Source organism: Suncus etruscus, chromosome 8 (assembly GCF_024139225.1).
Source record: "Suncus etruscus isolate mSunEtr1 chromosome 8, mSunEtr1.pri.cur, whole genome shotgun sequence".
Lineage (NCBI taxonomy): Eukaryota > Metazoa > Chordata > Mammalia > Eulipotyphla > Soricidae > Suncus > Suncus etruscus.
In genome coordinates this window covers 21,355,655-21,427,743 of record NC_064855.1, presented here as the reverse complement: position 1 = coordinate 21,427,743, position 72,089 = coordinate 21,355,655, and the positions used below count along the sequence as shown (strand labels likewise).

The window sequence follows — 72,089 nt, the reverse complement described above, 5'->3', positions numbered from 1 at the left end:
CAGTGTGACTGGGGGAGGTGGGTAATATAGCAGGTAGGACATTTGGCTTTGCTTTGCATGCAGTAGACATGGGTTCAACCCCCATATGATTCCCTGAGCACTGCTAGGAGTAGTTCCTGAGCACAGAACCAGGAGTAACCCTTGAGTATCTTCAGGTGTAGCCCTCCCAAAAAGTTTGGTTATTTTAAGAGTAAAAAAATGTAAGAGCATTTATTTTGACTGCATTCTTATCAAAGGGTGATGAAGGCTGGTGCCCTGGACTCTTCTACTGCTCATAAGCCAGTTTATCAACACAGGGCCATGGTATGGTGGAGATAACTCTCTCTAAAACTGGCTGGACATTAATGCCCTATCATTCAGCCTTCTGCCTGCAGGGGAGGTGGGCTTACTGCCCCTGTAGACTAACCAGAAAGGATAGTGCTGAGCATCCATGTCCTCTCTGCCTTCCCTTGGAGGAAACACTAACTGCCCATGAACATGTCCTCTCCACATAGCCATATGCTGCAGACATCTCACGGACACCTTCCCAGTGCTCTGAGCCAATGAAGAATATTATCTCCTCAGGTGGGCACTGAGGTCCAGTGAGGAAGACCCAGCTCACCTCAGCCTGTGTGTCTCCTCATACTGTGTTCCATTTTCCCTTGGGCTGTACCCCTAAGCCAGTGTTTTTCAACCTTTTTGTGCAAAGTCACACTTTTTTCATGAAAAAATCATGAAGCACACCGCCATTAAAAAATGTTAAAAAAAATTAATTCTGTGACTATATTGACTATACATAAAGTAATTCTCTTGAATAGGAATCAAATAAACACAAATAAATTATTTTATAATTATTTTATTATGAAATATTTTATAATTCTTGATCTATTTGTGAGCTGAAGCCGCATGTTACAGGATGAAATTGGAATTTTTCCCACAGCACACCAGACAATATCTCACGGCACAATAGTGTGCCACAGCACAGTGGTTGAAAAATGCTGCCCTGGGTATGGAGAGATAGCATGGAGGTAGAGTATTTGCCTTACATGCAGAATGACAATGGTTCAAATACCAGCATCCCATATGGTCCCCTGAGCCTGCCAGGAGCGATTTCTGAGTGTAGAGCCAGGAGTAACCACTGAGCCCTGCCAGATGTGACCCAAAAAACAAACAAAAAAAACAACAAAAAAACAACAGCAACAACAAAATAAAAAAACACTGCCCTAGACAACCTCTCTGGTCTCTAACCTTATCTATAAAGTAAAGTTAATAGCAACACTTAGTTCAGATAGTATAATGAGGAATTAGATGAAATATGAACTAAATGCTAATACTGTGCCTACAGCATAGAAAATGATCAAAAATTATTACTTTTGGGGCCAGAGCGATAACACAGCTGTAGGGTATTTGTCATGCATACAGCTGACCTGAGACCAACCTGGGTCTGGTCCCCAGCATCCCATATGGTCCCTGAGCCATCCAGGAGCTATTTCTGAGCACAAAATTAGGAGTAACCCCCAAACACTGTTGTGTGTGGCCCAACCCTTCTCCCCCCACCCAATAAAAAATATTAGTACTTTGGGGCCAGGAATACAGGAGTACAGGGATTAGAATACAGGGCATATGCTTGACTCCAGTTTGCCATACACCTGAGTATGGCTCCTGAGTATTTCTGGGGGTACCTCTAAAAGCCCTGACCAACACCAGGTATAGCCCTGGAACCACAGAAACAAGTAGCAAGAATCCACCTCATGTCCACTCAATGAACCACCAGTGTGGTTGGCTCAGTATCGCCAGATATGTCTTCCAATCCCCCTGAACACTGCTAGGGAATCACCCTAAAAAACAAAACATACCAAATTAAAAATGCCTATTCCATACAAACTGAAGAGTTGGTGATTTCTGCCATGGGACTGTCAGGTAGCTGTAGGGTAATAACAATCATTCCATCCAAATCTAAGATGTCTGTCAAGAAGATACTAAGAGCTTTGCCTACATTCTCCACCACACAAAGTCAAATCCACCATGGGAGAAGAGCAAGGAAATCTGGGTATAATGGGAAAGTGTTATTCTCTGTATTGAAAACAGAGGATGTCTAGGAAGCAGGGTTTAGGCCTCAGCCTCAGAGCTTCTGTCCCTTACATGACAGTCTCCTTGTCTCTGAGACAGGAGTTTTCCCCCAAGACAGACCAAATCCCTGCAAAGAGTTTGTTGGATTAGAAAGAGGTCATTGTAAGAATTTGAAGAGAGTTTCTTCCTTCAGCAAGCACTAGGTTGACTGACCCTAGAGTAGAGTTAGACCAAGGAAGGTAGGCAGAGGGGTGGGGAAGCTTAGGGGGCCTGGACAGGTCTAGTCAAGAGGAATCTAGGCCTTTTCCCAGAGAATTGCCACAGCACAGACACAAGAGCCTAGCACAATTCTGAGAGAGGCAAGGTGTGATGTGTAAGGAGCTGCACCACAGCCTCTGACTGACTTGGGGAAACACTCCTTCTCTGAAAGCATGAGGAAAGGACTAATACTTCCCTTGGCTTTGGGCCAGTCAGCAAACATAGGCCCCGAGTGTCACCTTTGCCAAGCTGAATCCTGTATGTCCCGATTAAATATTGACAAGAACTCTGCTCTACCTGCCTTATCTCTATTCCATGGAAATCTGTACCCTGAGAAGCTGTGCTGCCTCCCAGCCTGCATGCCCTGGGTTCTCTCAGTAGCCATCTACAAAGAAACTCCTCTAAGAGACAGAGAAAATCCAAACCCACTCTCTCTGACTTATTTCACTCAGCATAATAGATTCCATGAGACAGAGAAAAAGAGAGAGAGAGGGAGAGAGAGAGAGAGAGAGAGAGAGAGAGAGAGAGAGAGAGAGAGAGAGAATGGTCTCACTCATCTATGGGTTTTAGGAAAAATGAAAGACATTCTTGCAATAAGTTTCAGAGACAAACGAGAGTAGGGCTGGAATTTCCAACTCACCTCATGAAGCTCACCACAAAGAGTGATGAATATAGTTAGAGAAATAACTACATTGAGAACTATCCTAACAATGAGAATGTATGAGAGAAATAGAAAACCTATCTAGAATACAGGCAGGGGTGGGGTGGGGAGGAGGGAGATTTGGGACACTGGTGATGGGAATGTTGCAGTGGTGATGGGGGGGGGTGTTCTTTAAATGACAGAAACCCAACCACAATCATGTTTGTAATCAAGGTGTTTAAATAAAATATTATTTAAAAAATAAAGAAGAAAAAGAGATAATAAAAATAAAAAAGAAAGAAAATTCAAACCCAGACTCCTCAGCAAAACTCCTTTGTGAGTTGTTAAACCCTAAAACAAAGGCCTCCTTGGCCTTCTGGGTTTGAGAGTCAATAGCCAGAATGTTACTTGTGAGATTTAATCAATCACTCATTAACTTCCTGCCAGCAGATTATTTTGCAGGTGTGAGGCAGGGGTGGGAGGTAGAGGGCAGGAGTTGCTCCCCACTGTTGTGTCTGAGGGTACTGACTAAATCAAAAAAAGATTCTTTCCAGGCAGGGGCCAGTGGGCCTGCTTGGCCTTCATGAGTCTCCTAAGAAAGAGATCAATCTGAGGCCACATTTCCAAGGGCAAAGCTTATCTTTGTCTGGCCAGCCCCTTTCCTTTCATTTCAGGGGCCCTTCAAACCATTTGTGCCACCCAAGGAGATCTCTTCACTGGATCTGCCTGGGACTATCCCAGTCCTCCCCAGTCATCCCACTCTGCAGTAGGGGCCTGCTGGCTCAGAATCTCCAGGATGAAGTGTGTGACCTCACACCAAAGTCTCATTGACAAAGACCTGAAGGGGCTTCCTCACCATGAACAACTGCTGATGTCAGGGATCTCTAAAAGAAAGACAAAGGGACCTCTACTCTTTCAGTCTCTGCGGTATGGGGGGCTGCTGGTGAGACAGATTTCTATCCCTTTCCAGTGCAAACGTGAATCTCTTAGAGTGCAATTGCACACAAGACTGGCTGATTTTGCTGTTTTCTACTGATGAGGCTCTGGATTTCTGATTCAGGGTGAGCTCTCTACCTTTCCACCCTCACCATGCAGAGATTTTCCTCATGTCTGAGAGAATGGGAATGCCCTTATAGTGTTCCTTTGCTCAATGAGGGGTCCATGTCTTCAGTACAGTCAGCGCCCCTCTAAAGGAATGACATGAAGCTGGTGGAGTAAATGTTCTCATAGTCCTCACAGCTGCCTGTCAACCAAGCACATGCTAAGAGTTTTGCATATGCTGCTTTATCTCATCTACTCTTCTACTCTGACATAAGTATTCTTCTCTACTCATCTACTTCTACTTGATAGTCATTGGATCCCCTTTGTAAGTAAAAAACCAAGTTAAGACCACAGAACACTCTGCCTCAATCATGAAGGAAGCAGCCCAGTTTGCCTCACTGACCCTGCTGCAGACCTCACTGCCCAGTGGAATAAAGATTTCCCACTGGAGAAGTACATAAAGCTTTAGCACATAGTAGGCACCTTAGTGAAGGCCTGGAAGGGGAAGAAGCTGAAACACTCAGGCTTTCCATCCTTTACAAACTCTTACCTAAAGCTGAGCCTCTCCTGCTGCAGACTCCTCACAGACACCACACCCCATCACATCCCTCTCCCTCCACAAAGGCTGCTCTGTCAGTACCATTATCTCTGGAATCCCAGAGGGTCAAGCTAATCTGCAAGGACTCCTAATCTGCTCCCTCAGCCTGGAGGTTATTACAGCTGGAGTTCATTTGCATTGGGAATTCGGGACTCTGCATTGTCCAGGAGGTAAGTCTGCAATATGCAAATTACTTGTGCCAGGATTCTCCAGAAATTACGAAACCATGGAAACTGCCTCACTGTTTAACCCTTTCTATCCAGAGCTCCAGCCACATAAACACTATTGAGCATATGACAACTGGATGGGCAGAGGGTGACAGTTCAGGGCACACAACTCATCCAGTGTGTTCACCCTTACAGCAAGTATGGAGCCGTCCCAGACCTCCTTGTGCCTCTTGAAGACGGATGTATTTTCTTCCAGGGTGCCCCGGGGTTCACAGGAAAATGAGGATTTTGTCTGGCCTTGAGAGCCTGAAGCCATTTACTCCTACAATCTAGATGGCAGGGGGTTCTCAGAGAGGGTAGAATTTCAACTGGACACTAGAGGTCAGCCAACAAAAATAAAAAGGTCATTCGGGGACACCAAGGTAGGAAGATCTGCACATTTTAGGAATCGCAAGGGATTGAAGTGAAGTAGACTGAGTGGCATATAAAGACAAAGTACATCTTCTGTTAGAAAAATCACTAAAAAAACTAGAAATATTTAATAAAAAGCATACAACTATCAAGAATAAAATTCATCACCTGAACAAAAACAAAAGCTATTGCTCATTTTCCCTAGACAGATTCCCTTCTGGTGGCCATTGTAGGTTTAAAAGGAAAAGGGGGCTTTGACACAAATATAAACTCATAATTGATATTTGCATAGCTGAGCCCCTGGGTCCAGCTGGAACAGCCAAACCTGGGAGGACAACAGCTTGACCACCTGCGGCTTAGATAGCCAGGTGAGAAGCAAGGAAGGGCTTTCAAAGCAAGTCAGTTGCCCTACATTAGCTTCTTTTGTGGCTTCCACAAAGTCATGGACAGTTAGTGCTGGCAGCCAGAGATCATCTCACCTTCCACTCTATTCCAAGATAAGCTAGACTACATAGAATGCAACAAAGACAAACATCCAGTGCTCATCAAGTCAGTGCTGTACAATATGTTGCCAGTCTAGCCCTTCCTCTGATCCTCAGATTTCAAAGATTCCATTCACTGTAGGATGATATTGTGTCACCTTCAAAATCCAAGTCTTCTTTTAGGGACAACATGAGTTTTGGAGTGGAACAATAGCATCCATGCCTTTAGGTGAAAGAACAAAGAACTAAGCCTCTGTCTGTATGCAATCTTCTTTCTTTTTCCCTCAAATTGCACTTATTTCTTGATAGACCATACTGGACATTTCCACAAAGAAAACTCAAGGCCCAAGTAATTTTACTGGTCAACGATAGCAAACATTTCAGGGGAAATTAGCAATTTTACATAAACTCCCATTTCAATTAGTTGAATGAACACTATATGATACCAAATCTTAATAAAGATATTATATGAGAAGAAAATCATGATCCTTATGAACATAGGTTTAAAAATTATTACATTAAGGCCAAGTGAATTCTTTTTGTGTGGTTTTTGGGTCACACCCAGCAGTGCTCAGGGGTTATTCCTGGCTTCAGGCTCAGAAATTGCTCCTGGCAGGCACGGGGGACCATATGGGGCACCAGGATTCAAACCGATAACCTTCTGCATGAAAGGCAAATGCCTTACCTCCATGCTATCTCTCCGGCCCCAAGGCCAAGTAAAATTTTATCTCAGAAATATAAGGTTACTTTAATCTTAAAAACCCATCAATAGAATTCATATTAATAGAATTCATCATATGAAAAAAATAAAGGGTAATAACTTAATAGGGCTAGGGAGATAGCTCAAAGTGTGGTCCTAGGGTTTCCTGAGCTTTCACCAGAGTGGTCCAAGCAGAACCATATCATCAGCCTAAGCACTAAACTTTCAGATCCATATGACCTATAAAATTAAATTTTAAACAATTATTTTACAATTACATTAAAAACATAAAATAATCATAACTTTTAAAACCTCGTAGGATGACTTGTATCATGAAAACTTTGAACAAAAAAATTTTAACAAGTAAAACAACTTAAAATATAAATATATGAAAGGATATAGCATGTTATGGATTGAAAGACGTAATGCCTTAAAACGACAATTATCATAAATTAATCCACAAATATCATATAATACCAATAAAATCTTTACATTGATTTTTATAGGGATTAAAGAATTGATTCTAAGATTTATATGAAAATGAAGAAGACCTAAAGTATTCAAAGAAATATTGAAAGGGGCAGAACAAAGTTGGAAGATTTATGTATTCAGTTTCTCGATTTAATATAATGCTATGACAATAATTGATGTAGTAGCTTTGCAACTGTAAAATGACTAATAGTATTGTAAACTATTATCTTAATAAAATATAATTAATACAAATAAAGTTATGGAAATTCAGGCAATATGATATTTACATAAAAACAAATAAATTGATAGATCAGAAAAAATGTCCAAAATAGAATAATGGTTACATTTTATTAAAACAAAAATTTAAAATATCAGAGAACTTAATTATGTAAAGGAATGTTGTTTAAAAGCTATCTGTCCTTGTGGGAGAAAAAAAGAAATCTTGATGCCTATACCATACCACATCAAAAATAAATCATAGATTTTAATATAAAAATATCAAGCATTTTACAAGATATGGTATCTTTACAATTCAAGATTAGATAAAGAGTTCTTAACTAGAGCATAGATATAAAGACTCATGAAAATAATGATAAATTATACTCTTTAAAATTAAAAATAAATAGGCATGCTGAAACTTGAGGGAAAATACTCACGAAACATCTGACAAGGAAATTGTAATGAAAAAAGTATAAAGAACTCCTGTAACTCAGTAAAAAAAAGAAAAGAAATATTACCCTATTAAAACTGTACAAAAGTTTTGAACATTTCATAAACATAAAGGAATAATATAGAACAAAGTGTTCAACATTATTAGTCATCAAAGAAATGCAAATTAAAACCAAAGAAAGATAAACCAAATGTTGGCAAGGCTATGGAATAACAGAAATTCTCATACTTTGTTGGTGGGAGTATAAAATGACTCAAGAACTTTCTGGGGGTGGGGCTAAATCTGGCAGTTTTCTTATAAAACTAAGCATACCTCTCCTGTATGGTCCAATAATTTTATTTTAGGTATTTACTTACCCAAGAGAACAAAAAGGATATATGAGAGAGACAGAAAGAAAAAAGAGAGAGCTTATATAAGAATGTTTTTTTATCAACAATATCTAGATTATCCAAAACTGGAGCCAGCTCATGTGTCAATCAATAGAATAACTGTTGTAGATTCATGCACTGGACTACTACTAAGTGATAAATAATAACAAACTACCTATATATACAATATGGATAAACATTTTAAGTGAAAGTTACAACAGTGTGTAGACTATATGATTCCTTCCATTCATTCTAATTCTAACATAGTCAACACTATAATGAAAAATATTATTGGTTGCTTCGGGAGGTGAAAGTAGGGATTGACTGAAAAGAAATAAGATGGAATTTGGGGGCTGATAGTAATGTTCCATGTCTTGATTGATAGATATTGAGTGACACAGATAGATGTCTTTACAGAATGGTGGTTGTTTCATTGTATATAAATTTGGCTTTACAAAAAAAAAAAACCCTATGTAATCTCAATTTAATAGATGCATCTTAAAGTATTTAGAGGTAAAGCTACTGATTACTGTAACTCACTTAGAAATGCATCTAAATGTAAGACTGGTCACAGTCGAATCTGAGGTGAGGGAAGGCAGATGAATGAGATTTGTGACACATTAAAGATAAATGTTGATTGTGGAATTGAGGTGGTGATATAGTGGTTCACTATAGAATATTTCAAAAATGTTATAACAAAACAATGAAAGGGTGGAAATGCAAAACTGAAGTGAAATATCAAAATTCTCCTTGGTAAGGTCTGGTCATAACACTGAGTTCAGCACCTGGTAGTTTGTGTCTGTTTAGCTAAATACCAGCACACCAGTTTGCCTAGATCAGATTTCAGAAATTTCCTAAAATTTCAGGTAATTTCAGAATCTAGTTTCACACCAAACACAGGTGAAAAATCACTGCTCTAGACAGGAGGGTAAGTGATTTTGCAGTCAGAAGATAACTATCTTATTAAACGGAAGAAAATAGAATCATCTTTAAATTTTGTTTGTAAAGTGAGTCTATCAAACTTGTAAGTCATTTCTAGATTGTAAGTTTGAGATACAAAAATACCTTCTAACCTTGTCTTTGAGAAATTCTAACATACATAAGTTTTGTGACAAGACACTATAATAATGTGATATCAATTTGCTATCCCATTCAAATCCATCTTTGCTCCAAACTGTTCTTTCCAGTGAGTTCCACTGCCTCAGAAGGCTATTACTAAGGGGAAAAGTCTATTCATTTCAAGAGTGGATCTCATCAAACATTGGACACGAACCCTGGCAACAAATGCACATTAGTTGAGAATGCTGACTCACTGTGGCTGTCTTCTGGCAGTCTCACAAACCCTGTAAGCGTCCAAGTGTATCTGCCTGCTTCAATTCTGCAAGTAAGTTCTTTAGACATTCTATTTTGTGTAAGCTTCTGGAAACAAAGAAGATAATGAATGCTTGTATATAAAGCATTTTAAAGTATCTCAGCACCAGATACATAAATTTCTCTGTCCTAGACAGTTCATAGCAGTAGGTCACCCTTGATACTCTGTTTCATAAATCTATTTTGGGTTTAGTCTCTTCTTCCCCAAATCCTTGACATTTCTATCAGAATGATAAAGATGTCTTTTTAGGTTAATGAAGTGACTAAGAAAGTGACTAGCTAGCTGCCTAGGGAACCAATACTGATTAAAAGTTTGTTGAGGCTAGGTTGAATCCCCAATCTCCAGCTTCCCAAACAGTCCGAGTCCGTGGAGCTTGCCAGGTGTGATTCCTGAGTGCAGAGGCAGGAATTAGCCCCTGAATACAACCAGGTGTGTCCCCACCCCACCCCACCCCCCCAAAAAAACCCTAAAAACAAAGTTAGGACTTTCAGTCCCTCCCCTAACTCAAGAGAGTCAAGGGTTTACTCACAGGTAGAAAGGACACTGATAAGCAATGACTCAATCAGTCATGCTCTACTGGTTCTCAAAAAAGCATCAACAAGAAAAACTAAATTTTTAAACAGGACAAATAACACTCCCTTTGACTGATAGAGAGGGAGAAAATGACCCACAGCAATCCTCAGGATCTTAATGGAACTTTCAGGATCCAAACATCTAAAAAATAACCTCTGCACTTAACCATGCTTTACTTTGTAAGAATTTTGCCCTTAGGGGCAAGCCCAAGTTTCATAGACATTCCAATAGGTAAGAATTTTGTCTGCTGTCTATGTAATATATTATTTATATTTTAAATTATGCATATCTACATTCATCATCTATTATACTGTGTGTCTACTCAGGATCTGGATTTATTTTGCCTCATTTAGTTGTAAAAACTACTGGGGTTGGCAATTAGTATGAAAACTATCTACCCCATTATAGGAAGGAAGTTTAAGATACTACAAGGCTATACTAGAAAGCATACATGATTTTGGGGGGAAGCTCTGCTGACCATTCTATACTCTGGATGTTAAGGCCATGGAGTGATCAGCCTAAAATGCCACTATTATCCCTTCAGGACCACTCCAGATCCAATGCTAGCCAGGTATCTTGGAGCACATGCTTAAAATTTGCACTGCCACCTCTCTTCTGCTCCGTTTGGAATAGATTGTCCCAATGTGTAGACTAGGGGTCTCAAACTCAATTTACCTGGAGGCCACAGGAGGCAAAGTCGGGGTGAGGCAGGGCCGCATAAGGGATTTCACTTACCGAATATTCGCAATAAAAAATCGCATTTGTAGGGAAAAAATCGCATTAAACATTTGCATACCCCGAACTGCTCGGGGTATGCGGATGTTTAATGCGATTTTTTCTTACTAATGCGATTTTTATTGTGATTATTAGGTAAGCGAATAATCGCAAATACTGCTATATTTGAAGGCCGGCCACGGGCCACAAAATGTTGTACGGAGGGTAGCAAACGGCTCGAGGGCCGCGAGTTTGAGACCCCTGGTGTAGACAAAACATGTCCTACAATGAGGGTCTTCAGCTGGAGATATTCTACTATCTTGCGGCTATCATCTACTTTTGGTAACACGGTAGACAGTAAAAATGTATTCGAATAATGTGAACTAGAGTTAAGCATCTGAAAAACAGGGGCCAAAGAGATACTGCATTTATCTGGAACCACAAGTCCCCTTGAGCACCACCAGTCAGGGGTCTCAAACTCGCGGCCCTCGGACCGCAAACGGCCCTCCATACAACATTTTGTGGCCCTGCCCTAGAGGAATCTTTTTTTGTTTTGTTTTAGTTGTTTGAGTCGCATCCCCCAATGTTCAAGGCTTACTACTGACTTTACACTCAAGGATCACCCTGACTTTGCCTCCTGCAGCCCGCAGGTAAATTGAGACCCCTGAAGGCGTAACAAAATGGAGCCAAAACAGCACCAAAATTCTGGGACCCTCACATTTAACAGCTGGTTGGACTGGTTGGCTAAGAATGACTAGAATGGCCCCCTGATCTTGAGAGCCCCACCCCAAAGAATAAAAGGGTTGAGGATATTAGTCAATGGCCTTACATGTGAATACCTGGGTTATGATAAATCAATAATAGAGAAGTCATCCAGATGTCATTAACACACTGTTAGTTGTAAAATGTTGAGATGTGAAATGGTGAAATGTTTGAAAATGAACACTGAGGTGCTGAATTAAAAACTGTTGTATATGAAAACATTTCCATAAGATTATTCTTATAGAATAATTATTATTATTCTTCGTTATTCTTATTATTCTTCGTCTGTTGTCCCACCTTGACCTTCCAGGTGGGGGCGCTGTTGAGAGCCGAATAAATAGTTCGGGAGCGAGGTGTTCAGGGTCTTTTGGGAGAGTTTGCTGGGTGGCTCCAGGTGTTTTTTGGAGCGGGTAGTAGGCTGGCAAAGGACTCTCTTCACCCAACCTTTTACCTCTTAACCCTCCTGTCTATGTGGATTATTTGCTGCAGATAATATTACCAAGATCTTCCCCACAAGGGAATAGGGAGATGGAAGTCAATTTCTCATTCTGGGAGCTCTTTGAGGATACACAAATAACTAATAAAGGAGTAAATTAGACTCAACAAAAACCAGCACAGCCACTTAAGGAGGTTAAGTTGCTCACCCAAGCTCATACTAAAATTTGTTCCTTCCCCCCAACAATGGAATTAAAACAGTACATTCCTTATTTGCTTTTTGTGAGAATTAAATGAGACTGTAGCAACTGTTCATCAATAAAGAAGAATATATGAAACATCTTTTATATCACTCCTCCAGATTCTACAACATTGAAACTGTCTGTTTATCCTACTATGAGCCTGACTTTTCTTGGGATTAGAGCAATCAGTATGTAAGTACTATGTATTGTACATGGTAAATGCAATGGACATCTCTAGCCTCACATACCAGAAAGGAAGGAGTGACAACATCCTGGGATCCTGGGCCCCGAGTCTTCCAGTTCTCTCAGGTCCTTATGAGTGATTACAGACACCAAAATCTTTCCTCCCTGACATAGGCAGAATTCTAAAACAACACGTACACCACCAGCCATGGCTTAGTTATACTCTATTATTATAGATATACTTATATTTATTATTATAGTTCAATTTTCAGCATCCCACATGGTCCTCCAGCCTGCCAGGGGTGATTTCTGAGTGCAGAGCCAGGAGTAACCTCTGAGTGCCACTAGGTGTGGCTCCAAAACCAATCATGCAATAAATAAATAAGTTTAAAATAAATAAAGTGAATACAATGTGAGAAAACGGGAGAAGGCACTACATTCCATTTCCTTTAGGTTTCATTCTTGTATCAGCTGTGGGATCTACACACAATCAAAGCAAGTCCTCTACTGCCAGATAAGTGCACTTCATATTCCTTGAGTTGTTACCTCTTAACTGAATCTATCTACTAGAGGTTCCTACAATGATTGCTAACACCAGGGGACTTTCTCTCTCTAATAAAGAGATTATGTAAGCCTACATAACCTGGCCCACTTAAGCAGGAAAACAAGAAAGAAAGAGAAAGGCATCAATTTTGTGTATCAGGAAAGAACTGCATCAAAAACTATTTCACCATTTATGAGTAAATTTCTGGGACTATATTGACAATTCTGAAACCATGGCGGGGAAGGGTAGATAAACAGTGGCTCCAAATATAGATAGCATCTGGGAATTAGCTGCAGAGCTTAAAAATCTGCTTTAATAGGCTTGTGACAGTTTTTCTGGGCCTTTTCCCTACATTTTGTTTTCTTGACCACTTCTCTGTTTTGATTCTTCGGTGACTTCCTAAGTCTTCTGCCATAGCTTCAGACCATCTTGGAAGCCCATAAGGAGTTATTTAACCCCTAATTGATAAATACTGGTCTCAGTCTTAGTCTGGACACAGAGATTTAAAATGTTCTCAGTGATTTTTAATGTGCAAGAAAGTCTGAGAAAGGCTATAGAATTTCCTACCAAATGATTTTAGTAAAAGCAGCCTTGACTTTACAAAACAAATATTGTTTCTTAAGGGTTTTTTTTCAGTCCCTATGTTAAATATAAATAGATTTTACTTTCTATTTTCTTATAAAACTAACTTTTTTTAAACTTTATTTTTTAAAAAATGCATCACATAGTTGACCATAACACATTTGTTTCCAGATAAGTGAGAGCAAACTTATTTTAAAACAAATAGAATAAAAAGAAAAAGGAAGAGAAGAAAGTTTACAAAAGTAATAAAAAAAAGAAAAGGAACAAGCACAATTGTGAAAATTATTGCAGCTTCCATTAAGTCATTAATACAATGGCAGAAGGTTTAGTAAACTCTTGTTAGCTGTCCACCCAGTTAAATCGGTGTGTTCCCATAGGAGTTGTAACTTCTTTCTGCACTCCAGAAAAGATTATCTGATGTATCCAGGATACAGGCATCCCATTTTAGAGCTTGGAACCTACTCTGACTTGCTGGAGTTTTCATTAAAAGCTCCTCTGAGTACCACATGAGGGAAGCAGACTATAAGTGAAGAAGCCTGTCATGATATTCTAAGTCATTTTTATCTAGGAACATCAGAGGTATTACCAGGAAGGATCCTGATCTTTCTCATTTGAGACATAATGGTAAGAATTACATGGTCATTCATTATATGCTCTTTTACATCTAAAATCAAGTTTTATAAGAGGCTTATACAACTTTGTCCTTTGTTTTTGGTTTTTGGGTCACATCCGGCTTTGCTCAGGGGTTACCCCTGACTCTGCAATCAGAAATCACCACTGGCAGGCTCAGAGGACCATATGGGATGCCGGGATTCGAAGCACGGTCTGTCTGCATGCAAGGCAAACGCCCTACTGCTGTGTTATCTCTCCAGCCACCCAACCTTGTTTTAAAGCAACACCTGTACTTATTTGATAAGGCCAACTTACCTGGATTATTAAACCCACATAGCCAGGCTAAAATCACTGCTGGGAGTGATTTCCAGGACCCCCGAGCACTACTTGGGAGGCCAACTCGAAAAATACAAAAATACAAACACAAATCTGATAATTCAGAAAATATCCCTAAAGCATGGTAGAGCACATGCTTAGTAGCATGTATGATACCCTAAGTTTGATACCTGTCACCACCTGGTCCCCTAGCACCACAAAATGTATCAAATGTACCAGTGCTTGCCTTCAAGTACCTTTCATTGCCTAAGCACCAAACTTGTCAGGCCTTCACTTCCAGACCAAGCAGTCACCAAGTCAAGCCAGATCATCAGGAGTGGCCCTCTTGGAATACTCAGTCTGACCCTTATAAAAATAAAACACACTAATGTGAGAACTACAAAAATCTCCAGTTACTATAGTATTATTTGCATAATCAAGAGCTTAAAAAAAACGTAAGTGTCTAACCTCAGATGACTGGATAAAAAAAAGATTATACATAATTACACACACACACACACACACACACACAGAAAGCTACTAAACTTGTGATACTCAGAGAAGCTCTTAATGAGAACTCCATAAAGTAAGAGTCTTAATCATAAGCTCTAATAAATAAATAAATACTACTTAACTATTTTAAAAAATAAAACAGTGAAATCCATGTCTAGACCTAAAGAGTATGATACTCTTTAAAATAAAACTCAGTGTTAAAGAAAAAAAGGACACAGTTAAATGACATAGAAATTCTTTCATATGTGGCATATAGAGAAAATAAATGGATGAACTAAAATAAACAAAAATTAATGCAATTAATTGTTACCAGAAGGGAGGTGGTAAGAATTACATGGTTATTCATTATATGCTCTTTTAAAACTAAAATCAAGTTTCATAAGAGGCTTATACAACTTTGTCCTTTGTTTTTGGTTTTTGGGTCACATCACAGAAGACTGGGTAAGTGGATTAAAGAGATAAATTTTAAGGTGAAGTATGGACTCGAACTTACTTGTGATGAACAATATAGTATCTGAACATGTTGGTTTTTATGAAGTGTACCTGAAATTTATAAGTTATGTTCGATCCTTTCCTTTAAGTAGGCACTTAAAAATATAAATATAGTCTAACTAAATTTTGCTGATCCTTTTGGTTGGTAAGTGTATCAAAAATGATACTTCAAAATAATGATAAAAATAGGGGCCGGGCGGTGGCGCTGGAGGTAAGGTGCCTGCCTTACCTGCGCTAGCCTAGGAGACGGACCGCGGTTCGATCCCCCGGCGTCCCATATGGTCCCCCAAGCCAGGAGCGACTTCTGAGCGCATAGCCAGGAGTAACCCCTGAGCGTTACCGGGTGTGGCCCAAAAACCAAAAAAAAAGAAAAAAAATGATAAAAATAGTTTGCATCTAATCTGACCTATAAAGATTGGCATAAGGCAGTATCTTTAAAAGTAATTACGAGGGGCCAGAGAGATAACATGGAGGTAAGGCATTTGCCTTGCATGCAGAAGGACAATGGTTTGAATCCTGGCATCCCATATGGTCCCCCGTGCCTGCCAGGGGCGATTTCTGAGTTTAGAGCCAGGAGTAACTCCTGAGCGCTGCCTGGTATGACCCCAAAAACAAACAAACAAACAAACAAAAAGTAATTAGGCATATTTAATAACATTTCTCCTTTTAAAGAGAAGTTATAGTTAGGTTTTTGTACCACTAGTAAATAATTAGCTAAAATTCATCTATATGAATTTTAAAATCTTTTTAAGATTCTGTCCTATTTTTTATGTAATTTCAAATTCAGGGTAAAAAGGTCAAGGATATAGCTAAATATAAACATTTAAATAAATGTTATTAAGTAAAAACTCACTGGGAGCCAGAGTGATAGCACAGCAGGTACCTTGCACGCGGCCAACCTGGGTTCAATCCCCAGCATCCCATATAGTTCCCAGAGTCTGTCAGGAGTGATTTCTGAGCACTGAGCTAGGAGTAACCCCTGGATGCTGCCAGGTATGGCAGAAAGAAAAGAAAAGAAAGAAAGAACGAAAGAAGGAAGGAAGGAAGAAAGGAAGGAAGGAAGGAAGGAAGGAAGGAAGGAAGGAAGGAAGGAAGGAAGGAAGGAAGGAAGGAAGGAAGGAAGGAAGGAAGGAAGGAAGGAAGGAAGGAAGGAGGGAGGGAGGGAGAAAGAAAGAGAGAGAGAAAGAAAGAAAGAAAGAAAGAAAGAAAGAAAGAAAGAAAGAAAGAAAGAAAGAAAGAAAGAAAGAAAGAAAGAAAGAAAGAAAGAAAGAAAGAAAGAAAGAAAGAAAGAAAGAAAGAAAGAAAGAAAGAAAGAAGGAAGGAAGGAAGGAAGGAAGGAAGGAAGGAAGGAAGGAAGGAAGGAAGAAGAAAGAAAGAAAGAAAGAAAGAAAGAAAGAAAGAAAGAAAGAAAGAAAGAAAGAAAGAAAGAAAGAAAGAAAGAAAGAAAGAAAGAAAGAAAGAAAGAAAGAAAGAAAGAAAGAAAGAAAGGAGGAAGGAAGGAAGGAAGAAAGAAAGAAAGAAAGAAAGAAAGAAAGAAAGAAAGAAAGAAAGGAAGGAAGGAAGGAAGGAAGGAAGGAAGGAAGGAAGGAAGGAAGGAAGGAAGGAAGGAAGGAAGGAAGGAAGGAAGGAAGGAAGGAAGGAAGGAAGGAAGGAAGGAAGGGAGAGAGGGAGAAAAGAAAGAAAGAGAAAAAAGCCATACTAAAAAGATATTGATGAGTTAAAAATAATTTTAAAGTCGAAAGAATTATTACTCAATGGTTTCTGTTTAGTGAGTGAATGAGCCCCTTTAAAAGCCATCAAAGTTGTTGATCATTACAGGATTTCCTTTTCTAAGTCTGAACAATATTTTACTATATGTGTAGACATTTTCCTTAGCTAATGCGGTTGTTGGGTGCTGAGGAGAGGGAGAATGGTGAAGTGAAAATCACAGGTTCAACATTTCACTTCCATAATGTGAATACATTTGAGAGATGTGATATACAACATTGTGCCTAGAGACTACAGCACTATATTTGAGGGAAAGACTAATGTTAAGGTTTCTATCAAAAATAAGATTAATTTTAAGATTGTAGCAGTCTCTATCCAAGAATTCAGTAAATATCATGAGAACTATCATTTGTCTAAGTCTACTAAAGCAGACGCCATGCTTATCAACTGCAATCACCCTTATCAGTATTTCCTAAATGGAATGTAACATAATTTCCTAAATAAATTCAGTTCAATGAGAAATTGTTATGTGCCTTATATTTGACCCATATAAGAAGTAGTTTTGTACAAAAGAATTATCTATGGTTTGTGATTTCAAGAAATTTGAGATAAACTTCTGCCAAGAGATGGGGACAGACTAATCTCTGGAGAATTCATGTTACTTGGTTGCTTTTTCATTATTGTGTTCATTTCCATCTTCTTACTCTTACTTCATACTCATCTTCTCCTTTCTCCATATTTCATTCTGAACATGGACACCATCATGGATCAGCACCTTGTACATATGAACCAATCTACACTGACCAGGTCAGCCTCTCCACCTTGTAGACCATGTTCAGATTTCAATAACAAAGGAGCATAGTTAACAAAAAATACAATTTAAAAATATCGTCCTCAACAGTTGATCTTCAGAAAAGTTTAAGGGGAAAATTTCTCATGTCTCTTTCTGGATCTATAAAAAGAAAAAATCAAAATAAATAAATGCATTAGAGGTGATAATTCAAACTAACCCCCAAGAACCTGGAAACCAGACATGTGGCAGAATAAGATAGACCATCAAAAATATTTTGATTCCTATAAAGATTAAAAAGTGGAGTTAACAGTGAGCTCAAGGGTCTTATTGACTCAGAAAATCACCAGAAAAAGGATGACCCCTCCAAAGATTTAGCCACTCCAAACACCAGGGTTAGCAGGGATGGGCTGACTTCCTAAATTGCCTAAATTTCCATTTCATTGTGATCTTTAACATGAGAAGATGGCTTCCACTGGGCAGAAGACTCCACATCTGGTCATAGGCCCCTGAGTTCTGTTTAGGGCCTTGAAGAGTTTGCGATGGACATGAGCCATGTTTTAACTCATCCCTGAACATGTACATAGTCATGAGAAGTTACTCATGGAACAAGAAAACAAGAAAAGTAACAATTTAAAAGATTTCCTCTCCCCCCCTTCCCAGCTATTTCCTGGTAATCAAAACTAGTAGCTTCACATATTCTGCTTGGGAAACCAGACTCCAAGCACAGTGGTGCTGCTTTGGACAGGTCCGGAAATCAACAAGACCTGTGTTGTTCCTGGCATAGGGTACCAGCAAAGAGGGATTAACTTGATAAGAAGTCAAAACACTTCTACACAGAAAAGTCTCAATACAACTTTATTGAAAACAAGAAAATAACAAAATAAGAAGAAACCAAATGGATTACTTTAATAAAGACATTGTATCTCAAGAAGAAACACACCCTTTAAATTTTAGCAAATACAAACAATATGTTAGTTCTTTGAAGGTTGCTAGTTCTTGTCAATCTTGTGGAAATTGTCTCTGTGTCCTTTCAAATACTCAAACAACATTGGGGAAGTCTTTCATAGTGTTTCTACAATAAGAAGCCAGGGGTTTTCATCGAATTGACCTGAGAACCCCAGTCCCTTGCCTTCTCACCATCACTAGCAACAAAGACAGAAGTATATTGGCAAAAATATTCTTTCTTAAAAGCTTTTAAGTCTAGAGCTTAAATCCAAACAAAAAGAATTCAATGTATTTATATTGAGATGTTAGGTAGACACTGAAAAATCTAAGTAAAAATAAATCCACAGCAGAAAAAAAAAAATAACCCCCAAAAGGCAACTTTCTTCAAAATTTTTGCTTAAAATGGAAAATAAGGGGGCTAGAGTGATAGCATAGCAGGTAAGGATTGTCTTGCATACAGACGACCCAGGTTTTATCCCCTGTATCGGTCTCTTGACCTGCCAAGGACCATATAGTCTACCCTGAGTTGCCAGAAATAATTTCTGAGCACAAAGCCAGGAGTAAGCGACGAGTGTCACTGAGTGTGGCCCAAAAACAAATAAACAAACAAACAAAATAGGCAAAGAAGATACTAAAGAATCATCATTTACAAGAACATTTTATGTATTGCTACATAAAGTTCATCACCTGCTAAGGAGTGACAGCAGTGTCATTAGCAGACAAGCATGACCACGCCCCAAACATGTAATCCCTGGGTGACAACTCTGCTCAAAGCTCTGGGATGCAAATGTTTCTTCAGCAAAAAAAGTAAAAATAAAAATGAAACCTTATGACCCTCATTCTGAGGTTAGGAGCAAAGAGCCCAGAGTAGAGAGGAGTCCTTTGTTGCCACAGCATAGTGATGTTTGGAGGCATGTGAGACTGTAAAGCAGACCCTAGGATGGCAGTAGAGAGCTAGTCTCTTGGGGTTTCTATGGGTTCCAGCTAATACCAGCAACCCTAAAGTGTGAGCAAGGAAGCAACCAGGCTCATGAATCAGACCTTCCCCAAGAATCAGTTGTCCTTAAAAAGTCATACAGGAGGGGGCCGGGAAGGTGGCGCTAGAGGTAAGGTGTCTGCCTTACAAGCGCTAGCCAAGGAACGGACCGTGGTTCGATCCCCCGGCGTCCCATATGGTCCCCCCAAGCCAGGGGCGATTTCTGAGCACATAGCCAGGAGTAACCCCTGAGCGTCAAACGGGTGTGGCCCAAAAACCAAAAAAAAAAAAAAAAAAAGTCATACAGGAGGGCATCAAAGCATCACTAAGGACATGTGGGCCCCTGGGGCCAGAACAACAGCACAACAGTAGGGAGTTTGCATTGCATGTGGCCAACCTAGGACAAACCTGAGTCCCCTCCCCAGAATCCCATATGGTTCCCCCAAGCCTGCCAGAAGCAATTCCTGAATGCAGAACCAGGAGTAACCCCTGAGAGCCACTGGGTGTGGTCCCAAAACAAATAAAACAGTACACGTGTACTCTCCAAAAAACAGTACATGTGTGGGCCCCCCAAAACAAACCAAAAAAGTACATGTGGGCCCCTCTGGTCCCTGACATTTCCACTCCCACCTCAGCACTCTTCCTCTTTCCCTCCCCACTTCACTGAGCTTCAGGTCTGGCCAAAGCTGGAAAGAGCAAACCAAAGAACAACTAACAGCTCAAGGACTCCACCACTGCTTGCTTCTAAGTCTGGCGAGGCCAGTGTTCCTGCAGAACAACCCAAACCTCTCAGAACTACGGAGGCAGAGCACTAGCCCCGTGACTCAGCTGAAAGACTACAAGAAAGAGAAGTTCTGATGTAAAGGAACTTTCTCCAGGGAAAAAAATGTGGCAAAAGTGAAAGCACCACCAAAGCCATATATTTGGCAACTATTGGCATTGAAACAATCTCTAAAATCCTTCTAGATCTTTCTCCAAAAGAAACAGGTAAAGCAATAATAAAGGGAGAAGAAAATAGTGGAGGAAAGGAAATAGTGGAAGGAAGGGAAAAGGAGAGGAAAGAGAAAGGGAGAGAGGAATAAAATAATAAAATAAAATAAAATAAAAGGAGGGGCCGGAGCCATGTAGGGTGTTTGCTTTGCATGCAGCTGACCTCAGTTTGGTCCCCAGCATCCCATATGGTCCCCCAAGCCAGGAGCAACTTCTGAGCACATAGCCAGGAGTAACCCTTGAATGTGGCCTCAAAACAAAACAAAATGAAAAAAGCAGGAAACAAACAAAAATTTTAAAAGTAGGAATAAAAGGGATAGAAGGAGGATGGAAGGGAGGGAGGGAGGGAGAGAGGGAAGGAGGGAGGGAGGGAGGGAAGGAGAAAAAAGGAAGGAAGGAAAATTAAAGGAGGGAGGGATGGAAGGAGAGGGAGGGAAGAGAGAGGGTAGAAGAGGGGGAAAAAGGAGGAAGGCAGGGGAAAAAGTGGGTGAGGGAGGGAAGGAAAGGAGGTGGGATGGAGGGAGGGAAGTAATAAGGAAGGTCAGATGGAGGAAATAAGTAAAGCCCACGGTTGTCTAGTCTTTTGTAGACTGTAGTCATGTGATGGCTACTCCAAACAGGTAGGTATCTGAAGCTCAATTTTAGGCTCATTTTAAAATCAGTGGTCAGGATTCTGAGATGGGCCCTGCCCTAAAAGCCTTCCACAGAGAGGGTATGGTTGATCGAGTAGGCATCACTATCTTCCTGGTCTAGAAGTAGCTTGTCGATGGTCAGGGAGTTCATGGCTCTCCGTGGATCTTCCATGTCCTGAAGGACTGGCTCAGAAATGGAGATGGGGAGCTGGACAAACTGGGGCCCTGGTAAGGTGGGAGCTGGAGGCTGGTACTGCAGGGTAGATGTGGGCAGTGTAGACAGGGGCTGAGGCCACGGAAAATAGGTGAGGGGCGCCTGGTGCTCTGGACTCTCCAGTGTGGGCCCCATGCTGGGTGTGCTTGTACTTCTAGCCTGTGAAGGTACACAAAGAACCAAGAGTTAGCAGCTTTGGGGATGGAGAAACACACCTTTGTTTTTAGGGGGCTTTATATTTATGTCCCCCTCCACTCAGCCCTGTACTATCTATCATCTTACCCCAGGGGCACTCTACTGCACCTGCTTAAATTGTCCTGACCCATAGGGAAATAAGACAATGTTCAACTGATTTGATCCCACCAGCCTTGTCCTTACTCAGGCTACTTCCCTAAACCTCTGTTTCTCCTCTCTCAAACGGCTACACATAGGACTTATGTCATAGAGCTCAGTGAACTCAAGATTTTCAGAGCTCATTGGCTATATGCTGCATCCTGATTTTAGACATTTAAAAGGTGTTTTGGGGGAATAAAATAAGGGAGTGGCTAACTATGACCTGCACAAGAATCATGATCCCCAGCCCCAAAGATCCGGCAGAGACAATTGTAACGGAATGGGGCTTTTGGGAGCACAAAGAAAGACGCTATCCTAGGTGCCACCCTAGGCTCAGTGCAAAGACCAAGATCATCAACCACAGAAGATGGGTTAAAATGACACTGAGGTAACAGAACCTCTAGAACCACAAAGACTGACTTCATCATAAGTCCCACCTCAGGATCTGTACAGATACTGAGACCTCTAAACACAGAGCAGAAGTCTTCCACACACCAAAGGAAAAAAAAAAGAAAGAAAAAAAAAAAAAAAAAACACCACCGGGAAAGTAAAGGATCCTGAGCAATGTCTAGAGTTGATCCCATGACAGTATGCTCCAAGGACGGAGAAATCCCATATCTCTTAGGCCAAGTGAATTCTTTTTCGAATGACCCCAATATTTACTGTGCCAGTGCAGGAGGGAAAAAAACAAAAATACAAAAAGCACAAAACCTTGGTTATTTTTTTGATATAAATATATATATTACCTTCATTTATTATTGTTATTATTATTTTTGATTTACCAATCTATTTTGGTCGATTTCTCTGTTTGGGTGTGATTATTGAAAGTGTAGTCCCCAATTATACTTATTTTTTTTATTTATTTATTTTTTTTTTCTCTTCCTTTCTTTTCTTTCGTTATGTGCTATGCCATGTTTCTTAATTCAAGACCATGGCGTGATTTTTGTTTGTCTGTTTTTGTTTTATTTTTTTTTCTACTTGTTTGTTTGTTTGTTTTGTCTGCTCTGTGTGGTGCTTATCGATATAGCTGGAGCCCTCACTGGATATTTGACACTTCTTTTGGTACTAGTGGAGTGTTTCACCTACTTTTTCTCCATCTCCCAGATTGATGATGAGAGCCTTTAGAAGGACTCCGCCCATTTTTGGGGTATTAGACTCTTACCCCAGTTTATTACTTTTCTCTTTTTCAAACAAAACCACGCAACTTGAACTAGCTAGTCCTGACTCCAGATAGAGGGGGAAATAAGGGAGGCATCAGGACCAAACAGGTGCAAGACTACTAAGTAGTGGGTTGGATACAGAGGGGACCACATATTCTAGCCGCCCTGGGGTGAGGGAAAAGGAAAAGGGAGGTAGGATAGAAACGGAGGCGTAGGGATGACAATTTGGCGATGGGAATCCCCCCTGATTTTATGTAAATATGTACCTAAAATATTATTGTCAACAATATGTAAGCCACTATGATCAAAATAAAAATTTATATTTTGACTGAAAAAAAAAATAAGGGAGTGGCTGTTAATGCATCTGAATACCAGTGACAATAGAGGAAATGAGACAACCAGCTGGACAGACACACAGGAGTGAGTTTTGCGAAGGAGGCTGCTCTTGTGCCCAGACACAAAGCCAGTCTAGGCTCAATTCAGGGCCCCCCTAAAGTTCCCTTGAACCAGAACAGCTCTACTGTTTCCCATTCCTCTGATGTTGACCAGCATAGAGGCTGAGTGAGACCCAGCTAGAGTCTTTGGAGTGCTCTCTGTCATATCCACAACCTTCATGGCTGCTACCTGGATCTATCCACATCCTAATTATTTCTGTCTCAAAGCTGCCCCTCACAACCATCCCATGGACTTCCATAGGCTAGCCCCACTCTCGCAGGTGTAAGAAGCCCACTCTTAAAAATGGTGCCTCTTACCTGGGTAGCAAATACCCCAAAAATCTAAGACTGAAAAAAGATCCAACTATTTCTATTTTCTGCAGCTGAGGATGAGTTGTGGGTGGAAGGTTGCAAGTGAGGCTCAGCCTCCTCTGCCCCCCACCTTCTTGTCATCTGTCTCTGTCTCTCTCTATCTCTCTGTCTCTGTCTCTCTCTGTCTCTCTGTCTCTCTGTCTCTCTGTCTCTCTGTCTCTCTCTCTCTCTCTCTCTCTCTCTCTCTCTCTCTCTCTCTCTCTCTCTCTCTCTCTCTCTCTCTCTCTCTCTGTCATTAGGCAGGCATAGTGTTACAGTGCAAATTCCAACAAGGAAAGCCTGGGTTCAGGTCAGATTCACTGGTGATGGATAATGTCAGTGTGGGGCTGGTTCTGGGATCATAGTTTGAGCAATAAGGCTTTAAATTATTTTTCTGTAGAACAGTAAATTTGAAAATGTTTCAAGAGGCCCTCTGATCTCTCTTATTCTTAATATTTTCTTGTATTTCAAAAATCCAAGTGGACTCTCTAAATTTTTGAGTCACAAATCAATGAGGTCAATTCCAGGGTTTTTTTTTTTTTTTTTTTTTTTGCTGTTGTGATTGTTGCTGGTTTTTGCTCCAGGTCAGATTCACGTCTACCTTGAGCCACAAAAGCCCTAACCTACTTAATCAGGAGTGCCAGTTGGTAGCACTAAGCAGCTTTGATGAGTTAACTTACAAAGTGGCAAAACAAATGAATCATGTCTTAATAAATACAGTTTGTTTGATACACAGAATCTTTCAAAGAAGGGGGTGGGGATACTGAAACAGTAAATAATACAAGGAATCCTTGGGAACCATTATGTACACCACCCTTACCTCACCCCAGGTCCCCTGATATGGAAATGAGTTGCATGGGAAAAGTGCTGAATTAACACTTTCCTGTCCATCTTCCTCCAGGTGCCACAGTAGGTGACCAGTGGGCACAAAGTGCTCAAAGCCTGGTGTACCACAGTGATACTGGATGCCAGAGAAAAATAGATGGGAGTGGAGCACCATAGCAAGTTCTGCCATCAAAGGCAGGCTTGATAATTCCTCCTGAGGCCCCAATCTACCTGCCAATTTCTCCTGATCTAAAGTTCCATGGGCATAGCCATAGGCATTTACTGCTCTGAGTGTTTGGAGATTGCCACATGCTTGATTAAAGAGGCACCATTCATATAACACTGTCTTTCTTGAAGCAGAGCATATGGCTCAGTGGTAGAGTGCTGCCTGGAAGGTGAAATGACCTCAATTCAATCTCTAACACCACAAATCAATAAGAAAAACAATTTCTCTGTTTCACAAGGGGATCAGGCATTTCTTTTCCATCTAGTAATTGAAAGAAACTCTTATTTGGTCTTATCCACTGACTAGAAAGAATCATGACAACTGGTATGAATTGTCATATACCTGTAAAATCACTTTTTACTTTCTCCTTTTCTGAATTAATTAGCACAAGTACCCTTATTACATCAACCCTGACCCTCAGGTGATTTATGTTAAACTCTGACTAATAAAAGTGGCAGGAAAAGCAGCAGAGAACTAGAAGCTTGACTGGCTCAGTAAGAAGCTGTTAAACAGCCCCTGGTCGAAATATATCTCCTGTGACTCCATCTTCTTTTTATCTTTTCTTTTCTTTTTTCTTTCCTTTCCTTTCCTTTTCTCTTGTTTTGCTTTTCCTTTACTTTCTTTTTCTTTTTGTTTTTCTTTGGTGGGGGGGAGCACACCTGATGATGCTCAGGGGCTGCTCCTAGTTCTACACTTAGAACTCACTCCTGGCAGGCTCAAGGGACCATATGGAATGCCAGGAATTGAGCAAGGGTCGGCTGCATGCAAGGCAAACATGCTATTCATTGTGCTATGGCCCCAGCCCCACTATCTGATTTCTTGTGTGCCACTCCTTGCTGCCAACCCATCCATTCCAGGGTCGGTACAAACACAAGCATGGCAAATACCATAAACTGCATGCCGGTGACTGAAAGCAAGCTGCAAGTAAACTCCCAAGAAATCAGTCAACCAGTGAGTCCCAGAATTACCCCCATAGGCATGTATTGAGTATGTATTTCATGTAAATAATTATGCTAAGTTCTCTACATGACCACCCATTTTTAATCATGCATTCACTTTCTCCAGAATATTTCAATTTTACAAAGGAAGTAATTGAAGCTCTGAAAAATTAAGTCACTAGTAATTCAAGGTCACATAGAGAATGGACAGGGCTTTGAATTCAAGCAATCAAATGCTAGAGGTAGAACCTCCCAAATTACCTTTGTGTCTTCATCAATAGTTTAGCTTTCTGGAAAATGGTTATCTGTTGCTCAGTCTAGAAATCTCAAGCAGTGGTGATCCTACTGTAAAATAAATAATCATGGGCCCGGAGAGATAGCACAGCAGCGTTTGCCTTGCAAGCAGCCGATCCAGGACCAAAGGTGATTGGTTCGAATCCCGGTGTCCCATATGGTTCCCCATGCCTGCCAGGAGCTATTTCTGAGCAGACAGCCAGGAGTAACCCCTGAGCAACGCCGGGTGTGGCCCAAACCCCCCCCAAAATAATAATAATCATTCCCCAGTCATCTGACTCTACACAGATCTCACCTAACAACCACCAACAATCTACACTAGTAACCAAGACTCATTGCTTTCAGACCATAGGAGAACATTAGCACAGAGATACAGGAGAATTTTTTAACATTGAGACATACAAGGCATGACAAGAAAGGTCATGGGGAAAAAGAATGAGTATATTCCTATTGGACTAAAGATTTTGGGATAAACATGAAATTCAATACCAGGTCAGGAAATCATCTCAGATTCTACGAGGCATGGTGGCCCCCCAGTGGATACAGCTCTGCCTTAGTGTGACATACCGTAACATTCGTGATGAGTGGCTGGGAGGCATAGGTCAGCACAGATGAGGGTCCCACCACTGTGTAGCTCGGACACATGGGCTGGACATACATGTCAGCTGAGTAGGGACAGCTGACTGTATCATGGGACACATACTCGGTGTAGGGTGTCCATGGAGCCAAGGGCTGGAGGGTGGCCGGTGCAGGCTGGGAGAGCCAGCCAGCACAGAGGGTTCCTTCCTCTGTCACAGTAGAAGCCGAAACCTCCATGTCAAGGCAGGAAGGACCTGTGGAGAGAAGAAAATGATAGAGCTGCAGAGATCATCAGATGAGGAACCTGGTGAAGGCTATGACATTGGGGATTTCTTACCCACTGTGGTGTAGGTTGCCAGAGGTTGATGGGGTAGCACTAGCTGGAGGAGAAGAGAAAGACCAGAATTAATATTCAACTAGCTGAAACCAGATCTCTCCAGGACCCTGCCCAAGCCAGAGTATTAGGAAGATGTGTCTCAGAACAAAACACCATCACTGCAAGCACTTTGGAGACACTTGTTTCCATTTACCTCAAAAATCTACGTACTTAGAATACTAGCCTCCTCTTCTTACCAGAGGAAAATCCCCAACACAGAATTGTTTGGTTACTAAACCCAGGTGATTTCTTTGTTCCATAGATCCAGACCTCAGAGTCCAGAGCCCACTTTTAGGAACCACTGATATCCCAACCCAGATCCTTTCTCTAACAACTCCTTCCAGGACAGCATAGCATCTCCATGCCCCCCAAGCATATTCCACAGAGCAAGGAAGGACACCAACTAATCCCTTTGGCCACAGCCCTGCCTATCATGAATCCCTTACCGCAGTAGGTGTGACTGGTGCCCCACTGTTGGCATGACCACGTTTCCTCCTCAGCAGTTCTTTCACTGGCTCCTTCACACGAACACCTTGGTATGGCCGGGCTGGAGCCGGAACCTGTTCTGAAGCGGAAGCTGTAAAAGGCAACAACTTTGAGCTCATCTAGCATCTCAAACAAGCCCCTCACCCAATGTGAAAGCTCTTCTCAAACATCTGCCTGTTCACCTGTCATACCTAAAAGCAGAGGGTCACATGAGATTTCTATAATAGTCTCCCAAAACTATCTCTCCTCCTGCCCTAGACCTTCTATGATTTCCTTTCATGACTTATCCTAGAAGAGTTAGCTACCCTTCTGGAGTCCAAGACTGAGCATCCTCCACAAGATTCCCTCAATCTTGTGGTGATCTTATGCTTTCAGTACTTCCAACCAACTTGCATGATCCTCTCTAAGAGGTCTAAGTAGACTTCTCCATCTTTTCTTCAGATGGCTCACTCTCTGCTCATCAGGGATTGCTCTGAAACCAAGAGCAAGCATGAGGTTTAGGCTAAGCACTGCTGTTCATAGAATCTGCTTTCTCCTACAACTTCTCAAATACCTTTGAATCTGGGGAGAATTCACTATAGGGAGCAGTGAGGATGGCAGGAGAGCATTGACTCAGAAATATCAGGCACAGACCTTCCACACAGGCCTCCCATCCTTGAGCCTCTCTGCTGGACAAGTCTCAGCCATGCAACCTGGATTTCTGACACAGGATAAGCTTAGTACAATTCAGATAGTCAGCACTAAAAGGCCTGCCATAGAACAACACACTAGCTTTCCTGGGGTAAATCTAAACCTTTAATCAGACTCTCATCTTCTCCAGATGAGGTCTTGCTCCTCATTTTCCACTTTGTTCCTTGGTATGCCAGTAGCTGAGGACTTAGTTGGATGCTTATCAAACATATGTTGTCTGTGGTCTTCCTGCAACCTCTTCTGACCTTTAGGACTGGGCAGAAGTGAGTGATTCTCTATGGCTCTCAGGTCACAGGACATGAGTGATTGTATACCATATGCCCTGGGTTAGGATTCCAGTCTAACTGCAGAGATAACTCTGCCCTTGTTATTCAGGTCAAAACACCAAAGGACCAAGCTGGAACTCAGAGTCTTCCTGGCTGAGAGGAAGTCAAGAGTAGTCCTGTTCAGTGAAGATAGCACAAGGCAGCTCATGGCTAGACCATGAAGCCCCAGGAAGCAACCTGCCTAGTTCAGCCAAGAGCAGTGAAGGCGCAGGCCTGTAGGACTCACAGGGCAAGTCCACTATCACTGTTGATAAAGCCTCTGGATGGGCACGGGATCAAAAGCCCGGAAGCCTAGATATCTGGTAAACCCGGATGCACAGTGTTTCTGCAGTTGGACTTTGTTCAGTATATACCTGGCTGATAAGGTTCCATGCCTGAGTCCAAACCAGACTCCCATCTAAGCTACAGGCACATACTCAGCCTGACTGCAAAACTCAACAGACAAAAATAGCCAAAGAGGGGAGCAGTGTTCATGGACCCTTCGAGCAACTATTGTGAAGCCAGTGACCCAGCACCACAGTCTACACTGCTTTGCAGGGGTGGAGTGATAGTATGACAGGTAGGGAGATTGCCCTATATGTGGCTGACCCAGGTTTGATTCCCTGAGCTCCACCAGGAATAAGCCCTGAGCAATGCCATGTGTGCTCTGCCTCCCCTATCCTCCTACCTCCCACAACCTACATACCCAGCAATCCCCCATTCAAATTCAAATTTGCATTTCTAACCAATCTGGATAGTAAAGACCATCAGAGAGGAATTCAGAGGACTCTCAGACCCTGCTTCCAGACATTTTAATTGTCCTGAGGTCTGGAGTAGGTCTGGTAATCTTTCTTTCTTTTTTATTTAATTAAATTCCAGCTAATCTGGGATTTAAGCCACTGCGAATTAATCTTAGTTCTAATACAATCATTTCCTTATTACAACCCAAAGTAAGGTGAATTTTCTTCTTTATATATTTTTCTCCAAAACAAGGTTCTCTAGTGCTGTTTTATTTATCCTCTCAAATATCTCTGGGTGGTAGGAATACAGGGTTGAATAAGATAACTATGGTTCCCGATATATGCCTCTTGCAATTTACTGAAGAGTCAAGAACAAAACAATTTAAATTGGTGAGATTCAGGCTGAAAGTGGTGTGTCTAGAAGAGAATGCCAGCGTGTACCCACATCTAGAGACCACCTATGTACTGTTACCTTCCTTCTAAGCATCACTGAGCAGCAGAACCACAAATACCTGGGCTGCTACTTACAACTTAGAAGACTTATTCAACAAGTGTGGGCCTCAATTTTCTCACAAATAAAAGGATGATGGTCATTCCAGTATCATACAACTATTAACTCATGGACTAAATAAATTAAGGTAAATAATTCATGGACATATCCCTAAGCCATTCCCACCACATCTGTCTTCCTTGCCCACTTCTCCCTTCCTCTAAACATCCAGAATGTCAGAAATCTCCTCTCCTACTCTCCTATTGGTACCCAGCACCTTTTTCTTTCACTGCCTCTTCAAAAACATATTCCGTAGCCCATTTACACTGATCTCATCAGCTAGAATCCTGATGGTTTGCACCTTTCAGAGTAACTTGATAGTAACTTGATAGTTACATGTTAATGCTTAGAACATAACTTGCACTGGGAAGGCTTGAATAAACGTGAACTCATACTATCATTGGAATAACAGTGGAATCCCTTGCCAGGTCCCTGTTAAAGTCTGAATCAACATTTATTCCTCTGATTGTTTATCAGAAGTATGTTTTCAATCCTTCTAGCCTTCCTCCAGAGTGGCTCTTTCCTACAAAGGCCCATTTGCCACTTCCCCTAATTATAGGTGACATTCCAGTGTGGAACACAAACTTTAGGTATACTTGACAGAGCATAGAACAGGGGCACCTCATTCTCAGACTCATCATAGCTATCTCACTTCCATTCATAGCTGCCCTCACTTAACATGCATGAGTCTCTAATTGGGTTTCCAGCCAGAAAGTACAGTCTGAGGTACTGTGCACACTGGGGAGACTCTGCTATCCCAATATTCAGGACAGTCTGAATACTGTGTTCACGTGTGAAATTCCGTTGGAGGGTGCAATAAAGCTCAATCCCATGTTCACATATCTCTGACCAGATCAAAGACAGGTCAATGACTGATATCCCTCTAATTTGCATGTACATTTCTGAGGAAAAACTAGAAGATTCACAATGTCAATTCCTCCCAGGAATCAGACAAACATCTGGTTACAGGGTTTCAGAGATCTCTATGATCTTGTCAAACAAGCACCTCCTGCCTTCTGTCATTTCTGAATCAATAAACAGAGCCTTGAGGGAGGTACCTGGGCAGGAGGTAGCTTCATCTGATGTCTGGACTTCCTTAAAGTCCAAAGTCAACAGGCGTGCTATAGCACCACGGCCATATAGCAAGCAGTTTCTAGGTCCCTCTTCCCACTTCAGCTGCCAGACTCTCACAGAGCCCTGGGATCTCCAGAATGCCCACTGGGCTGTCAAGATATCTATAATTGATCCTAGGAGAGTAAGCAGGCATGAGGGCACATGTACAAGTGTACAGCAGCACAACCTGATGCCACAGGGCAAATGCCAAAGAAGTTCAATGACAAAGAGAGTTTTCAAGATGTATGCTTATGTTGGTACCTGTCTCTATCCCAGTAAATGTTTCCATCTCCACAATAAAAACTGCTCCTTCCCACCACTCTCATGAGGCCCACAAAGACAAATTGGAAGAAGCAGAAGATGTTTGTCAAACAATCATTGCTCTGCAGTGGAACTTTGAGATCTCTGTATTGTTTTAAAACCACAAAATGCAAAAAAAGAAATTCAATTATTATAAATAATTTTAAATGATGATTATCATAAAACTAGCCCAAGAAAATAAAACAGGAGATTGAAATAATAATACACATAAAAAGGAAACCTGATTTCCCAAGTAGAATTGACCAGAGATTTTTTTTTAAGCTCTAATTAAATTGTGAGAAGCACATCCTTGAAGCCTAGAGGTTTTTCACCATTTTTCCTATGTTTTGAAGGCCCTGCAAAATCTCTTCTGTAGACATCCAAGCACCCATCACTGAGAACAATCTTCCCAGCTAAGCAGGAGCTTCTTGCCCTGGTTGGTAATTTCCTTTTCCAGGCTAAATATGGCAATATTGCCTTTTCATATCACTGGAAGTCAGTCACCAGTTGAGTTTCAGGGAAAAAAGTAAAATGTTATTTCGGGGGGGGGGGGGTTGTGACCCGTAAATTGGGCCATAAAGAGGGCTTCCCTCTGCAAAACTGGGCAACAAAAAATCTGCAAGTATAAAAAGTCAGCAGACGATATTTCAGTTCCCCCTGCTGCATGCTACAAAAATAAGGTCTGCAGCTGCTGTTCCAATAGAGAGAATGCACTGGGCTGCAGCAACCCATCCTCAAATAGCAAGTGCTCTGATGGCAGACCTGCATCACACTAACTCTTCGCCACACTTAGGGAACATATGGATTCTATTGATTTAAATAAAGACAGTTCTTCCAGTTACTTGATGAAGGTGTAATAAATTTTTCTGAGGAAATATGCAAAATAGGCAGCATGTATTTATTTAATGACTCCATGCAAACCACATTACAGTCATAAAGCTCCTTGGCTGAGGGGATAGGTGGTGGTTCCTAGTGGAGCCTTCTCTCAGATACCAGTTGCTGACCTTTCTCCTGCCAGTGGCTTTAAAAGAATGCTTGTCTTCAAACAGGCATTCACACCCCAGAGCAGGCTCCAAGACACACATGAAAGAAGACTTTTCTAGCTATTGCCCACTTATAAATTTCCTTGTGCCCCAGGATCAGGAGGTAAGCCAGACATCATGGTATAGATGGAGTCCAAGGTAAGCCCATTCTCCCATCACCAGGGAGCCAAGAAGATGAACTCATGCCATCTCTCTGGCCCAGCTGTCTCAATGTAAGTACTTTTCATTACAAAAGACTACATCAGGCCAGTTTGAGAGCCAGACCTATCATAACCCAGTAGGACATGTGATACACTATTGATCATCCAAGTAACAACAATAAATATTATTCTTTTTGTTGTTGAATGTTCAGTATTTTTAAGACCTACTAAGAAATCCAAATAATTCTCTCTTTACTTGTAACAAAAACAAACAATTGTAACAATAAGAATTGAAGCCTAGGGCTAGCTTCTAAAGGAAAACAAAGTCACAAAAGTTGCTGACACTTTTTACTTGAATGTAAAGAAACTTTTTTGTTCTTGGACTAAACTAGCTAAGAACTCCTGGGAAAATTTAGCTTGTCTGTTAAAGAATTGTTCACTTTCTTAATTAAGACACTATTCTACACACAGTGAAGGTCTGAGTCAAAGTTTTCAAATGTGTTCTTTCCATTCATGGACAATGGTTGATTTTTTTCCAAACAGGAAGAAAAAACTTGGGTTTGGGCCAAAGATTGAACTTGACACACTATAGAAAGTTTTTCCCGCCTCATTTACACAAGATTGTGTCGCTTACATTTTTTTTTCAAAAATGTAAGCCAACAAAGACATCCCTAGGCATGTAAATGTGGGTTTTCTATTCATTAACTTGAACTGAGAGGATTTAGCAGCCAGGAAATATCAATACATCCTCATATATATTAACAATTTGGATAAGGAAAAACAGGTGAACAAAAAGGTGTCATTAATGTTCTTCAGATTGGCTTGCTCTCTCAAATCTGTGTTCTCTCTTAAACATGGATCTTTCCTTGATGACTTTTTATCTACTCTGAAGAAACCTGTGTCTCTCTTGAACATGTATTTCTCTCTTTCTCTTCCTGCATGCCTTTCTAAGTTAATTTAATTCAATAAAAATGATCTTTCACTAAAAAATTAATTAAAAGGTTAAAGTACATCAGAAGATAAAATAAAAATGGAAATTGAAGTGCTAATTAATATTGCTTATAAGGTTGCTGGGAGGCCAAAAATAAGTAAGGAATGACATCTTAATGAGCACACTGATGGTTATGTCAAAAGATGGTAGTTGGGTCATATTATCTGGCCTGTTGATGAAACAAAGGCACAGTTCTTTAAGCATTTCCTTCAGAGTGTCTCCACTGAGGTCATCAAACATATGCAGGTCTACTAGGAGGGAGGGACTAAAGGAGAATTTGGTCACTAAGAATTTTCCTGCACATAAGCAGGCCATAAAGACTTGTAGGGATACACTCAGAAAAGAAAGAGCCAAATGAAGCTCTAACATATGTTTTAGGTGATTTCAGAGGGTTTGTCAGTCTTAGAACCACAGAGTTCCAGATCAAAGGGACATAATAGCTAAGCAAACCTTCCTTAAAGGAAGCCACAGCCAGCAGGGACATCAAGATGAAAAGGCCTCTTGATTTATGTAGGCCTAATGGTATAGAGCCCATTTGTCCATTGTCTACTCTCATGCGCCATATTCCTGCCAAAGTGTCCCAGATGCTGACCCTCAGGATTTCCAGAAGTAGCCTCAGTGTACTAGAGTTCCACCACACAGCCTTGAGTGAGGTTGGTCAAAAGGCTTCCAGTGGCAGAGCTTTCAGATTCTTGACAGGTATTGCTGACCCCTGATGTCAGAGTCCTTGGCCCCCATGTTTCTCAACATTCTACCTACCATGCATTTCTCCTCTTTCCAAATCCCTGCAAAACAAGCAGCAAATTGAAAGCTCCTCCCAAAGACAAGGGTCTATATCACAAATCTTGTAGGGACTCAGCTCTGGAAAACAAGGCTTGCCAAAGGTCCATCGACTTCTTGGATCACAGTGTAATTTCCAGAAACTTTAAAATAAAGATTCAACTCTACATATTCTAGGCCACACCAAGCCTTTGACACAACTGAGTTCAAGTGAGCTTCACCATAATTTGCACAGAGAAAGTAGCACTCAGATGTTCATTGACTTGCCATAGGAGTGCACTTGTCAGAGTAAAGACATCAATTAAACTCATTCATTTCTACCTCACTTCCTGATCCACATTCTCCAGGCAAATCCCAGTTATTCCCTGCACAGCAGAGGAGATCACTTCTTGAAGGATCCTGCATGGTTTTAATCCTTCTTCAAGCTCTCTGCTTGGATCCCTTGAATCTAGTCAGCCACTAGCGGTCAATTCCGAAAAGAAACATTTCCCAGACAAGAAGGGAGAGGGGAGTCTATGAGAAGCTTACCAGCATACTGCTCACATGATGAGTGATGAGAACTGAGAAGCCCACACAATTCCCCTCAAAGTTTTATTTTTGGTATTTTCTACTGAAATGACAGCGGACAGGTCCACCTGAGTAACCAGCTGCATCTGCCTTTTACAGAAACTGGGGTCACCAGAGCAGAAAGAGCTTGCCTCTCTAGCTCATAGTCAGGAATAAGAGAATTCACTGAACACTCACTTGCTAAGGAAAGTTAAACAAGTTCCTGCTATTGTGGAGTTTGCAGCTATCCTTGTAGGAGTGTGTAGACATTAATCTAATAATTATACAGTAAAAATGGACTTAAAAACTATGAAAGAGTTGAATATGATGCAGAGTGGAATGCTCTAGCTTGTTTGGCTGATTTTCATCTCTGCTTCAATCAACAGAGTGTCAGTGAGCAACAAACTGGGGCTATAGTCTATAGGAGATGGATAAAGAGGAGACTGGTGAAGGCAAGACTGACCTCTCCTTACAGTGAAGAGACCACGATGGCTGGGGTCAGCTTTGGCTTATACCATGAAGTTAAAGCCTTTTCCAAGGCATAGAAGTAGTTAAAATTTGCAAAATACCAATCCTGGACGATGTCCCATCAGCTAGCCCCATAATATCTTGTAGATTAAGCCCACTGGAGGCAGATGGACTAGTCATAGGAAGTCTAGTTCTAAAATACAAATCAGAGGCTTCAGAGGGTCTATATATAGCCTCCAATCAGACTTCCTAACATTAATATTTGTGAGGGATTTGAATTAAGCAATATTGAACCCTAGTTATATCTGAATTGATCCTTTGCTCAAGTGGGTATATTTCATGAAGGAGGGAAAAATCTAATTCCATCCTTAGTAAGGAATAATAACTTGAGACTAAAGAAGATCTATTTTGATATCCTACAACACAGCTCAATGATTTGAATTCTGTCAGCTTCCACTTTTTAAAAATTAGAATAATATCTATCTCATGGGAGTATTATGAAGACTGTATAGGAAGTTAATATAGTTAAACATTTAACACCTAATAGATTCTCAACAGATTGTTACTTTTTATTTAATCCTATTTCATCTGTGTTTCCTAAGTCGTCAGGGAAGAACCCTGCACAGTGGCCCCAACTTCTCTCATTCTGACATAGAATGTCTCAGTCCTCAGTACACCCTGAGCCTTCTGCTGCTTGAAAAACTTGTCTAAAACCTGCATTCATTTTGTTTCTTAGAAATCATCCTTCAGGGGCCGGGCGGTGGCGCTGGAGGTAAGGTGCCTGCCTTACCTGCGCTAGCCTAGGAGACGGACCGCGGTTCGATCCCCCGGCGTCCCATATGGTCCCCCAAGCCAGGAGCGACTTCTGAGCTCATAGCCAGGAGTAACCCCTGAGCGTTACCGGGTGTGGCCCAAAAACCAAAAAAAAAAAAAAAAAAAAGAAATCATCCTTCAGCTACTTGGGCCTGGGTTCTTCAAGTAGTAGAAAAGCCAATGATGCTACAATGATTCAAAGTTCTCCCTTACAAACAGAATATACCTATATATATATATATATATATATATATATATATATATATATATATATATATATATATATATATATATATAATATGGCAAAAACAAAAGGAAAGGAAGGAAGGAAGGGAGGAAGGAAGGAAGGAAGGAAGGAAGGAAGGAAGGAAGGAAGGAAGGAAGGAAGGAAGGAAGGAAGGAAGGAAGGAAGGAAGGAAGGAAGGAAGGAAGGAAGGAAGGAAGGAAGGAAGGAAGGAAGGAAGGAGTGAGGGAGGGAGGGAGGGAAGGAGAGAGGGAGCTAGGGAGGGATAAAGGGAAGGAGGAAGAGAAAGAAAGAAAGAAAGAAAGAAAGAAAGAAAGAAAGAAAGAAAGAAAGAAAGAAAGAAAGAAAGAAAGAAAGAAAGAAAGAAAGAAAGAAAGAAAGAAAGAAAGAAAGAAAGAAAGAAAGAAAGAAAGAAAGAAAGAAAGATAGATAGAAAGAAAGAAAGAAAGAAAGAAATAAAGAAAGATAGAAAGAAAGAAAGAAAGAAAGAAAGAAAGAAAGAAAGAAAGAAAGAAAGAAAGAAAGAAAGAAAGAAAGAAAGAAAAAGAAAGAAAAGAAGAGGAAGGAGGGAGGGAGAACAGGGAAGGAGAGAGAGGGGAAAGGAGGAAGGGAGAATGGGGGAAGGAGGGAGAGAGGGTGGGAGAGAGGGAGAGAAGAAAAGGGAGAGACCTGGGAGAGAGGGGGGAAGGGAAGGAGGATGAGTTGTTTTCTTCTGACTCCTGGAAACTTATAAGTAGGAGACAGAGAAAGATGGTCTGCCCTGTCCTAACCTCAGATATGGCCTATCAAGAAATATGTGTGTGTGTTTCTAAAATGATAGTGACCCAGTCATAGTGAGGTCATGGATACATTTTTGAAGGACTGGAAACTAGAAACACAAATTACATATGAGATGAAAATATGAGTGTATAAGGGAGAGTTCTAGAGTTCATCAGCAGAACATTTTGTTTCTTTTTGGAGGGGCACACCAATGATGCTCAGAGGTTACTCCTGGCTATGTGCTCAGAAATCACTCCTGGCTTGGGGGACCATATGGGATGCCGGGAGATCAAACCATGGTCCATGCTAGGCTAGCACTTGCAAGGCACACGCTTTACGTCTTGAGCCACTTCTCCTGTCCTCATTTTATTTCTTATTAAAGCAATGCAGAATTTCAACTGACATGCTGAACATTTTTGCAGTTTTATCCAGAGCTGTAAGGATTAAAGAATGGAGTAAAGGTTCATACTGATAGCACAAGACAAAATCAGGGATAAACCAATTAATTATACCTACTCAAATAATAGAGCAAAGCAGTACCTGAGGAGGTAAAATAGAATAAATAAAGACATCTTTCCCTACTGTATCAATACTTAATCTAAATCTAGAAACAGTCAGATCTAAAACAGGTAAAAACAAACAAACGAAATCTATGACTAGAAGTAAAAGAAATGGAAACCCAGTTGTCAGTTCTTTGATTTAAACAACTAAAAGATTTCAAAAACAAATTTTATTAAAGAAAGAAATTGTTCCCAATATATGGACAGTTCCTTGGAGAAAAAAAAACAACTCTTTAAACCCAACATTTGGATCAGCCTACCTGCCCAACATCCAACACTCAAGACTTGATCATTGTAAGTTTATATTAGTGAAATTAACTTTTTTGACTGACTCAGGATGAAAATTAAAACAGCCAATCAAGTTGCATTCTTGTGCTAAATTTTTGGCTTATTAATCAAATGGTCTGTGGGAGATATTCCCTTGTGAAAGATATTGAAGAAGTTTCCAGAATACAAAGCTCAGGAAAGAAGTTAATAGGTCAATCTTCACAATAGTCACAAGATACCCTCTGAAATCATGATATCAAGTCACAGATTTAAAGTTTCAGGAAACAATAGGCCTTGAAGACATTTATCTCTAGGAATGAGGTTCTATTCTGATAGTATTCAAATCAAGAACTTGTGGTGATACATCAAGAATCTTCCCAAAGAAGTGATGAATTGGTCCAGCTCAGATTGAAGTACATAAAGAAATAATGTAAGGAGCTAGACAATGACTAATAACAACAAACCCTAAGGTTCTGCCTACAGAACTAATTAATGGGGGGACAAAGGAGAAGGAGGGATCCAGAGAGACAGGAATATTGGAAGGAGGAATACTGCCACTCTGGCGTACATATGATGTAATAACAAGATGTGCCCAAAATGTTAATAGAAATGTTATCATGGTATCTCAATACATAATCATGATATCTCAATACATTAACTCAATGACATTGGTTCAATGACACCTTCTCTGACTTCGTCTTCCTTTTCCTCCTGCTGTGGAAAGTTAATATTATTGATTGATTTCCATAGTAGGAGTTAATTCTGTTAGATGGTGACAATCATACATGAATTAACAAATAAATGACTAGGTTTCCTGTCACACCTTTCTTTCCAAAACTGTTACTGTATTTATCCAGCTTTAAACTTACTCTTACTTCCAATATTCTTGTTTCTCCATATTTCTTTCTTTTTACTTGTCTGAAATTTCTCAGTCCTAAAAACTTATAACACTTTTTGTATCTTCCAATTGTTTTTTCTAGGATATTAAAATATAGTTTATCTTTTCATAAGTGTTACCAACTCCTCCCTAGTCCCAACACCTGGTCTAAGAATGACTCTAGTTTACAATTCTTTGACTACCTTCTCTTCCCAGAAAATAATGCTAATGAAACCAATACTAAGAAAAGGAGGTAGCACATAGCTGTTTCAATTTTCGGTATCATTTATGCTATTTATTTTTATTCATGTCATCGTCTTCACAGTAAGATTATAAACACTTCACTTCAATCCTGTGGGCAAAATCAAACACAAGTTGTCAGTCATATAAGCCTCTGTTATTCCATCCCAGAAGGTTGGTTGGAAATTGTGGCCCAAGTGCCACGTCTGGATACAGAATAGACAGTGTAACAACAATCAGCATTAGTCCTCGTCAGTAATATCACTAGTCCAGTCATGCACAAGACTGCAATATGTGTTCTGATGTTTCACAAGAAAAGTAGAGAACTCAGAGGCCACACAACTTGTAATTGAGAATCAGCTGCACAACCTTTGTCTGCTGAGGTAAGGTGAGAGCAAGCTGGAAAATAACAGTAATGGACTTTTTTTTTTACTTAATGTCATTGACCTAATGTCAAGAACAGTAGTAAACAGCTGCTATGATCTTGTAAAGCAAGAATAGTGTTCTATTTATACTTTCAAAAGAGAAAAAAAAGAGCTTGCCAGCATTATTCAACCCAGGAGACAAAATTTAGGATTCAAACTCAGACCTGCCTGCCCCAGAGGTAATGGCTTTAAAATCCAGCTTCTCAAACTGAGGGCCACCACCCCATAGAACTGCTTAACAATATGGGGGTGATGAAACTTTGACAACAGTGAGAGGTTTCTGCAACAATCAAACATTAATTATAAAGTATGTCACTAATATGTGACCCTTCTAACCATAATTATCATATTGCTTTCTTTTTTTTTCCAGGAGAAAAGAGGTTGCAAATGGAAAAGTTGTTAAAAGTCCTGTTTTAAAGGTAAAGAAAAAACAGATGTGTCACTATCTAATTGAAATCAAATCCATACTTTAAATACCTCTCATTCTCCCCACCCCACACTCAGAGACCTGTTTTCCCAAAAAATATAGTTCAGAAGAAAAAAGTGCAAAGCCATAGCACTTGGCATAAGCTGTCATACAGTGTTTTGTATTAATGCTGGCCAGAGAGCAGAAGAGTTGGGCTATTGGGGGAAGATGATGAGTTCCTTTTACTGCATTGAGTCCTATGTTTCAGCTATAATACCTGATAAGAGTTCAGTGAAGGATGTAGAACAGTGAAGAAAAGCCCAAGCAATTTTGATAAACAGAAACTTGCATCAAAAAGTAAGTTTTCAAATTAATATCAGCTGGAATGTGCCAGTTGGCACATTTTGTAAGGCCCTCTCTTACCGGGAAGGCCTGTGCTTTTCCAAGACCACCCTATATTTTTCTGAGAGATGGCAAGTTCATAGGATCACATAGAAATATACAATACAGCCTCTGGTTCAGATGCTGTGTGTTACTAACCTGTGTGACCTATATGGGTGAGTTAATACCTTTAAGCTTAAGTTTTTTCATCAATGAACTGGAACTTAAAACAATTGACCTTGTGGCCAGAGAGACGGGGGTAGGGCATGCTGCCTTGTACACATATGACCCAGATTCAATCCCTATGTGGCTCCCTGAGCTTGTCAGGAGTTATGTCTGAGTGCAGAGCCAGAAGTAAGCCTTAAATACGACTGGACATGTTCCACAAACAAAAACAAAAGCAAAAAAAAATAGACCTCACAATAGTTTTATGCGGATTGAATAAGATATTACAAATTGTGTCAAGGGTCAATGGTTGCCATATCTATCATTCCCTTTCTTCCTAACCCCACTAAACAATAATGCTATTCTCCTTTGCAAATATGATTGTCCATTAGATGTCAGCAGAACTGTGGGAGGAGGGAGAAATGATAAAGTGACATTGTCTTTTAATATTTCTCTTTTTTATTCATTTTTATGTCTAAATCACAGGTGTGATAGCTAAAATTACTGTGATAACTATGATGCAAATATAAGGACAATAGTCACATGCCAAGATAGCAGAGGAGAAAGGACTTGGAGATGTTATTAGCATTATTTAGCTTTTATGTTGTCCTGCATAGGCTGCTATATAGCCTTTACTTTGAAATAAAATGTGCACTTATTTAAATTAGTGTTGTTTTAAGTTTCTTAAGTACAGTAGTTTCTTAACACGTAATCCAAACTGACCAATAGAATATTTGATACACTATTCAAATATACATACTACCAAATAAGTACTCAGCACCCTTTAACTGGCATTGATCTCTATGAAAAGAATTAAATATATTCTGTTAGTGGTAGTATATCTAAAGGGATACTGGAAGCCATCCATTTCCACTTCAAGCTCAGTAATTCTCACTTTGACTGCATCAGAATTAGAACATTTGAAGATTCCAATGCTCAGCATAATTTAATCAATATTCGGGCCATAAAAAAAAGCATACATTTTCTTAAGTCTCCTAGAGCATTCCAATGTGCAGTCAGGACTGAATGCAATCCTTTAAGTATATTCAATAAGACTTCTATTAAATTAAGGACACACTTGAAAGCATGTAGCTTTAGCTAACGAGTTTCACTCCTATAATGCTTAAGGACCACACTTGAAACAGTATTCAACCTTCATTCAGTGGTATCTAGGGACCATGTCATGTCAGATATCAAGCTTAGGGCCTCACATCCTCTAGGCATAGGCTCTATCCCTAGATCAACATCCCTGATCAAAATGTATTTCTGGGGTCTGAGTGATAGCACAATGATTAGGGAGTTGGTTTTGCACACAGTTGGCCTGAGTTCAATCCCTGGCATTCCATATGCCAGGAGTGATTTCTGAGTGCAGAGCCAGGAGTTGCCCAAAACAAACAAACAAAAAATAATGTATTTCTTTTTTATGCGTGTTCATAAAATTCCTATATTTAGAGCTAGAAAACCCATCAAATTCCATTTACTTGCACTTAGTCAAGAAAAGACAAGTCCTATTTACACAGCATCAATTGAGACTCAGAATGGCAAAGCAGCTTGTCCCACACCAATTCATTTATTAATAGGAAAGGGAACCCAGATATCCTGCCTGCTGGAACAAAGTTTTTTTCATAGCATCACACAATAACTAGAGGGTTTCAGAAGAGATAATTCTTACCATCATGGGCAGGTCTATGCTTATGAAAGAATAGAATGTTTATATGCTTTTATAAAGATAAAAGTTATATTAATTATCCTATTGAGTCAACTTTGTTGACTCAAGATGAGAAATCATTGAATATGATTTAGTGGAAACATAAACATCCAGAGTTATAATAATAAATGTGAACAATTTATTTTTGTCTCTCACAAGAGAATCAATATTCAGATTTGACCTAAAGAAGAGCTCTCAAAATCTCTGATTTGGGAGTTTTGTGGCATATAGGATGAGAAAAATGATATTTTTCTTTAGTAAAGATGGAGAGATAAGAGTGTGCACTCTATAAATCATTTTCTCCTGTTAATCTGTATGTCTAAGCAGGATTACATTATTTATTATTTAAAATTTAGGATTTCATGCCTGTCTTTTGAGTTCTATTTGTCTTTAACTACAACCAATTGAAGAAAGATATTAATTTAAAAATGAAGAGTCTCATTAGTCTTAGTAAGCAAGGCTCTAACACAGAACTGAAATAAAAGCAGCAGTCCCAATACCAAAACTACTTCCTGTTATAAGTTTGTCTACATTTATAAAAGAGAGAAGCTTTTAGAAAAATATATGTTCAAGGTGTTTAAATAAAATATTATTTATACTGAAAATAGGCAGAGTCCTGTCTAGAGGCTTCCAACCTCAGTTTGAGAGAGGATGTGAAAAAAGTAATTAAAATACCACAACAATACACACACACACAAAAAAATATCGAATTAAATAACCAATAAGCACCACAACAATAAAGACAGGCACCACACAATAATCTCGGTTCTGAAATCAAATCATACTCAAGTGCAAAAAGAAAGAGAAAGACAAAACAAAATAAAATAAAATAATATTGGAGACATCAACCGTAATCTCCACACCAAAATAAAGACGTCAAAAAAAATAGATCATTTATTCTCCTCTTGCTGCTTTCGTGGTATGTGGAAGACTTCTACTTTATCTTGGATGGTAAAATCAGACCTGTTTCTAGAGGTCTTAGTGGCTGTGCAGATCAGGGAATGGAGTTTATGAAGTCTTTCTTTGTGGTTCTAGCAGTTATGCTTCTTCAATGTCCTTTTTTTGTTTTTTTATGTGTTCTAGGTGTTTCAGAATAGTGCTACCATTCTGTGTTTTTCTTTTGTCTTCTGACTTACTTCGTTTAACATAATATGATCTAGGTCCATCCACGTTGCTGCAAAGTCTGTGATTGTATCATTTCTAACTGCCATGTAATATTCCATTGTATATATGTACCACATCTTAATGATCCATTCATCTGTTGTTGGACATCGAGGTTGGTTCCAAGATTTTTGATTGAGAAGAGGACATATTAGGTGATGGGTATTCCCCTGATTCAATGTGAATATGTACCCAAAATACTACAGTGAAAGATATGTAAGCCATTATGGAAAAAAAATTGTGTTTTTAATCAGAAACTTTCTTTGACTTACATGTATTTTTTTTTTTTTTTTTGGTTTTTGGGCCACACCCTGTGACGCTCAGGGGTTACTCCTGGCTATGCGCTCAGAAGTTGCTCCTGGCTTCTTGGGGGACCATATGGGATGCCGGGGGATCGAACCGCGGTCCATCCTAGGCTAGCGCAGGCAAGGCAGGCACCTTACCTCCAGCGCCACTGCCCGGCCCCAACTTACATGTATTATTATTATATCAATTATATTATATGTTATGTTATGTCACTATATTATGTTATATTAGTTTACCTCATTATGTTAATCAATTTTGTCCTTTAAATGAATTCTTACTTAAAAAAAAACTACTTTAGTTTGCCCTGAAGAAAAAAAAAATAATAAAATAAATAAAAGATAAAATAAGGCCTCCCAATTCTTACCACAGGCTGTGTTCTTTACACTGGCTGTATAGAAAGAGGAGGTACAGTAAAGGCACCCCATATACACCTCAACACAGGACCCTTGCCGGGTATGTATTGTGAATTGGGGGACAAAAAAATAAATAAATAAATAAATAAATAAAATAAAATATTATTTAAAAAATAAAAAAGAAAATGCTAATATCAAATATAACAGTTATCACTATATTTTTTATTTCCCAAAGTAATTTTTGGCATTTATGATACATTTTGTTTAACTCTTGAAATTAAATAATTCACAAAATATATTATTTTTACATAAGAATCATTTACCAATTTCAAGTACAGATGGCCATGGACAGGGGATTATATAAAGCATGATGACTGAAAATGATAAACTACTAGATATTTACAGTGTAAAATAATAGCTGGGAAGAGTATTATTGTTGAAACTCCTTTTAAGGGATTTTTATGCTTGGCGAGTGTGAATGATAAAATTTTAGTTCATAATTTTCTTCATGAATAAAATAATGACTTCTTAAAAGAAAAGAAAAGAAAAATACATGTTCAGCCTCATAATTTGAGGGGGAAAAATGGATGGTACCAAGACCAGACAGTCATATGAACATTTAGTGGAAATAAAAAAAGATCAAATTTAAGGGGGCTGGAGCGGTGGCGCTAGAGTTAAGGCTTCTGCCTTGCAAGCACTAGCCTAGGATGGACCACTGTTCGATCCCTTGATGTCCCATATGGTCCCACCAAGCCAGGAACGATTTCTGAGAGCATAGCCAGGAGTAAGCCCTGAGAGTCAACGGGTGTGCCCCCACCCCCCCAAAAAAATGATCAGATTTGAACACCAAACCCAAAGTCAACAACAGAATCGATACCTAATCTACAACAAGCTGTACAAATGGGGAACAGTCACACTAGCATTGCTGGGGGTAAAGGAGGAGATATGGTATGCATGCTGGGAACAGGGGTGGAAGGAGACAATACTGGTGATGGAAATGCCCATCATTTATTGTCACTATGTGCCTTAACTATTACTGTGAAAGATTTGTAAATTCACTTTAATCACAATAAAAATTTAAATAAAATAACTGTGAAAGCACAGTACAAAACAGTTAAAAAAGAAAAGAAAAATACATGTTTAGTATGCGTTTTCCATATCTTTACCTATACATTTAATAGCACTAAATATGTTTTTAAATGACAACAGAGTTCTATGTTAATGGGAATTTTAAGACTCTAACTTATTTGTTCGATGAAACTGCTTTGCTGAAGTTGTTTTAAACGAAGTTATATGTACATCATAATAATTTAATCACAAACTTTCCTGTCCCTGAGGTTCTTCCTTATACAGTACTGTAAGTACAGGAGAAAGTCTGCAGGACCACCAATCTAAAAAAACCCAGTCAAGCCTGCCTTTCATAATCATGTACATCTTTCCCTAAAATATGTACTAACAAAATTCAGTTGTTGGGGCTGGAGTGATAGCACAGAGGTAGGGTGTTTATCTTGCCCCTTGCCGACCTGGGATGGACTTGGGTTCCATCTCCGGCATCTCATATGGTTTCCTGAGTCTGCCAGGAGCGAATTCTGAGCACAAAGACAGAAGTAACCCTGAACCCAAAACCCAAACCAAGACACACAAAAAAAAAGCCAGTTGTTTAGTTTAATCACTTTCTAACTAGAGGTGTTTGGATTGTTACACAGAATTCTATTTCTTTTAAGGATCTCAGCATTGTGTAAATCATCAAGCCAATTGATATAAGCTTTATCTCTGCTTAGTGTTGACACTACCATCCCAGGATTACTGACTAACTTAAGAATTGAATTGCCTCAAGTGTGATCCAAATTCTAAATTACTTTAGACCAAATTAGCAAATTTTTCCAGTAAAGGGCCAGAAAGCCAATATTTTATGGCCGGTAGGCCATATAATCTCTGTAGCACCTTCCCAACACTTCTCTTATATAAAATGCAGCCCAGATATTGCAAAACCATACTGATATGACTGGGCTTCAACCAAAATCTAACTACAAAAACAGTTGGCAGGACTAATTAACATTGGCACTAATGATCTGGTATACAAACCCTCTGATTTAAGTTGTTGAAGAATTATAAAAGCTTATCACTAATACTAATTGTGCAATCTTAATTATCAAAATCAAAGTCTGGGGAAAGCTATATAGAAAGGAATGTGAGGTAACTGATTAATTATCCCTGGAATTGTCACAAGAGACAAGGATCTCTCTTACTACTTCTATTTCCATTAACGATGGCATGTTACCTAAATTCTCCAAAGTTTTGATCAAAATGTTTGCAGGCATTTTCTACATATTTTATCACTCATCTATGGGTTTTAAGAAAAATAAAAGACATTTTTGCAATAATTCTCAGAGACAAAAGAGAGGAGGGCTAGAAGTCCAGCTCACGACATGAAGCTCACCACAGAGTGATGAGTGCAGTTAGAGAAATAACTACACTGACAACTATCATAATAATGTGAATGAATGAGGGCAGTAGAAAGCCTGTCTAGAGAACAGGCAGAGGTGGGTGGGGAGGAGGGAGATTTGGGACTCTGGTGATAGGAATGTTGCACTGGTGAAGCGGGGTGTTCTTTACATGACTGAAACCCAACTACAATCACATTTGTAATCAAGGTGTTTAAATAAAGATATTAATAAAAAAAAAGAAGAAGAAAAATTTAGGGACAGGAGCAATAGCACAGTGGTAGGGCATTTGCCTTGCATGTAGCTGACCCAGGACCAACCTGGGTTTGATCCCCAGCATTCCATATGGTCCCCCGAGCCAGGAGCAATTTCTGAGCACATAGCCAGAAGTAACCCCTGAGAGTCACCGAGTGTGCTCCCCCCACAAAAACAAATAAATAAGAAGAGAAGTTTAAGTAGTTATCCAATGGAGTCAATGGACTTCTGTATCAGGGCTGCTTCCACTGTACTGCTACTACTTGGTCTTAACAAGGCCTTCTTCTCTGGGGTGGCTGTTAGCCATATTCATATTCACATGCAGGACTATGTGAGGAACCAGTAGGAGAATACGCAGACATCAGAGGGGCTTCACCTAACCATTATCTCATGAAAACTGCAAATCCATGTTTGGAGCCTTGAAGAGTTCTTCTTCTGTGTGTCAGCAGATTTCAGGACAGTTTAGCCCAAACCTATGTTTATGCTTAGTCCAGAAGCAGGCATCAAGAGTCAGATAGGTAGGCGGGAGGCAACCTTTACGAAGTGGACTTTTTTTTTGTAACCCTTTCCAGAATCCTCTAACACAGTCATTTCACTTCATGCCTCCAGGGTGTTTTCTGAAAAAAGAAAGTGCCTTTTCAGCACTCTTAATGTCTGATTTCAACCCATCTTCTATGGAGTGGTTCCAAGTGGGCTGACGATGAAGCTACCCTGTTTTTGCAGGTTTCTCCACAGGGTTAGTGACCACAGGTGCCAGATACTGAGATTCACAGAAAGAGAGCCTGTACCTGGGGCCTTTCCTAACATCTCTTAAAATTAAAAACAAACAAAAAATCCCAGAATTTTGACTTGGGTGCATCTGACTATGTTGAATTGTTTGCTTGCCATTCCTCTGAGAAGCTCGCATGTGGTCTTCCTAAAGATAAAGTTTTGCTGTACCTAAGTGATCTCTATGGAAGGAACAGAGAACATTCAGTATTGCCTATCCAGCCCTTAAAATCACACCATAGTCTTGGCCCAGGGATATGACTCAAGTTGTGGAGCACGTAACTTTAGCAGATGTGATAAATGCCCTAAGATCAAGTCCTGGCATCCCAGGGACCTCCAAAATGCACAGTGTTTTCCTGGACCTCAAGCACTGTCTGGATGTGAACCTCATTAAAAAAAAATGCTAGTCTCTACATAGTTAAAGAAGTAAGAAAAAATACGATAAACTAAAGAGAAGATGCCTTCTTCTAAATACAGGGAAGAAATTGGTATTTCAGACATTGCAAAATCAGTGATGAACATTTTAGTGCTTACTAAGAATAACTGAAGAATTGGGTATTATTTTACCCCTATTACATATGGAAAACCAATAGACTTTTTTTTGGTGGGGTGGGGAGGTTTGGGCCACACCCTATGATGCTCAGGGGTTACTCCTGGCTATGTGCTCAGAAACCGTTCCTGGCTTCGAGGATCAAACCGCTGTCCATCTTGGGTCAGCCGAGTGCAAGGCAAATGCCCAACCACTGCGCCATTGCTCCAGCCCCCTAGTAGACTTTTTTTTTATAAAGAAAAATATTTGCTTGTTCTGAGTAGCAGACAGCAAAGAAGTCCCTCCAGGGCTCACAGAAGACCCACCAACTCATAACTCTTGGTGCATGCTGTGCAGAACCACCTCTCTGCCACATGGGCTTCAAGGGCTGGTGCCCCACATCCTGTAGGCTAGAGCCTTGCTTTCTCTTTCTGGTAGCTCACCAGTCACACTGGAATATTCCTTATCTTGGAAGGATCCCATAACTCTCAAGTTAGACCTCATTTCTTTTTACTAAAAAAAAAAAAAAACATGCTGGAGAGATAGCAATAGCATGGGTTTTACCTGACCCCAGTTTGATTCCCAGAACTGCATACTCCTACCTCAAGCATCATTACTATATCCCTGTAGGCTCTAGAAAACTTACTGCCATTAGTGATTCCCAGCACAACATGCTTGGTCTTTAACATTCTGCTGACTGATCTGTTGGCCAAGTATCACTGGGAAAGCTTTGTAGGTCCCCTGAGCACTGCTTGGGAGGACCCCAATTGCCCAATTACATCTTGCCAATATCAAACAATGATGAGAAAGCAGTCAGAAAATCTGAAGTAATTTCTCAGTATTATACAATTGAATACTATGCCAGTTGAATTCTAGACCCTTTAGAGAAATAGGAAAACAATGAACTAGTAATAAAGTTATGACAAGTAATTTTATTCAATGAAGGTATATTTTAAAACCTTAAGAGCTCCACTAAATAGCTTGATGTAAAAGAAATAAAGATTCCCTAATTTATCTTTTTCTCTAAAGTTTGTTTTTATATTAAATTTACTTGGGAATATATGGCTGAATTCTATTTTAATTCTTGCTGTTCATTTTGGGCCCATAACCAGTAGTGCTCAGAGATTGCTCCTAGCTCTTCATTGAGAAATTACATCTGGCAGAGCTAAGGGAATTATATAGGATGTTGGGGGGGATTGAACCTGGGTCACCTGAATGCAAGGCAAATGCCCAACTGACTGTACTATTTCTCTACATCCCCCACTTTTTTCTTTTTTTGCATGGCTAAAACTCTTTAAAAAGCATATCCAAGAATGAAGGGGACAGGCAGCCATTTTTCAGTAAGACTTTTTTTCTGAGTCCCAGTGAGGCTCATCCTCTCATGAAGTGGCCAAGTTGATATCTGCTATTCAAGAAAGAAATTTTGTAGATTCATCTTTACAAGATTTTATTTGTTAATAATACAAGTCTCTGTTCAGTGCAACATAATGTAAAGCAAAGTTCACGATTGCTCTATTCCACTCCAGGGATAAAAATTAAAATTTAAGGTACCCTGCTGCCTCACTTGCATTACAAACATTAGCACAGATTAAGAAGAATGACAGGAGATAAAACTATGAAGCCATCAAAGACAAGCTTGAAAAAGCCAAACTTCTGTATGTCCCAATGCATTCACAGCAACAGGTCACATTTCTGACAATAAGTTAGGCAACTCAGAGAAATGGACCTACAGGACTGGATCACAGTGGAAGCGGAGATTAGAAAACAAAGCTGCATATTTTATTTATTATAAGTCCTAGAACTTCACAGCTTTCCCCTTCCCAGCCCCAAACCAATATACCTTTGATTTGGTTTTGTGAATCATCACTAGGCTCAGTGATTCATTGCAGAGCAGAGCCACCATGAACATCATCACTAGGCTCAGTGATTCATGCAGAGCAGAGCCACCATGAACCATCACACCCTGGGACACCAATTTGTTCCCCTCCTGCCTGGAAAAAACGGCATCACCTCTGACAGGTATGTTTCTCCATCAGGCCCTCTCTCGCCCACACTAACCCCCACAACACCCTTTCAGAGAAGCCAGAGCTCTGTGAATCCCAATCACTACCACCATCCCAGCCCTTCTGGGCTCACCGGGGAGCCCTTAGTCCCTACTAGAGTATGTGATTCTGACAGCCACAACTCAGCCACTTCGTTTTTTGCCAGAGCATGGCCTGTGACAAGGATGTTGCCTTTTTTCTTTGAAGCAGACAGTTTGACTTTTTAATCTGGAGAACCTGGGTGTGCTTTCTTTCAGTGTAGCCGTCTGCTCCACATCCAGAAGGCAGTTTCCTCAGCTTTTTTAAAGGCCTCACGTTCCTGCTGCGCAGGCACAGCGTCATCAACATCCTCACCACCGTGGGGCACCCAAGCACTTTTTTTTTTCAGCAGACCTGCCTGTCACCCCAATGTGCGCTAACCCCACAGTTTACTGGCTGTAGACCTTTTCACAAACTCGGGATCAGTCATCTGCATCGGAACAACAAGCACAACACCTAAGGCTTGGCCATCTCAGATATGACCTTACAAGTGTAGTATGGAGGTGTGATGAGTGAGAATGAGTTTGAGATGTGCATAGGGAATGTATATCGAATCTTGGTACCTGTATACCGCCACCAAAAATTGGATCCTATAGACCCCTGACAATATTTGGTTTTTCTCTGGGGCCCACTCAGCTTCCTCCACACATCAGGCTGTCAGGCAGGTTTCAGTTCGCCAGGGCCCTGCTCAACGGAAAAACGCTATTCCCAGGGGTCACTGGTTCTCTACATCGGAGGAAACACCTGTAGTCTCTTCAAGCCTCACTAAACAACCTCCTCATTCTTTTAATACTGCTTTTCTGTTTATTCCATTTTGAAACACAATAGTCCCTACGTCTCACCCTTAGACCACCACCCCAATGGCATGGCTTGATCATTTTTAAATATGGGTACCCTTGGCCAGCTGGTCCTAGTGTCTGCAGTGAGAAACTCACACAAGGGAGAAATGACACCCTCAAAACTCATTAACTGGGGCTGGTTACTCAAAAGAGGTGCAGTGCAAACACAATATGGACAGTTTACTTGCTCATAGTGCTCACCAGCTGTTAACATGGAGTTCTGAAAGGGAAATTAATGGGGTTCACCACTTGTTGGTGTACAGGGAGCTGATGAGGTCATTGGGCTCCTTCCTGATGTCCTCTGTTACTGTGTAACTGAGTCCAAGTGCTCTCATCCCAGTTATCTTGACAATTTGGGATCAAGGTCAAGGTACCTCGTCAAAGGAAGGTCTGGAGCATTGGCGCTCTGTTCTCCAAACTGCCTCAGAGGCCATTTAACACACAAACCAGATCAAATCATTCCATTCTAGAGCTGGTGGGAAATTAAGATATTGGGCTTGTACATAACTCGATTCTATCTTTGGCATCATATATGGTTCCCCAAAGATCACCAGGTTTAACCCCTGAAGCACAGTGTCAAGATGTAAGCCTTGAGCATAACTGGGTATGGCTCCAAAACAAACAAAAATTCTTGACCTGCTCCTTTTGGCCACAAACCTGGAGATAAGAAATAGCCTCAATCTTTGGTGACTTGTGCATCCTTCATTGCCCACAAACAAGTCCCACACCACAGTTCCTAGCCTTTTAGCACAGTTCTGAGCACCCTGCCTTTGTCTTCCGTTGGGTTCCTCTTCCCCATTTCCTCACCTGAAAATCATGCCTTCATTTTTGTCAAGTTCTAGATTAAATACTATCTTTGCTTGATGAAAAGTATTCTAATCCTCAGACTTCCTAGAATAGAAAACCCAAATCCATTTATTCCAGTTTATGGTGTATTTAGGTCATTATTCAGTTGCATGACTGAGATTTTTCAAAAAAGTTTTTATATTTGTGTTCTAGTTTCCCGCGCAAAGCATCTCTCACACTGCTCTGTATCTTGGACATTTATGTTAGTCTCTTCAAGTTCATGTAATTAAGAACATTTCTTATTCAGATTTGTCTCTCTGTTCACAGATCTAGATAATGATTTTCAGGACTACTTGCTATATAACAGTTTTAGATGAAACCTTCATTGCATCTTTTAATCTAAGCACCAAGCTAACACTAAGTTCTGTAGCAAATAAATTTGTTTTTTAAATTTAAGTATATTTTTGTGCTTAAATTAAATGTATAGTGTACTTGAAGAATAGACAGATGACATTAAAAGATTACTTTGCCACAGCTTAAACATAGGATATAAAATAAATTCATACCATTAACAATTAGTTACTAAATATTCTTTCATGAATTCTAGTGTTTCCTTTGACAAGCTAATTCTTTTTCATTTTTTTTTTTTTTTGGTTTTTGGGCCACACCACCAGCGTTGCTCAGTGGTTACTCCTGGCTATCTGCTCAGAAATAGCTCCTGGCAGGCACGGGGGGACCATATGGGACACCAGGATTTGAACCAACCAACCTTTGGTCCTGGATCGGGCTGCTTGTAAGGCAAATGCCGCTTGTGCTATCTCTCCAGGCCCGACAAGCATAATTCTTATTTTTATAATTTCTATTGACATTATGAATGATATCTATTTTCTAGTGGTTACTGAAGTTATAGGGAAAAATTTGATATTTGAATTTATCTTCTAGGCAATCATTCTTAATGCTTTTATTAAAATATTTGATTATAAAGTTATCTCTAGCCAATTATTATTGTTTCTTAAAATACTATGAGATTTGTCTTTTTTCTTCCAATCCTTACATACCTTTCCTTTCCTTTCCTTTTTTTTTTTTTTTTTTTTTTTTTTGGTTTTGGGCAATACACAGTGAGGCTCAGAAGTTACTCCTGGCTCTGTGCTCAGAAATCCCTCCTGATAGGCTCAGGGGACCATATAGGATGCCACGGATCAAACCCAGGTTTGTCATGTGTTGGGCCGATGTGCAAGGCAAATTGCCCTACTACCCGTGCTATCACTCTGGCCCTGTCCCTTTCTTTCATTTTCTTTTATTTTTTCAATAATATTTTTTAAATAATTTTTACTGTGACCAAAGTGAATTATGAATCTTTCACAGTAATATTTAAGGTACATAGTGACAATGAATCAGGGCCATTCCCATCACCAGTGTTGTCCTCCCTCCATCCCTACATGCATCCCATATCTCCCTCATTTTCCCCAGACTGCTAATGTAACCTGGTCCCTTCTGTGTATAGCAAACTGCATGATCTTATTGCTATTGTGTTTTATTTTCTGTTTTATTTTTTAATGATTTTATATTGTATAAATCAAAATCAAGTACAACTTCTTGATGCATTCATCTGGATTTTGGACATTTGGGGTTGTTCTCAGATCCTGGCTATTGAACTAAGTGCTCGCTATGAACATGGGTGTGTATGGTATGGTCCTTTTGAATAATTTTGTGTTTTGAGGGGGGGTAGATGCTGAGAAGTGGTTCGCTGAGTCAGTTTGAAACTTTACTCTTACATTCTTGAGAAGTCTCCATACTATCTTCTGTAGAGGGTTGAACCAGACAGCATTTCTCCCTACAGTGAATAGGGTTTCTTTTTATATTTTTAAACTACAACCCCTGCCCTACCTCTGATTGTTTCTGTTTGATGTATGCCAAAGCTCACTGGTGTGAGATGGTATCTCATTGTTGTTTTGATTTGCATTTCTATAATTGCAAGTGATGATGAGCTCATATTAAAATTAGAGTTTCAGTGGTTCCAAATGACATTGTTGGGTCTGTGAGATGGTCCAGTGGGTAAGGCACTTTTCTTGCATGTGGCAGATCCAGGTTCTATCCACATTACAACATATGAGCATCTCTAGGAGTGAGCCCTGAGCATTAGAGCCAGGAGTAAGCTGAGCACGTCCATATATGTCTCCAAATAAAATCCCAACCACACTGTATTTTATTGTGTCCCTGGTGTTAGTTTTTCCTACACCTATTGTATGATTACCATGTAAATTAATTCAAAGCTGAAATCTTTATTTTTTTCCATTTGGGAATTTGTCTACTCACCTTTAAGACTAGAATGAGATTAAAAATAGCCACTAGGGGCCAGAGAGATAGCATGGAGGTAAGGCGTTTGCCTTTCATGCAGAAGGTCATTGGTTCGAATCCTGGCATCCCATATGGTCCCTCGTGCCTGTCAGGAGCAATTTCTGAGCATGGAGCCAGGAGTAACCCCTGAGCACTGCTGGGTGTGAACACAAAAAAAGCCACTAAAAGCATTCTCATTTGCCATATTGCAACCACATAACTTGAATCATCTTGTTCTGCCTCATAAATTAAGGGGGGGGAAAAAGAATGGTACCAGGACCAAACAGTCATGTGAACATTGAGTGGAAATTAAAAATGATCAGACTTAAACACCAAACCCAAAGCCAACACAACAGAATTGATGCCCAATCCACTGTGTGTGCACACAAAAAATAAAAATAAATTAAAAACTCATATTGAGGGCTGAAGCGATAGATAGCACAGCAGCAAGGTATTTGCCTTGCACATGACTGACCCAGGATGAACCTGGTTTTATCCCGGCATCCCATATGGTCCCCCAAGACTGCCAGAATGTGAAGTTGTCTGAGCACAGAGTCGGAGTCAGGAGTAACCTGACCCAGCCCTGCTGGGTGTGACTCAAAAATTTCCAAAAAAATAAAACTCATATTGAAGAGCAAGAGAGATGGCTCAAAAGAATAGACGCACATGCATGTAGGAAGAGAAAGAAAGAAAGAAAGAAAGAAAGAAAGAAAGAAAGAAAGAAAGAAAGAAAGAAAGAAAGAAAGAAAGAAAGAAAAGAAAGAAAGAAGAGAAAGAAGAGAGAAGAAAGAAAGAGAAAGAAAAGAAGAAAGAAAGAACAAGAAAGAAAGAAAGAAAGAAAGAAAGAAAAGAAAGAAGAGAAAGAAAGAAAGAAAGAAAGAAAGAAAGAAAGAAAGAAAGGAAAGAAGAAGGAAGAAGGAAAGAAGGAAAGAAGGAAAGAAGGAAGGGAAGGAAGGAAGGAAGGAAGGGAAGGAAGGAGAGGATGATGGAAGGAAGGAAGAGGAAGGGAAGGGAAGGAAGGAAGGAAGGAAGGAGAGGAAGGAGGAGAGGGAGAGGAGAGGAAAGGAAAAGAAAGAAAGAGAAGAGGGGATGAGAGGAGGAGGAAGGAAAGGAAGGAAGGAAGGAAGGAAGGAAGGAAGGAAGGAAGGAAGGAAGGAAGGAAGGAAGGAAGGAAGGAAGGAAAGGAAGGAAGGAAGGAAGGAAGGAAGGAAGGAAGGAAGGAAAGGAAAAAAAAGAAAGAGGGAGAAAAGGAGGAAGGAAGGGAAGAAGGAAGAGAGAAAGAAAGAGGGAGGGAGGGAAAGGAAGGAAGGAAGGAAGAGAGAAAGAAAGAAAGAAAGAGGGAGGGAGGGAGGGAGGAAAGGAAGAAAGGAAGAGAGAAAGAAAGAAAGGAAGGAAAGAAAGAACGAAAGGAAAGAAAGAAAGAAAGAAAGAGAGAGAGGAAAAGAAAGAACAAAAGAAAGAAAGAGAAAGAAAGAAAGAAAGAAAGAAAGAAAGAAAGAAAGAAAGAAAGAAAAAGAAAGAAAGAAAGAAAGAAAGAAAGAAAGAAAGAAAGAAAGAAAGAAAGAAAGAAAGAAAGAAAGAAAGAAAGAAAGAAAGAAAGAAAGAAAGAAAGAAAGAAAGAAAGAAAGAAAGAAAGAAAGAAAGAAAGAAAGAAAGAAGAAAAAACAAAAGGGTATGTCCTGAAACTGCTGAAGAACTGGTTGGATGGGGTCTCTAACTCAATTTACCTGGGGGCCACAGGAAGCAAAGTCGGGGTGATCCTTGAGTGCAAAGTCAGTATGAACATTGGGGGGTGTGACCCAAACAACTAAAACAAAACAAAACAAAAAACGATCCCTCTAGGGCAGGGCCAAAAAATGTTGTAAGGAGGGCCACAAACGGCCTGTGGGCCACGAATTTGAGACTCCTTTTAGATCAAATCTCACCGTTCCCAGTTCTGAGCCATCATATACAATGTGGCTGACAGCTGCATGGCAAGTTCTTATCCATGAATGATCTAATCTAATAGTTGAGATTTCAGCTTGTGTCTTAAATAATTAATTATACATTATTTTTAGGAACAATTAGAAATAAAATAACATTTATTCAAAAAAAAAGAGAGAGACACTGCACAGACTCAAGTCAGAACAGTCTGGATAGATGCCAATGTTCAAAAAGTAGGACTTTATTGTAGATAACAACCAGGTGTCCATGACAGGCTGGAAGATGCCCAAATTCTTTATGGCCTGAGTGCCTTCCATGCTAGACAGATGGCCGCCAGTTACACCAACAACCTCTTTTCAACACAAGCAGTTGGCAAATATCCATACACCTATTTTATAGATAAGAAAATCAATAATTATGTGGACACAAATTTTATATATGGTCCAAGTCAGTCATAAATAATTTTGGAAGACAGTCAAGTAAACCTAGTGGTTATTTATTTATTACCTTTGATACCCCTTTGACATTGGAGCTTTGGGATAGTAGGGGGAGGGGCTGCTTACCAGACTTGATACCACACACTGGATAAATAGTTTATTTTAATCACTTCACCTTCATGTAACAAATAGGACATTCCCTCAGTCTACCAAGTTGATGACCTTTTCCAGAAAATATTGTCCATAAAACTTATGCAAGATGTTGTTAAGCACTAACTTTCGTGTTGGAAATTATGCTAGTTAGTAGGGATACTGACATGAGGACATGTACTATTATAGTCAAGCATTTATCACTGACAAGAAAGAGAGGAATATTTTATATTGAGAAGGTCTTATTAAAATTCCAAGAGTAGTTTCTATTCAAGTTACATAGAATAATTGTTATAATGAGATACCTTTTGGCTCCACCCTTAAAAGCCCTATTAAGTAAACTAGAATGGTCCAAGATTTTATTGGAGTTGACCTATTTTGAGAAACACCAATACTTTAGGAAACATTTCTTTTGTATTTTATAAAGTATAAGCTAGACATTCAAAACCAATTTTTTGTCTCAAGATTCATTTTTTTCTATCTATCCTTCTTCAACTCTTATACATTGAAATGTACTTGTAAAGGCCTTGATTAAGAAGAAAAAACATCTCCACTTTAAGTGTGGGAGCAGAAGATCCTTAGTCTTGGAATTAACAGCCATTTTTCAGAAGATCCTTTGTCCAGCTAACAACTGAATTAACAGCCATTTTTCACACACAGAGAGAGAGCTTGAGGCTCCACAAATTCTTCCCCCAGAAACAATACTCTTTTAGGATTCCCCATCTACATACTCCCATCACCACCTGTGTAATCTAGCACCCTTTGCAGGTCCATCACTCAGACTTCTCAGCATTGCTACATCAAATTATCAAAGCTTCTCAAACAGCAGATACTAAAGATATAGTTATGTGGCCCCAGATCTCCTTAGGAAGATTAAAGGAGTAAAGTGAATAGAGTTTGTTTAATGGTTGAAGTGATACTTGTCAATTATCGTTCCTCCTCAAAATGCAGCAAAAAACCTCCTCCTCTTTCTCTCCTAAAACACTCAGTCCTTCAGTGACTCAGGATTTTCACTGGTGTAAGTTCATGATTTATGCTCAATTCACTATGAAAATAGAAATTACTGTAAAGTCAAAGTGTATTTCCTTGTGGAATCAGAGGCTGCTTTTAATACAAAAATGAAAAACTTCAGCATGTCAAGACAAATCTAGTTGCATACATACCCAGTTTCTTTCAGTTACTGGTGAGTTGGTGGGCAGCAATGGTGTGTTGCTGTTTTTGAACGAACAATTCTCTAACTGCAGAGAAAAGTGAATGAATTAATGAAAGACTAAAGATATGGAGATGAAAAGAGACTAAAGCAGAAATGTTAGTGAAGATAAAGAAAAGAATGAATAAAGGAAGAAAGAGAAATCAACATTTTAAACAGCTTTGGCATCAGAGTGGTAATATAGTGGGTAGGGCACTTGCCTTGCACAAACTGGCCCAGGTTCAATACCCAGAAATCCATATGCTCCCCTGTGCAGTGCCAGAATTACTTCCTGAATGCAGAGCTAAGAGTAATTCCTGAGCATCAGAGGGTATGACCCCAAAAGAAAAAAAATTAAATGACTTTAAGTGGTCAAAGAAAAAGAAATCACCCTAAAGGCAAAGGACTTAATTCCATCAGGCAATAAGAGTGGAGGTTTATGTGACTATAGCAAGTCCATGGAGAGAGTAGTAAATTCGCCCAATAAACCCAGAGAAAAAGTTAGGTCTGACAGGGTAATCAATACCTGAGAAGCCATAATTTCCTAGCACTGCATTTATCAGCATATAGGAATCTGTAACAAAGTCTTTTTCAATGTAATTAGTATTTTTATTTAATAGCTGCTATATATACCAGAGCAGTATTTTAAACAATAAGTAAGCTATATATTTTATTATTTTATATGAAGTATATTTTATGAAGTATAATATATAATAGGTGTAACTTAAATATAAAATGATGGCATGATGACTGTTATCCTAAAAATACAAATCTTCTTTAATGTGTCCCCAAATATCAGTGAAAAATTTGGAGGTGGAGGGACAGAAATCAAATTTCAAGAAGACTACTTGAACTTTCCAGTTCACAAAGTCAAAGATTTCTAAAAATTTCTGAACATTTACTTAAATGCCAGGAAAACTTCTAAATAATTTGCACTGAATTAGGTTATATAATCCTGCATAACAATTATTTAAAATAATAGGTTTCGATGTTAAAGATGCAAAAGCATAATAAAGAAACTTTGGTAAAAACATGCAGTTTATAAGAAAAATTAAGGATCCAATCTGGGGCAACCTGACTTTATAGCTCTTAGTTTACTATCCCACAATAAATTCCAATTTTTTTTAATATATCTTTATTTGGGGCCAGAGCAGTGGAGCAGCGGTAGGGGTTTGCCTTGCACCTGGCTGACCTAGGATAGACCATGGTTAAATCCTCGGTATCCCATATGGTCCCCCAAGTCAGGAGCTATTTCTGAGCGCATAGCCAGGAGTAACTCTGAGCATTACTGGCTGTGGCCCAAAAACCAAATACCAAATAATGATGATGATGATGATGATGATGATGATGATGATGATGATGATGATATATTTATTTAAGCACCATGATTACAAACATGATTGTAGTTGGGTTTCAGTCATAAAAAGAACACCCCCCTTCACCAGAGCAACATCCCACCACCAAAGTCCCCCATCTCCCTCTTCTCCCACCCCTTGTCTGTAGTTCAAGACAGGCATTCGTACTTCTCTCACTCATTAACATTGTCATCATGATAGTTGTCAGTGTATTATTCCTCTAACTGCACTCACCACAAATAGTCAATGTTATATTAGCACCAGCCACTGTTCTGCCTTCCAAATGTCAAAGGAAAAAATTGTCCTCGAGGCAGATTTTCCCAGGAGATGTGTAGCCTAGAATCTGAGGCTCTAAAATAGGGATCAGAATGCTCTTGCCTACCTTTTTCTGCAAAGGTTTTTAGTAAGGTACATGGTTTAGCCTAGGATCCAGCCAGAACCATTTGTTCTGGAAAGCAAGGTAACATTTTACAGTGAGACATACACAGATCCAGAGCAAAGTTCCACACAGATTGCTATACAATCCAGACTTACCTCTGCTTACATTTGTATTACATAAATGGATTATATAAATGACAACCAAGCTGATGAATGCAGAAACCTTGGAGACTCCATCTTATGCTACAGAAGAGTAAATTCCTTAGGGAAGCATCTCTGATTTCTCTCCTGTATCTAAAAATTTTGACGCAATGTAACTTTAGAGATGTGCTTAGTTACGGTTTCCTGAATCTATTGATCATTAACCCTTATTTCTTTTTCAGAAGGTGATACAATTGTGCAGACATTTGTAGGACTTGAATGGAGGAAGGAAATTTAAGCAGGTTCCTCTAAAGAAAAGTCATGTTTCATTCATGGTTGGAATGTCTATTGTATTAAAAATCTGAGAGCCAAGCAACCAGGATGAATCTTCCTAACATGAATTATAGTGAGAATTAACTAAGTGTGAACCTAGAAGGATGAGAGCATGTGATCCAAAACTATCTGGCTTTCACTGTGTTCAGCTTAGAAGCTCTGATGTCTTCATAATATCAGAATCTCTTATATGGCAAGCTCTAAAAAAGGAATTTTTTTGGATTAATAAAAACTATAGTGAATCCAGGCTGAGTGAAGAAACCAATATCAGAAAGATTAAATTATCTACTAATACTCTTCTAGCTAGGCCAGGACAGTGATGCGTCTAGAATCTATTCTAGATTAGAAGAGATTAGAATAGGCTCCCTATTCCTACAATTTGCAAACTTTATCACTTGTCAAAACCATCACTCACAGAGTTTTTAAATTCCCAGGGTTCAGAAAATTTTCATGTCTCTCAAGTTCCAAGGTAAATGCTAACAGTTCTGGTCCTGGGATCATATGTGAGAATGCTTGCCTTCTCCAGCTCTCCTTCTACATGTATTCATAAAGCAGGGTCTGGCTTGGCTCTTTCAACCCCCCAGTCCTCACTGCTCATTCCTGAGCTTTTAGGAATATAGGCATTCCAGTCTGTGCTGAGGTAGGACAGCTGGCTGAGACTGTAGTTCCAGAGTCTAGACTTGCAAGCCAAATGCTTGTGTTTGATCCTGTCTCCACCAACACTCCACCAATAAAATTCCTTTGGGTGACTATATTATAAACTTGTATAAGGATTAGGCTAATTAATGTATTCAAAACAATATAACTGTGGTAAAGAGCAATAATAGAGAAGGAAAAGCTATTATTATTACAATATTGAGGGTATCTTGAGAATAGGCCCCAGGGGAATTCTGTGGTGCTAATATCTGAAACAAAGAGATGTTAGAACATGTAACAGGACTGACATATTATATAATATAATCACCTAGATTCATGGGCATTCACAGTTACTAGAAGAACAAAGATCACTTTGGGCTGGTGCTACATCACCCCTAGGTTTCTCCCAAGCTCACTATTATCATGAAACTCTCCTGCTAGTTTCTCTGGGTTGAGGAATTAGGTTACAAAATAAGCTCTTCAAAAATGATAAGTCAAGTAATATAATCTAAGCAGCTATATGGTCCCATCTATCAGAGACCATGATGCCAGTTTGGACTTCCTAAGGCTATCAGAGCTAATGCCAGATATCAAGCACATGAACACTGGCTCTGTTGAGTCCTCCAAATACTGCTGAGGACCATCAGTAACTGACCATGAGTATTAATTCCATGGACACCCAAAAAGTACATGCTGAATGGGAGTTCCTGAGGTGCATATAAAGAGAGATCTTCTATATTATCCCTAAATTTTAGATGTACCATAATCCTGCTACGAGAATTTCTTCAGTAGTCACGCCTATCTTTAGGGGACAGAGAATACATAAAGAAGCCATGAGAAACTCCCAATTGCTAATTTATGACTGGCCAATTGGTAACCAATTCCATCTCTTTGACTCCAGATCATACTATAATTGTCCTCAAGAAGCTCATTTACCCCCTTTGAGAATCTTCCTCCATGACTAAATTTGAAGCACCCACCTCCAATAATTCAACAAAGACAGGCCCATACTTTTTTTCAAAGATTTCACAGTAAAAAGCAGTTAAGAATTTATCCTCTGAAGTGAGAAGTTAAAAATCCTTTTACTTCCAATTGAATTCCCTTGAACAGGTCAGTTAGTGCTGTGTCTCAATCTCCTAACCTGTCAGATCCAAGTACTAGTTTCTCACTAGACTTTTGTGAGAATTCAAATAAAATTATGTGTGGATAGGAGTGAGCACCCTTAGGTCAATAGCAAATATTGGTCATTATGCTCCTAAACAAGAGCACAGACAATATGGAAAGACAGAAGGAATCAAGTTAAGCTTCTGGAGCGAGCAGTGGCCACAGGTTCTGCTTTTTTCATGTACCATGTCTAGATGATGCCTCAAGTGCATCCACCTCCATGGTTTACTTGTTTCTGCTCCTGGTCATGGGAACCAGGATTACTTTCTCCTTAGGTACTGCATTCCAGGCCCATCAGAGGCAGGCCTTGCCTCCAGAGACAAACATGGGGATGCTGTCTTGATGGATACTTTCTCCAATGTACCAAAAGATATGGTTATAGCTTTGGGGCCAACAATCCTAACACAGTGGGTGAGTCCTACCCCACTCATGGAAACACTAGTTTCCACTCTGTTTGTTGATGAAGATTCTACAAAGTGTCCCATTTTCTTTAGAGGTCACTTCATTAAATATTACCTCTCAGACCCTGTTCAGGAAATGCCTCTCAGATTATGAGGCCATGAAGTGTCTAAAGGAGAAATGGAGAGCCTGTTGGAGGTGAGGAAAGGGTAGCCCTTAACACACCAGGAAATTGACTTGCCCAAGGGGCTGGATGTGCTTCCAGCAACTGCTCCTGCCATCCTCCAGGTGCCCAGAGGCTCTGCTGCAGGTGGTCAGGAGTTCTGCCAGGCAGGCTGGCTTGGGGTCCCCTTTGGCTTACTGCCTGGACAAATACGCCTCCACAGACCTGGTGGACTGTCACCTCCGCTGAGCCCCCTAGGCAACCCTCACAGTGGCTTATTGTTCTTCCTCCTCTGGCATCTCTCTGCCTCTTGCTCCCCGACCCTGCCCCTAGGACTTCTGCAGAACCTTGCCTTACATACTAAGAACATCCAAGATCTTGAAGCTGCCACCCAGGTAGGTGCCACAGTCAAGGTACCCAAGGAATATCTTCCCTCTCCAGACACATTCCTTCAAATCTGGTACCAGTGACCAGAAAAGAAGGCTGTACAATGACTATTCGACCAAGATTTTCAACTAATTTCTATTTGTATAATACCATTTTTCTTTCCAAATGAATTAGTAACAGTTGTTCAATATATAAAAACAAAGAGAGCCAACACTCATGGAAACCAGGAGTCCAGAGGCTGCCTTTGGTGTCTACCCCTTTTTTTTTTTTTATTTCCCTGGACCTCAGTCCTCGCTGGAGCACATACATGGTAGGAAATGTTCTGTTTTCTCACAGCCCCCTTGACCTTTCTTAACAAGCAAAAGCCTTCTGTCTTCTGGCTTTGCTCTGGCTTTGCTTGTCTTCTTTCAGGCTTGGTCCAGACATGACTTCAGTGATGGGGTTCTGCTTTAGTCCCCCTGCCCTTAAGCCTTCTCCCTACCACTTTCCCAGGACACCATCAAGTGATAACTTCTATTTATGACATGAGGTCAATTCAGAACCAAGCTATTCTTTCCAACTATTAATCATTAACCAGAGAATAGGTTGTTCCAGAGGTCTGGGGCAAATAACTATGGTTTCTGGAAAAGATTACTTTAGCAATGGCCCTTTCTATTATATGTAACTTTGAATCTGTTATGGTATCATCAAGGTTCTGAGAACCCAAGTACACTGCTTTCTGGGTGATCAGTCAGCTGTGAAAGAATTACTACTCCCCTAGCATTTGGAACTTCTTTGCCTTTCTCTGGGCTATTCCAAGTCAATCTCAGAAGCCTTTCCAAGGCGTAGGAAGAGCACACATATCAACAAAAAGATCCGGCCATGGGACTGTGGGAGCTATAATAGAGGTGGCATTGGCTACATCGCCAGTCTCAAAATAAAGAATAGGACTGAACTTTGCTGGATCTCAGATGCCAGAAGCCTTTCCAGCCAAGTCCATCCACATCCACTATTCTGCTGCAGCTTTATAAGATATGGCAGAAAAGATACCTCTAATCATAGGATTATGGTGGTTAATCTCTGGTGATGCTCAGGGATTACTACTAGCTCTGTGCTCAGAAAAATCTCCTGGTAGGGTTCAGGAGACCATATATATTGCTGAGAATCAAACTCAGGTTGGCTACATGCAAGGCAAGCACCCTACCTGATGTTTTATTTGCTTCAGCTCAGACCCTTAATTATGGTGGGTATATTCACTACCACCTTATTTCTTGACTGAGGTTCAGTAGACTCAAAATCAAGACAAGCTGAACCCACAAATCTGGATCTAACCACAAGCCTAATACTTGTACCACTCCCCATCTACCATTTACTAACCATATCTCTCTGCCTACATCCCATGATCCTTCCAAATTTTGTCCAAGACTTACATCTTCCATTAAACTACTTCTAATCCTCATTTTAGAATGTTCATGATTCTAGTCTTTTTGATCATTAATCACATACTGGTTGAATTTATAACATGCTTAAATGACTTTATTCCCCATCACACAATTGTTAGTTAGGACATTAGAATCCACTTTGGTGTCCAAAACTGTATTTTTTTAATTTACAAGTGACCTGTGTGCCATCAATGAATATTAGTTGACTGACTCCAGTCACTGGAGAGGCATTCCGTATGTCAAATACATTCACACTCATTGAAAATAGCTACCAAAGAGCTGGAAAAGAACATAAGTAAAAACACATATCTTAATCTCATAATGTATTAGTTCATTTCCCATTTTCCTAAGCAAACACTCTATTAGTCTCTATAACAGAAATTTCCTGTCTTCCAATGCCTACTCTTCTCTCACCCAATCAGCTTTTCATATTGCAGCCAAGAGATTTCATTTTCATGCAAATTTGTTACCTTCTTCCACTCTCTAAATCCTTCAGTGGTTTCCAATTGTCCTCAGGCTCTTGTCCAAATCTTTCATCTAATTTCTAAGGTCTTTAGGACTATAGACAGGCCTTTTTAACCTCATTTTCTTGCATGTTCTCTACACTCTCTAGGGTTTGCCATATTCAGCTTGTAGTTTTTGAAACAACCATACTAGGTTCTTTCTCAAGTCCTCATATAAGCTCTTCATCTATCTAGAAACCTCTTCTTCACTCTATTTTTATTTTTGGGCCACACCCAGTGGTGTCCAGAACTTATTCCTAGTTCTTCACTCAGGTATTTCACCTGGCAGGCTTGGAATGCCATATTGGTGCTGAAGATCAAACCCAGGTCAGAAGCCTGCAAGGCAAACACCCTATCTGCTGTTCTATATATAGTTCCAGTTCTTCTTCCCACTCTTTACTTCCTACCTCTGCATCCCTGGACCTGAGTAAACCTAACTTCATATCAATACCACTTGTACAGAGAGGTTATTCTTTTCTTCATTTTTGACAATAAAGTTTTTTTTTTATTTTTATTATTTTTGATAATAAAGCTTTATTAATGAAATATGAGAGAAGAGAGACCTCAGGACTGACAAGAATTTCTGACACAATAGAGCCTAAGCAGTATCACAACTCTGGGCTCTAGCATTGAACAGCTGGCACAATTGGCCAAAAATTAATTATGGGGATCCTGGGTCTGAGCACTGATTTGAGAGAACCCTCCCAAAGAAGAAAAAAGAGAGCACTAAAAATGAATAAATGTATATATACAGCATATGGATACAAGTGACTTAAGAATGGAGCTCTCTAGTCAGAAAAGCCTTTACATAAATCCAAACTAAGATCAGAAGTCTCCAAATGCTCACATAGCACTTTATTCTACCTCTCCCTAATGAACAATATCTTACCTGATTTTTTTCCTCTCTTTGGCCCTGTAGGCTTAAGAATGGTTTTCCTCTTATTCCTGATCTATCCTAGGTATTATGATAGACCTGACAGATAATAGAAATAGCTTCATATTTTGGGCCAAGTTAAATCTTCAGAACCATTTTTCTTATGTACAATGCATTAAGGTCATGAAGGCATTAGCCTTCAAGTGAATGCTTTTGAATCACTTATATTCTCCATTATAGGAGCCTCTCCCAAGGTTGCCCAGGCCCAGCATGCTTAGGGACAATAGAGTCACTTTTTAAAATAAAATGGACAATTAAGAAATATTGTATTGGAGCTGGAGTGACAATACAGTGTGGTAGAGACACCTCATGTGGCGAAAATCTAGGTTCAATCTCCAGCCTATCATATGGCCCCCCTGAGCACCTCTCAGGAGTGGAGTTCCTGAGAGCAGAGACTGGAAATCACCCTTGACCATAGCCTTGTGTGGCCACACAATAACAACAATTCACACACCGCACTGCTCGCACACACACACACACACACAAATGTCCCTTAATTCAGTCTGATTTGCTAATGAAATATTTACTTCCCCTTCCACAACCTCATTTGCTTCCTTGGCCCTGTCGTCCAGTAGTACTACTAGAGTTTTTGTGGTTATAGGGCATAAGAGGAAGAAAGAGAATGTAGTCATGACAACCTACTGTGTAGTTAAATTGCTATCTTAAGATAAGGGTCAATGTAATGCCATCCTACGAAGACATTTTTCAAATAATGCTGATTTTCAAATATTCAAATCAGTACAACTTTCAGTGGTGCAACAAGTAACCAAAGGGTAGTTTTAAGTTACAAAGACTGGCCAACTATTTGAAGTGTGGTTGTTAGAGCCTATGCCCTCCTTCATGACCCTCACTACTAAATTGTTCCATTTAGTCCTTGGTCTGTTACTTAAAGACGTGCAAACTTCAGCATGTATCACCTGAATGACTTAATAAAATATAGTTTTAACTGGGCCCTACCTCACCCCCTAGAGTTTCTGATTCAGGTTTGATTCGGCTCAAAAATTGGCATTCCTAAATTCCCAGGTGATGTTGATGCTCCAGGACTGAGGGACCACACACGGAGAACCTCTCTTTTAAACTAGGAATGACTTCCACCCTAGGTTGTACATGGGATAATCACCTCTGGAGTGGAATGTTTAGTTTTGTTTTAACTCTGCAGAGAGTTGAGTGGGGCCCTGGTTCCTTATTTATAAATGTTCCACAAGCGAATCTGAGTGTGTGCCAATGATGAAAAGCATGTTTAAGAAGCATGGTCCTTCTAAAGGGCTAACCCTTTGAATTGTAATCAAGAGATTTACATGAAAAGTCTAGCTGTGTTTAGCTTTTGTGATAGATTTTATATGGAGAAAAGATTAGTACTCAAAACCCTAGCTAGGCCAAGTAGGACATGGATTGAGGCATATCAAGGGGAGAAAAGCTGAAACAAAAATCTACTTTCCTTATTTGACTATGATAGTAGTACAATCTATGAAGTCCTTTGTAACCTGGAGGTTACAATTGCAACCACTTCTTTGGATATTCTTGCTCCCTTTTTAACTTGTTTCCCAGGCTAATTGACTATGGTCAAGACTGTCAGGATGGGCATGGTGCAACACATGGTTCTGACTGAACCACTGAGTAGAAGTCACTTGTTATCTGGCCAGGGGAAAATCCTGACCTGGACCTCTTCTACATTCATTATCCATAGGAAAAGGATTTCCCTATGGATTTGATCATTGGTTCTTCCCAATGCTCCAGGTTCAAGTAGGACTATTATAAGCTTCATTCCTTTCATCAGGAGAAATGACCATGTCTTTAACTGAGCATAGTCAGTGTTTAATTTATCTCACTGGTTAGGTTTTTGTTTGTTTTGTGGTGGTGGTGGTGGTGGAGGCAATACCTGATGGTACTCAGGCTTACTCCTTGCTTTGTGCTTATGGATCCTTTCTAGCAGACTCAGAATAACATATGTGGTGCTGGGGGAATGAATCTGGGTCAAATACATGCAAGGCAGTGCTCTCCCCACCATAGTATCTCTCTGGCCCCATATCTTATTGCCTTTTTTTTAATAATTGTTATTGTTACCAAAGTGAATTACAAATTTTTCGCAGTAATACTTAAGGTACATAGTAACAATGAATCAGAGGCATTCCTGCCATCAATGTTATCTTCTCTCCACCCCTGTTCCCAGCATGCGTTCCATATCCCCCTTCTTTGCCCTCCAACTGCTAGTGTAGCTGGTCCTCTCTGTGTATAGCATGTTGTAGAAACTGGATATTGATGCTGTTGTTGTTGACTTTGGGTTTGGTGTTTAAGTCTGATCATTTTTTATTTCCATTCAATGTTCATATGACTGTTTGGTCCTGGTACCATTCATTCCCCCCCCCCCCAATTCATAAGGCAGAACAAGTTATGTGGTTCTGTTGGGGGAAAAAAGAAAACAAAAAAAAAAGAAGAAACTGGGAGGAGTCCATCTAGAGGTTATAAATATCAATTTAAAAGAAGAAAGGTAAAAAAAAGAAATAAAACATAGCAATAAAAAACAAAATGAAAAAATAGCAATTACAAAAAAGCACAACAGCAACAAAAAACAACCAAATAATAACCATGAAAATGAAAAAAAAGGAAGGAGGGCTGTTGTGACAAGGTTTTGTGTTTTTGTTGTTGTTATTGTTGTGTTGTTGTTTTTTGCATAGGCACAGTAAGTATTGAGAAATTATTTTTATTTCATTTTATTTTATTTTTATTTATTTTTTAATATATTTTATTTAAACACCTTGATTACATACATGATTGTGTTTGAGTTTCAGTCATGTAAAGAACACCACCCATCACCAGTGCAACATTCCCATCACCAACGTCCCAAATCTCCCTCCTCCCCACCCGACCCCCGCCTGTACTCTAGACAGGCTTTCCATTTTCCTCATACATTCTCATTATTAGGACAGTTCAAAATGTAGTTATTTCTCTAACTAAACTCATCACTCTTTGTGGTGAGCTTCCTGAGGTGAGCTGGAACTTCTAGCTCTTTTCTCTTTTGTGTCAGAAAATTATTATTGCAAGAATGTCTTTCATTTTTCTTAAAACCCATAGATGAGTGAGACCTTCTGCGTTTTTCTCTCTCTCTCTGACTTATTTCACTCAGCATAATAGATTCCATGTACATCCATGTATAGGAAAATTTCATGACTTCATCTCTCCTGACAACGGCATAATATTCCATTGTGTATATATACCACAGTTTCTTTAGCCATTCGTCTGTTGGAAAGGGAATTCCCTTGACCTAAAAGATACAGGGTTTCTCTGCCCTTGAAGTATACTGTAATGAGAACAACTACAGGCTCTGTACACACTCATTTTCACACCCATGGTCTTTTTATGGTGCTATGAAACTTTCTACTTAGTTGTGGATGATAAAATCAGGCCTCTGTAACTAGAGGTCTTGGTATTTGCACAGGTCAGAGGGTGAAGCCTAGGGTAGAATGTTTCTTTAGGGCTCTAGAAGTTCTGTTCCGTCACTATTGTTGTAATCAGTCTTCTATAATTAATGGTCTTGGTTTTTGCACAGATCCTAGGACAAAGCCTAGGTAGAGTTTTTCATTATGGTTCCACAAGTTCTGCTCAGTCACAGTTGTCAAAGTAAGACCTCTAGAATTAGAGATCTTGGTTATTGTTCAAATCCTAGGCCAAAGCCTAGGGTCTTTTTTACTGGTCCCAGGATAAGTTCTGCCCAGTCATGATGTAAAAGTCAGTCTTCTGTAGTTAGCAATCTTGGTTTTTGCACAGATCAAAGAACAACTTGTCTTCTGATTTCATCTTACTCTTAGGTGATGAGATAGGACAACCTGCTCTTAGATCAAGTTGTGGCCATTTCCTCGTTGTCAGGATGTCATATCAAAACTGGCACAAGTTGATGCCAGAGCAGTATTAGGAACTTCCAGGTAGAGTATTGTTCCTGGTGCTATTGCAGGGAACTTTGTCGACTTTATGTCTGGGATCTAGGGTTTGGGATTGGACAGTCATTCTTTGATCACGTGGAGTCTAAGTTGGGTCCATATGACACATATTCAGGGTGGGAGGCACACTTGTATTATAAAATGTATGGGTTATTATCTCTAGTAGATAAGAGCTTGTTCCTATAAATAAAAACCCCCTTTTTAGTATGCCTTTGCAGAAAGGAATGGTGTCATATTATATTGCTGGTGTATTTGGGGGTAAGAATGACAAGCTACACAGTCTGTGTGACCTGGTTTTGACTTGAGCTTTTATCCCAGGCAAGACTTTTTTTTCTAGGTTTTCATAGCAAGCAGAAGAACCAAAACAGGTGAAGTTAAAGAAAATATATGGAAGTATATATGTGTATATACATATATAAAATAGAAGAAATAAATAAAAATAAATTTTAAAAAGTAACTAAAGAAAAAAGAGATGGAAGAGGCTACCTTACATTTCGGAATAAACAGACTAAGAGGTATTCTTATGGAGGTATTAAACATATAAAAGAAATATAGGCTTCCCCATTAAGTCTTTTGAGATATAGTTGTGGGGAGCTAAAATCCAGGGCACATTTTCATCACACACTATGGTCTTGTTAAGTTTGAGAAATGATTTGCAGCAGTAAGGGAACAGGCAGTGTCCTTGAGCTAGGGGTCCTTCTGGAGATTAATTCAGTAGCATGCAACAGTCCACATTGGGGGGGTGATATCTCATTGCTTTTTAACTACAATTGAAGTAGATGTGGGAGGAAGAAGTGGTTTATACAGTTTCTACTTGCAAATGCAAGCTCTAGTTCTTAGCAACTCTTGAGAAAGTAAAAATCTATCTCCTTAATCCTTTCCTGACTTGAAATTGATTCAGACTTCTTAGGAAATTGTTTAGTTTTCCTAGAACAGCAGTGTGGCCCCAAAAGCACACACACACACACACACACACACACACACATATACATATACATATACATATATATATATATATATATATATATATATATATTATGTTATGGGTGATTGTCCTTCCACTGTAACTTTACCTTGTCCTCTTTCTTTGCATCTTTGTTCTCATAATTAAAAAAAAGAACATGCCCTAAAAGGATATAGATGGGGAAATACATGCTGACCTCAAGTCCCCTCTGCTTATCACTATGATTGTTACCATATACATTCGAGTATAAGCGACCCAATATAAGCTGACCTTCTAATTTTTACCCTAAAAACTGGGAAAACTTAGTGACTGGATCATAAGTCAAGATGGAAAAAGCAGCAGCCACTGGTAAATTTCAAAAATAAAAATATATACCCAAAACAATTATAATAATTGAGGAGTCAGTAGGCTAAATGTTTTTCAATATTTATTGTTAAAGAAAAATTGTAAACTAGCAACAATAACGTTAAAACTTTAAATAAAGTGCAGAAAACCAGTAATCGAGCTAAATCACAAAGGTTAATATTCCTCAAAACGGATTCCTCCTCTGAAAGGAGTTAAGGATGTTCCAGTATAAAAGTGCTTGGTTAAATAGCATTAAGAATTTTAAACTACAGTTGTATTTTACAGAAAAGTTCTGTTTATGGCTGATACCTTGACTTTGAACTTTCAGCCAAAGAACATTAAGATAAATAAAACAGAATTCATGTACAGTTACTTTGTCCCTCAAGTCCCCAGATTGTAACACATTATAATATTTCTTAACAGCACACAAGGCAATCTAAAGCCATAAAACTTACATAATTCCTTAAACATTAGAGGCATAGTATTTTTTACATTTCCATGTAAATGCATATTAGCTTAAGTTAACCTCAAATTTTAAGTGTTTTTTTTTTAAGGATTAGAGTCAAAGGAGCACAGTAAAAATGGTGTTAGAGTGGCAATTGTTATTTGCATAGGCCCACCAAAATATGAGGGGCATAGAAAGAAATAACCTTGGCCTAAATACAAAGAGACCCGACTCCTAAAGTTTCCTGGCATAAGACCAACTCTAGGTTCCAGGCAAGCTAGATCGTCCAATCCAAGACATTGTCTGTAGTGCCAACACACTTTTCACACAGTCTCTATTGTTGGTATCATGTTTCTGTATTAAAGATCCTGGAATCTGCATATCCTACATTGAAGTCAGGATGTGGAGCGTCCTCTCGTTTCACCTCACCATTAAAGGGCAATGCAGGGAGCCCTGTTCTGTAAGCAGGTCGTTGTTGTTGTTAAGTCTTCTCAGTGTTAAGGGAAGTCTCTTTTGAGCAGGTTGATGTCTGAGCAGTGGTAGGGTCTTCCGTGATAGAGGATTGCTTCCAGGTGATGTTATAGACAAACCTGGATATTTCGTGGATGGCTTCCCTGGTTCAGGGGTGAATGGAAAATGCCCTTTCTTCTGAGGCCTGTGCCCGGTCGTTATGTCATTGTTCAGGGTGTAAGGTCCCTTTGCACTACAAGATTTGTGTGTTCCAATCTCTATTAGATAGGATCTTATTTGTATGTATAGTATTTTCTTAGGGCATGTTCTTACCTTTCTAGAGATCTGTTAATTGCTTCTGAACTGTGGAAACTCAGAGTGTTTTCATGAGTTCACTTTCTCAATTCACTGGTAGGCTTCAGTCTTTTCTCAGAAGGACAAATTTGATTAAATTGCTTAATCTTTCAGTTTCAATTTTCTCATCTATAAAATAGATATATAAAAGTGAATATGAGGACTTCTGAGTGTCTATCATAGTGTGAGATACATAACACCTTTATCCAATGGGATACATTTCAGTTATAATTTGCTATATTTCTCTCATACTACTATTA

General features: G+C 39.7%; 1 protein-coding gene and 1 non-coding gene across 2 annotated transcripts; one reads left to right on the top strand and one right to left on the bottom strand.

The window, feature by feature from the left end:
• Window positions 1-21,295: 21,295 nt before the first annotated feature.
• POU2AF1 (POU class 2 homeobox associating factor 1) lies at window positions 21,296-33,881 on the bottom strand. The gene is made up of 6 exons (XM_049778419.1): window positions 33,776-33,881; window positions 30,797-30,985; window positions 27,414-27,544; window positions 26,929-26,971; window positions 26,580-26,845; window positions 21,296-21,610 (listed from the first exon to the last, which is right to left on the bottom strand). Exons 1-6 carry the CDS (start codon window positions 33,879-33,881, stop codon window positions 21,296-21,298), a joined length of 1,050 nt encoding a protein of 349 aa, XP_049634376.1.
• Window positions 33,882-43,778: 9,897 nt separating this feature from the next.
• LOC126016608 (small nucleolar RNA SNORA51) lies at window positions 43,779-43,911 on the top strand. The gene has a single exon (XR_007498398.1). It is a non-coding gene; the product is annotated as a small nucleolar RNA SNORA51 (small nucleolar RNA).
• The last annotated feature ends 28,178 nt before the right edge of the window (window positions 43,912-72,089 follow it).

Excerpts from the sequence above, each read along its gene's own strand:
- POU2AF1 (XM_049778419.1), bottom strand. The coding sequence starts at position 33,881 with ATGAGAGTAGACAATGGACAAATGGGCTCTATACCATTAGGCCTACAT. Across the intron at positions 26,846-26,928 it reads GGCAACCTACACCACAGTGG|GTCCTTCCTGCCTTGACATG; the intron begins GTAAGAAATCCC and ends TTCTCTCCACAG. Across the intron at positions 21,611-26,579 it reads CACTCATCACGAATGTTACG|GCTAGAAGTACAAGCACACC; the intron begins GTATGTCACACT and ends GTACCTTCACAG.